The 65,787-nt window shown below is 45.7% G+C and overlaps 1 protein-coding gene across 1 annotated transcript; it reads right to left on the bottom strand.

Moving 5' to 3' along the window:
* Positions 1-33,675: 33,675 nt before the first annotated feature.
* LOC132320707 (sperm-associated antigen 4 protein-like) lies at positions 33,676-47,766 on the bottom strand. Its single transcript, XM_059833559.1, has 12 exons — positions 47,672-47,766; positions 45,303-45,480; positions 37,837-37,940; positions 37,565-37,635; positions 37,126-37,187; positions 36,888-36,928; positions 36,516-36,612; positions 36,242-36,311; positions 35,587-35,687; positions 34,842-35,009; positions 34,389-34,478; positions 33,676-33,831 (listed from the first exon to the last, which is right to left on the bottom strand). The coding sequence occupies exons 1-12, from the start codon at positions 47,764-47,766 to the stop codon at positions 33,676-33,678; spliced, it is 1,233 nt and encodes a 410-aa protein (XP_059689542.1).
* Between the last annotated feature and the right edge of the window lie 18,021 nt (positions 47,767-65,787).

Genomic DNA, 65,787 nt, shown 5'->3' with positions numbered 1-65,787 from the left:
GCCAGACCAGGAGGTTCTCCCGTGGCAAGGCCTGTCTCGCCACATTGCCTGCCAGGCAACCTCCATGCTCTGCCAGGCGGTGTAGGAGGCCCTCACCTCCAGGCAGAAGAGTTGGTTCTGTGTGTTGGTGGCTGTTGGAAAGCCACCAGTGGTTGCACTGGGGATAATCTCTGGTTAAATATATTAAGGGGAAATATTCTGCCCTGTACTCCTGGTGGGAAAATTTGGGGGTAGAGAGTACAGAAATGGCTTGTAGGATTTCCCACTGGGGTTTTATCCTGGTAAATTTAAAATACCAAAACTGTGAAGAATTTATTTTTCCATGCAACTCCTTGACAACGGTCTCATTCCCCCTCCCAACCCATAAGCATGATTAAGGCGTATATAATACTGGGACCCAATTCCCTGTGGGATTATGTTAAGGTTTTCAATATCAGCAAAACCTGCAATTGAAACCTTGCCACATTTCCTCTTCACGTGGATCTGGCTGTTCTGGGTGACAGCTTGGGCAAAGAGACAAATATGTACCTTGCTGAGACAGGGAAGAGCACTGAAATCCGCCTGGATGAGAAGCAAGAGCCAGCATCTATCCAAGTATTAAAACCTGGAGCCAGCTGCATAAATTTATATAAAGATTACTAAAAAAGTGGCCTTATTTTCAAATGTGTTGAGCAACTGCAGTAATTTGTCTGCATCTGTCGCCATCAGGAAAATTTAATTAAAAAAATAAAAGGAAGCCTACTTGTAGAAAGGAAGCTGATGAGTAAGTATCATATTAGTTTAATTATATCATAAAAGGTTCCAGACCACTTAAAAGGAAAGCTGGCATACTACCATGTTACAAAGCCACAGAAGAAGCAAAACAAAAATAACTAATGCAAAGAAACAGTAAGAAACACCACGGCTATGTCCAGACTTTGGTACCGAAATGTGGCAAAGTATGAGTGGCATTGAAGAGGTATAGGAAGAAAAAGGCACATAAGGTTTCAGGGTGGGCAGGATCAGGCTTACCCTATGCAAAAGAGCTCTGGCCTTGGTTGTCACTGCCACAGAGTGTAATTTTTTATTTTTTATTTCCTCCTGCATATACTGGGAATCTCAGGTGTTGCTTTCAGTAAGTAAAAGGTCTGATTTGTCTCAGGAGGTGGGGAGGTGGTGCCTCTCTGCACAGTAGCAACAAAATCAGTTGCAAGACAATTTCAGAGTTTAGGCCTTCCTTCCATTTTCTGTCTATGCACTTTCTCATGTATACCTTCCTAAAACTTACTCTGCTTTTCTTTTGAGCTGTTTTTGGTGAGCTGGAGGAAAGAACTGCAATACAAGGGTTCCTGAAAACTAGCTGAAATTAAGTTAGAGTTTACTTCTTCCTCCATGGAGTTTCCATGGTTTGTGTGTTTCTCTTAGTGCTTTAAGTATCCTTTCTTCACGTTAAGGATTTCATGGTACCTTTCTGGAAGAGCTAGAATTGTCTGCAGCACTCTTAGCACAAAAAAAATGCCCTCCTACTGGTATAAAGCAACGTGATGGTAGCTGATATATGTCTTCCTGGAGCTTGCAATATCTTAGAGGAGTTGTGCAACCTTAGAAAAAAACATAATACAATTATGCTATGTAACTTGTGAAGACTAGAGACATATCTTATTTCCACGTTCTGCAACAGTAGAACAATAGATACTGAATTATATTGAAGACCTCTACATACGACTTGTTTTCCTGTCAAAGCACAATGCTTCAGTTCTTTTCTGCTAGTGTGTTGTCCCTAATAATATTTAAGAAAAAAGGCATGCCAAAATTCTAGGCTTTTTTCTTAATAATCTGCCTTTCTTTTTTTCTCTTCATCAAATGTAATTCCATGGGCATGACCTTGAAAAAAGGAAGTTGATAACTTATGGCATCCATAGAAACTTAAAGAGGCATTTTAAAAAAAGACTTTGGCTAGTGAAGTAGAGATGTTTTAAACATCCTGATGTTTAAAAACCAAACGGTTTTTAATTTGATCTTCCTATTATAGAATGACAGACATCGGCTTTGATCCTGGATGTAGAGTCAAGCTGGCAGTTTCTGTATGGGGAGCTATAGAAGAAAAAACTGTAATAGAAGTGTCCCAATAAAGTGGAAAAGAATTAAAGGTACCCCAAGCCCATGCATGGATCACTCTTGAAATGTGGAAGTTCTTTTAAAAATGAACTCAGCTATAGAAAAAGACCAAAAGATTTAATACTTTGGGAGACTAGCTGCCTGTACAGCTACCAAGCACAGCTGCTGTTTGTGTTTAATTTTTTTTTTTAATATTAATGAAACATACAGAGGAATCAGTCTTGAAAATCTGAACATTTGCCTGCGAAAAAGTAACATGCATTTCCATGTATGATTTTTTTCTTGAAGGCTAAGCTAATCCAGGTTACTTTGTTGTAGACCTAGGATCATACATAGATAATGACTATATTGCCAAGTTATTACCACATAGTGATCTGATATGTATGTAGCCTTGTGTCTCAACATTCATTTCCAATCTGTAGAATTGTCTTAACAACATTTTAAGTGAATTACTTAGCAACATAGCAAGTAATTTCACAGGCTAGGAATATTCTCAACTTTTTGAGGCATTTGAGTGTTTCAGTGCTGGGAGAGGCAGAGAGGTCCTACAGGAACATATATAGCACAGCGTAGTAGTGCACAGTGTAGCAAGTGGAAGCTTGCGTCTTCATATTCCTTAAAATTATCTTCAGAGATTGTAGCTAAGAGAGGAAAAAACAATTAAGTTTTACTTATCTAGTCCTTCAACTTTTTCTGCCTAGGTCAGCCTATTGTTATAATTTGTATGAGTTTTGGTGACAGCTGATTCAATCCATAGAAAACTAATAAAATGCCTTTTCCTCATAATTTATGGTGACCATAGATAAGAAATTGCATCACAGGGAAATGCTGGAATTCTGGTTATTGCATTTTTTTAAACACTTTGATAAAACAACAGTATTTAGCAAAGATTTCAAAAAACAGGTGCTAATAATCTACCCAGAATGCAGGTAGAATAATTGAATTTGCTTTTTTTATTTGAGGCCAGTCCACCAGATGGGAAGGTTACAACTGTTTTTTAATACCATAAAGCCAGGGAGCACTTAGAAAATTTCAAAACACAGAGTAATCAATTCCAGTCTAATATATCTCATCTTAGTGTTAAAATAATCTGATAAAAAGGATAGTATTTCTAAGTACTGTGAACATTTCCAGTTGTCATCCTTTGGTACTGAACCGTGTTGCTGCACTGGCTTCTTTTATCATTAAGGTAACTGAAATTCTTTTGTGTTTGGAATACAGTAAGTTGAAGAGTAAAATCTTTATGGAGTTAAGCATGAGCCATCCAGCACAATGCTTTTGTCTCTGAATTAGGCTATTAGCAAAATCGCCGTGTTTTGGTTCAACTCTTCAGCTTTCTAGCTAAATACAAAGGCTGAAATTAGAGATGGAAATGAAAAGTGTGATTCTGGATGCAGTTCAGTGGAGACCCAAATGAGTCTCAAGAAAATGCACAAAGCTGTGTCTTATATGTGTAAGAATACTTTACTGGAACTAAGCACCCAAAATTGCAGGATTTTTCCTTATAGCCTGTAACCTGTGCTTCCTGACATCTGACCTCAAAGTTTAACTGCCATATACACTGTGTAATATAGCTGGATAAGCAAAAAAAAAAAAAAAAATTCTGGTGCTGAGCTGAGCTGTAAAATAAATAAATAAGACCTCTTTGACAGATACTCTGACTGTCCCCAGGGGCAGAACTGCTGGGATGCTGGTTTTTATTTTGGGGGAGGATATGGCAGTAATGTCTTTGCACATGGAGATCCTGTTTAATCCAATGTAGATTAGATTTAAGCTACCAGATCCCATATTGGTATATTTAACTAATCCAACCCACTCTTTTAATTTTAAAGGCATATCTATTTCTATTCCAGTAGCTCGTTCTGAATACACAGAGGGATCCTTGTTATCTGCTTATTTCCAGTAAGATTGCCAGTAGCTGCTTTATCACCTGTTTGCATAGGTTTTTCTACTATCTTACCAAAGACACTCTAAACCTTATCAAATTAGTCATTCTTCTCTGTATTTTCCGCAACTGAGTTTTCTTCTGAATTGTTGAGTTATTGGTCAAAATCCATTCCTTGCAGGTAAAATGGTCTGGATTTGGTCTAAAATCAACAAGGAGAGGAGGGGTTTCCTTTTTTTTTTTTTTTTTTTTAAATTAAATGAAATCCTGTGCCAGATCAGTGGGATTTTTAAACTTTGTTGAAGCCAATGGGATCACACCTGGGAGGAAGATGACAGCTGAAGATGGGATTTTTATTTGCTAGTTTATAGCCCTCTAATGCTGAATATCTTTTTTCTACCAAACCCCAGTTTTGTTCTATCTCAACAAACATTAGTGTTTTAGCAGCCATTTTTCACCATGAGACCAGAAGAACTCACCTGTGTCCAACTAACATAAAAAAGTAATGATACTAGAATTCCTTGATAATGGTGCACCTGTTCTACTTTTAAAACCTTGGAACTGCAACACTGTTCTAGATCACTTCTATTTTTTTTCTAAGTTGTGTTCCTGTTCCCACTAAGAATACTGTGAATATTGTCACAGATTTTGATGAAAGCTGGAAGAGAACATGCCCATTTGATAATTAAAGGAATTTGTTTCAGTGAGAAATGCTTTGAATGTTTTCTTTCTTATTTTAAGTAGTGTAAACATTTCATACAATGCTTGTACATTTGCCTGGCTGCAGACCTTTTATGTTGTAAGAAGGTAGGCAAGCAGAGTGTGAAGGTGGCATAAGAATGTGTTTCACATTTAAATGGTAGCTATGTATTATTTACAGAGGGTTGAAGGAAAGCCATGCTCTGAAAGTCATCAAGGGCAGATACATTTTACAAAGCCCAGCAGTTCTCATTTGCCTAGAGAGTGTGGTGACAGAGCTGTGATCATGAGCCATCAGCTGTGTAAATCCAGATGTATTTTGTGGTAATGGTTTTAAAAATGGTTCTTCCTTTTTCTTAGTTATTCAGCCAATTAGGTGTCCTTGAAAAGAGCTAGACTAACATGACTGCAAACAGTTTTCCTCTCTAGTTACACAAAATGTCAAGCATGAGTATGAACAACACATATTTCTCACAGCACCCTTTTTTAGCCTCATATGAGAAGGAGTTCTGGTAGTCATAATAAATGAATTAATTTTGCATGATCCTTAAAAATTTCTGAGTTTCTGCAAAGCATTTAAAAATGCCTGGCAGATGATATCAGCATGGCAGGGATGAGGGTTGTGTGTGAAGGGTCATCTCTTTGTGGGCAAACTTGTATTCAGTAACCGATTTTTACATGTTCATAGAAACTCATAAAGGTGCTGTCCTCAACTGATGAATAGGTCCAGATGTAAGTAAGATAGGATCAGCTGGAGAAGATAAATACATCTGCAGTCTGGAGTGGAGGCTGACCTTTTGATTTCTGCAGTAGCTTGCCACTTGCTGACTTAGAAATATACACTGCTTAAGGCAAGCAACTAACAGGAATTTGAACTGGACCTGATACACGTTTCCAAGATTTTTGGGCTGTGGATCGCGCATTATTGTTTGCAGATGTGAATTGCTATTGGGTGTTGCAAAAGAAAAAATGTATTTAATACTGCTTTTTGGCACACCAATACCTACAAGGCACCTCCACCTCAGAACAGGAGTTACTTCACAGTAGTGGTGGCATCTGACCTCCAGGACAATGTGAGAAGGCTGGATCCTCACTGTACTGGCAATCAGCTCTTATCATCTTAAAAACTGAGAGGTAAAAGTATGTTAAGCAAATACCATTTTCTTAGTAGAATAATAACTTGTTCCACAGATGGAGATGATGATATTGCCTTGCCATGCTGGAGTAACATTGTTTTATCTCCACAGTGTGCAAAGTGCATCTGTGTTAATATATGGTGACAGTGAACAAGGGGCAAAGTATAGGATAATATACTGCTGCTCCAGCAATTCTGCAGAATGACTCATTTTGTGATATATCATACATGTAGCTACTCTAGTACATATGTAATAATAAAATTATTGATTCTTGCAGACAGTTGCTCTTTACCACTCTTCACAAATGGCATAAATGGAATTCACCCACATGCCATTTGGACATTTATTTTAATGAAGACATAATGAAGCAGAACACTTTCTTGATACAAGATAATGGTAGCAAGTGACAAAATTATTTTAAAGCTCAAGCCTCTTGGTAACACAATGAAATGGACGAGTGGGCTAACGCTGATTTGGAGAACGTTGAGCAAGTTCAAGGAAATAGCTTAACTTACATACCCAAAGGTCTGAATGGTGAAGTGGAGAATGGCATTCAGAATTATTGGCTATGGAACTCTCAAAAATTAGTTACAGGCACATGATCTGACCTTTTGGCTTATTTGAACTTGAAAATTCTCAGTGCCCTTGACATCCTTTCTAGCCAGAGCTAAACAATCGTTGCATTGCCAATTCGTCACCAGGAGCTTTATCAAAAGACTCGGAGTATTAGCAGGCTGTGTCTAAGCCTCTGTTTTTTAGTTGCCTGAACACATTAGAATATTAACATCCAGTTGTAAACTTAGATTCCCAAGAGAAAGTTGAAAAATATAATGGTAATGCACTGTAAACGCTCTGAAGGCAAGCAGAACTCTCATAATTTTTTAAAATCTTGTGATGTTTAAGCCAGCCTCACCATTTCTAGGGAATGACTCATGATTTTTTAACACTTTTGGTTGGCAGTCGTGTTCTCTACACATCTGGGGAATTGTAGTTTTCTTGACAGTCTTACTTTGTAGACTGTAAAGCCTTTGCAATAGGGACATTGCTTCAGTCTGTATTTAAGTATTGCTTTTTCTGATAGAGTCCTGCTCCACAACTGGGTCTTGGGGCACTTTCAGAACCTAAATAATACTAATACTAATACTAATACTAATACTAATACTAATACTAATACTAATACTAGCAATCTCTAAATAATAGTCAGGCCATTTGCTGTGGCCTCTATGTCCCAAATACCTTACCTATTCAGTATTATCACCATAAGAAGTTGGAGGGGAGGATAGAAACCCTAATTCCTGAAATGATTTTGCTGATATTATTTGTGCTTGAAAGGGATGATAACATTATTTTCTGGCAGGCAGTTTGGGCTGCAGTATGGAGGAAAATATGCAACTGCATTGTTATTGGGACAGACAAGTACTGACTAATGGCAGAGGTCAGGAAATCAGAACATGGGGGTGGATTTGGAGAAAAAAATGGAGAGCAGCAGAAGAAAAATGCTAAATTCATCCAGGAGTACTGGGAATCTAGCTTGTACTAGCAAAATCACACTGCAATTCAATGCACATATTTACTTTTGTCATCTGGGAGAAAATGTACCTGTAATGGCCCAACTGCAACTGACAGAAAATTAGGAGATTTGGGAAAATTGTGTAATTAGGTTCCGAGAATTAAATTCTGCAGCATACTCAGTACTATGCTTGGTGCTGCGGTTACTATGGACCTTTGAAACTTAGGATAAGCATAGGTGGAGTATAAGATGTTGCATTGGAACTGTGCCATTGAGTCATACTTGTTTACATTTTTCAGAAAGACAGGGAAACAAAGTATGTCTAGAAGAATTAGTAAAACAGTGCAAAAGTTTAAAGTGTTACCTGGCAGTTAGGGTCACATAGGGATTAAAAAAAGCCTCCCTGCCTAATAGGGCTACATGAGTGGAAAACGAAGAGGATGTTTTTCTTGTCTTTTGTTACAGGGGCAAAAATATTGGGGGGATCTGAAGCAGATTTTTCCTTTGACATTTCCTCATTGAAATATTTTGTGACCCTATGTTATCTGATGACTGATATTCACAAGTATTACACTTTCACTCCATACCACAGCGCTCCAGGATATGACTGTGACTCTGGAAGTGGCGGGAATCACGCATGGCAGAAAGAAGGGAGGTGGACAAGAAGCAGCAGCAGATCAGCTTTTCTGTCTTAAGAAAAGACCTCTGCCCTCCTCTAAAGACTCCTGAAACATAAGAGGCATCCTTTCCATCCACCCTCCCATAACTGTGAAGGATTACTGATGGAAGATAAACCTGACCCTTAGAGCTTTCATTCTGTGTATGTTTTCTCCATGCTTTGAAACTTCTTCTGAGAAAGACAGAATTTCTGCAAGAGCTGGGGGATGAAAACCGGCAAAGGATGTATCGCCCCAGGAGGAACAGGGTGACCACCATGTGTTAGCATGTCTCCACAAACTTACATGAAGGGATGGCTGACAAATTACAGCCTTCCCTGAATTGCAATGAAATGAACACCAGCAGCTATAAGGAAATAGCTGATATTTGAAAATTTCCCATGGTTTGAAGGCCATATTATTTTGAGACTTGAAGTTTAGCCATTGGGCTTTGGTTCAGCCACGCTGCAAGTCATAGGCCAAATTTTCATGGTTGTCGGAAAGCCTTAAACAGCCAAGCATCTGTCTCAGTGCATTAGCTGCAGAAAAAGACTGCTAGGAGCAAGGAGGAGAAATGAATGCAGTGCAGTGCACAGGAGCCAGATGAATGCTTGGTCAATGTGGTAGGTAAATCTTACATACAGCTGTTAGTATAGAAGAGACTATACTTTAGTGCAAATTATGCAAGCAGTTTGTACAGTGGTATGGTCATTGTTTCAGTATATCATGTGAGGAATATTGTTGATAGTAGTTCAATGGACACATGGGACTTATTGTCATTCTTAGTGTCTTCTTTTCTACCTTGTAACTATTTCAGTCCTGTTTATACCTTCTAGTGCTTCAGTTCTTAGGCCTGTGAAATGAGGATGATGATGCTTGCATCTGACCAGAGGTCCATCTAACACTGGTAACGGAACAGTGCTGTACCGGAGGTAAGGATTTCTAGTGTATTAGTTATAGTAGCCAAAGGAGAAATCTTGAGGCTTTGCCTTAGGGCTTTAGTCTACCTGGTAATTAGCTTATAAGAAATCCTTTAGCTAGAGATCAGTAAACTACAAAGTAAGAAATAGAAGGAAAAACATAAGGAATTAAATTACATTTTTATTTTTTGAAGTGTTAAAATATGAGGTTTTTAACACCATGTTGTCATGGAAATGCTGCTGGGCTTGAAACAGCTGACTTTTCCAGCCATACAGAAACTTGTAGCCACCAGCAGCAAGTAGGACTTCAACCTGTGCTTTTAGCAAGCTTTATAATTAAGTTTATCCATGGCAGGTTAAGGATATTTTCACAGTTCTGACAGAAATGTCCTGTGAGAACAAACAAATCATTCTGAAAATAGCCTTTAGAGAGGCAAAACACTTCTGAGAAGTAGCAGTGGAAACTCTTTGTCATCCAACAGGATATAAAGTCCCTCCATGCATCAGGACTTAACTGCAGTACAGCAAATTTGCATGGTAAGGTTTTCAACTGACTGAAATACGAAAGTATTTTAGTAAGTGAGCAGCTTATTTTGTCTTGTGTGCGTGAAAGTGACCCCGCACTGCTGCTCAGTGTCAGTGCAGCTAGTTCAGAGGCCCGCAGATGGCAGCCCCTTCCCATGGCAGCAGCAGAAAGAAGCTCTTTGCAGATTGTCCTTTATGTGTATATGAATTAATTTATATATATGTATGTGTGTCTGCTGCAGTGAACATTGAACTGTTCCCCCCTTTTCCTGCCCCTGCCCAATTTGTGAGGAGACTTCTGTGCCAGCATGTCCCTCTACTTTTGTCCTCTTTCCACCTGCTAAAGAACAGAGGAGGACCTGGGACCAAGTGTGTAGCAGAATATTATCTTTCAAGATAATAGATTCAGTTGTAGGTTTGCTTCAGGATTTTCACAGAGGTGTCTCCAGCTCTCCAGGTTATCTGGATCTGGTGACCACATAAACATATGACCATGGTAATAGTCTTTCATATTCTCATAGAATCAACCAGGAGTAAAACATGTTCTTTGTCAAAGGAGGAGTCACATCACAGGTATCATGTTGTTGTATAGTCCTCACAAGGTCAGCTGATATTGAGGAACTCCTTTTCATCTAATGTGTCTATGGGGTATTCCAGTTGCATCAGTCTAAATGAAAACTTAATGTTAGGGATAGAGCCTGTTGTAGCACTGAATTGCCTAGTCTCAAATTATGTGAATGTGAAGGTCAACAGTAGGATCTTGAAATAGAGCTTATTTTCAGCTCTACTGTGACACCACCCCAAGGACAAGCCAATGAATCATGTGCATAAGCTTGTTTGGAAGAGGCTTTATGTTGAAAATAACCATCTAACAATTTCTTTGCGGTGAATGAATATGTGGATAATTTGGAGCTGATAATCTTTTCTACTGGCTTGTTATGTCACCTTTACAGGAAGGTAAGGAGGGAATTCTGGTACACACAGGGACAAGTTTGTTCAGTAAAATGACTTTCAATGGTGGGTTGGTCACCTAGTTTTCAGATCCAGTGGCACTACAAGTGATTACAAGTTGCAAGAAACAGCAAAGAATTCAACCTGGACAGAACAAGGCAGAAAATCTCAGAACATGGGATTTCTGAATGTATGTACTAAGAGGAAAATTGAATAAGCTGGACGAAAAGAATCAGTTAAGTTCTGAAGATCCCTATGCCAATATTACTAGTGAAATTATCCTAACCTGGCAATTTGCAAGAACTCTTCTCTTAAAGAGACATCTACTGAATGGAGTAAACAGTCATAATTTTCTTTTTTCTTTTTTTTTGATTGCCTAGGCTTTTCAGTTTGAAAAATAATTCATGAAATATCCAGTAGAGGCCATTTTTTGGCAAGGATGTTTGCAATTCATTGTTTAAAATGTTTTTCCAATTACTATTATATGTTGCTTTAGCTGTGAGTGTGATGCTGGAAGTTTGTTATTGCAGTTTTCTGAATTCTGGAAGAGAAGGGCCTGAACATAAAAGAGAGGGAGTTGAGGCAAGCCAGTGCATTCCTGCGACTCAAACAACCAGAAGGGCAGCCTGGACTTGGGAGTGCATGGTCTGCATGTATTGTCCAAGACTCAGGAAGAAAAGTCTATGGCAGCTTGATCAATTATATTGAATCCTTTTTTTCCCCCATCTCTGCTACAAGACAGACTATGTGTTTCCTTCAATACATGTAGAAAGTGAGATAAACATGGTGAGTGGGAGTAAGCCAACAAAGAAAGATAGGCAATGGGATCTTCTCTGGTGGGACATGATAAATGCTGTCTGGAGCCAGAGGAAAATTGCAAGTTCCTACAAATGCTTGCCATAACTTATGGCTGTAAATAGGTAAGATAATCTAGGGATGGTATCATTACAAGTGAAGTCAAGTTAGAATACATCGTCCTAATTTACTTGGGGAAATCACACCTGGATCATGGGGGGAATCATCATGGCATAGACTTAACAGTGTTAGAACACTTGCTGTGAAGAGATCTTTTCTAGACTTGCTCATTATAACCCTGCAGAAATTCCCCAATAAACTAATTAGAAAAACCAAAGCCGCCTTCAACTTTGCCAGGTCAACACTTACATATAAAAAGGCTTTGACAAATGACATGGCATTTACATGTAAAGCATGACTTTTCTCTTCTTTGAAGTTCAGTGTTTTCTGCTAGTGCAATGAGGAAATACTTTGGATGGCCCAGTGTAGTAAATTTGAAATCTAAAAATATGCCAGGGTAACTGTTTTTCTTGTGAAGCTGTTGTGTGTAATTAAATAAAAAAAAATGGTTTGAAGACGCGTTCTGGGTAATAGCAGTAGTGCTGGCATTATGAAAAGTCCTTAGCTGGGTTGCTGCATACTACCTTATCAGTAAATGTTTTATGTTTTATGAGTTTTGCAGGTCTGCTGCAGACTGACAAGTGAATTTCAGAGTTGTGGCTGTGTACAGCTATCAGTATGGTGCTTGTGAAGTTGGCAGCCCTTCTGTTTCTCTAGTCTGTGTGTTCAGCTGGCCTTCTACCATGGCGTATGTCAAGATTTCAATGCCTTTTTCACATTTGCCCCTTTCATGCATCCAAAAGGCTGCAGCAAAGCAATGTGGTCCCTAACGAGGTGGCAGTAAAAGCTGATAGGGAATTTGCCAAGCAAGAGAAACTAAAGAAATACAAAGCTTAAACAAGAAGATTAGGAGACAGAAAAATATTTTCCCTTGGCTTCCTCACTGCAGGTGTTACTGGTATTACTTTTTCCTTTGTTGTTTTTTGGTGAGAGGACAGACTCACTGAATATATGCACATGTAATAAAACCAATTACTTGGCATTGTTATAATTTATTATTACAACATGTATATTAATATCTATTAATATCTATTTTGTTCTATTTTATTTTGTCCGGTTTTATTTTCTTAGATTTTATTTGTGTGTGCTTAGGGACCAATCCTATTTATCTGATTTCCCATTTTATCATAGAACTAATCTCATTGTGGTCATTGGGATTACTGGAATTGTACTAAGGAAACTTCTATGTACCTATATTAGGACAATATATTTTTTTAAAGTTCAAATTTAAGCCTGCACAATGAAAGACTGTGATAACAACAAGAAAAGCTCTTAGTTGTTTTTTCCAGTGCTGGTTAATTTCTTACTATTTACATAGCATTGTTCTGTTTGTATAATTTATTTTGTTGAAATTGTAGTATAATAGACATAATCACAATCGTAATAATAACTAGTAAAATAATTCCAATGCTTTTATGCAAAAATAGGATTTGTGTTATCGTTTTTCTTAGGAGCTGTCATGTTAAAATAAGATGAATGCTTCCGATTGCATGTGTTACTACATATCATTTAATAGGTTCCTTATTGCTGAGTGGGACTCTAAAAATTCAGTTCCTTGGAGTTTTAAGTAGTTGGAAAATAGGGACCCAACTGGAAGTAGTTCAAAATTGCTTAGGTTTTGTGTTCTCAGCAGTAGATAGATTGGCTTGGTTTTTGTCATGCTATGCCTGCCTTTGACTTGCTCATCTTCAGCACTTTGAAACCTAGGCTTAAATATCTCCAACTGGATGCTCCACATCACTTCTTGCTTTGAAAATGCTAGTCTGATCATTGTGTCTCGACTGCTTCCTGAGTGCAGTAAGGATAATCTTTAATGCTGTATTTTTCCCATTTTATTCCACCATACATATCCATTGTGCTTTCATTTGTTGCTTTTATTTGCATGTGTGGCAGGTTTTCAGCTTGCTTTGCTTTGTGCACTTGGATCTTCAGGCTAAGCATGTCTCACTCTCTCTTCGTGCTCAGCGAAAGTGTCCTTGTACCATCAAGCACTTGTTTCACCTCGCTTCATTGCAAAAGAGCTTACACAAGCAATCACAATACTAATCCTGTTCTAAGAAATAATTGCAGAGGCGTTCTACTTAAAAAAAAATAAGAAAGAGATATTTTCTTCTGAATGTCTTTGAGACAAGGCAGTCCTACTATTAATTTTGCTATGGACGCTTTGAAGTCTCTCATTTCAGCAAGCTGGATTGTGCTAATACTATTACTATTACTATTATTCGGATCTCTTTATGTGCCTGATGGAGAGATTTATGTTTTGAAAGCCTAGAAAGCCTTCAGTGTCTACAGTGTAGAATTCTTTATTCAGGGAGACTCAAGAAGGATCTCTGCTGTTCCTCTGTATTATAAACCATGTTTAAATTTCTTTAAGGTGATATTGGGCAGCTTGCATTTGGCAAGGTAGGAATCTTACAGAGAAGCTGAATTACGTAAGAGTTTATTTTCACAGAATGATGCTTTCTTGCCTCTTTTTATTCATTTTTATCCACATTGTTTTGGAAAGAGGGAATCTGATTGTGAATTTTCTGTGGGTTCAGCTACAAACTACTTGAAAATGGCCTCTGGTTTTGGTAGAAGACCTATTATCCTCTGTACACGCTCTGACTTGAAAGAGGAGGACAAATGAGAGGAATACTGTTGTGACTAATGAGTCAGTCATGCTACTGTTGTCAGATATATGGAGTGTCAACCTTCTTACAGGACCTTGGCAATCAGGCTGGCATTAACTGCAAAGTCATTACTGTATCTGTAATCTGTACATATTTCAATTGTGCTCATTGCACAATGTTCTATATACCATCCATAAGAAACATATATCTGTAATTTCTGTATATGAGAATGTTGCCAGATTTCAGAAATACGTCTCTTTGCAGAAATACACAGTGCACAACTAAGAAAAAATTATGATCTTTTTGTCTTCCAGGTTTTCCTTCCTACATTCCTCCACACATTGAAAAAACATCAGTTTCAGTCCAAGTTGGTTATTTTCCAAGTAAATGCAAGTTATCCTATGCTGCCTTAAACTACATTTTTCCCCGAAGCTCTGTTCAGAGCGAGTGATCCTGAAGGTGTGCTCAGAGAGCATGATCCATGTGCTCAGAGTAAGGTGGAGGTTATGAGCAGGTAGGCAGTCATTGCTCTTCGAATTTCCATGGAATTCTAGGCTATTTCCCTGAAAAGAAGGGTGATTTTTTGTGTGTGTGCAAGCAGCATAAGTAAGCACAGCCTTGCGAAAGCAGTGAAAAGGATTTTTTTTATTTTTTGGTCAGCCTACTCACCAACTCCCTCTCGTGGCTTAGCCAAAACACTTCACATCTTTGTTGAGATCCAAGTAGACAAGAAAAAAGGTATTACAAGTTCCTGAGTACATTTTCTGTTATAAATAAACTTTGCAATATAAATATTTCGTTGCAAAAATATCAAAGACTTGCTATTTCTTGCTTAGAGAAGTCAACAGATGCTCTCAAAACAAGTGTGAAAGAGCTATAATGAAAGGCAGGTTATGATTAACAGCATTGTCTTTATTCAATGTGTATTCTGTTTTCTCTTGGGCATTGAATACAGAAACACATTGACAGATGTTAAAGCAACTGGACTATGTTATTTGGTAGAGATGGTGGGAAGGGAAAGAGAAGGGAGCAATCATTAAAGAAGTGTTTGACAGAGTTTTCCTCATGCTTTCTAATAATATAAATGAACCGTAATCTATGTCATTTTCTGACTACATCAAATGCTTGTTGTGGAGAAAGGAACTGGGTGCTTGACAATGATATTAGCAGTGGTCTAAATTACTTTGCTTATGCTGGAAACAAGTAATAATTATTCTTTTTTTACCCACCATCATAGCAAAGTGTAACTTCGTAAAGGAAAGAATGAGGGATTTTAAAATAAAGACACATGAAGGACACAGTAAATTGATTATTAATACCAAAACATATTGCTAGGCAAATGCAACAGAAGGCACCAAAACATAGAAACTCTCAATTAACTGCGAGTAAATTACAATGTAAACTTTTTGTGAATGCTGTGGTCTAGTAAGGAATTGACTTCACAGAGGTGTGTCCATTTTTGTGCTATAGAAAAAAAGGTGTAATTGTAGGCAGTGTTTAGCATGTAATTAGGATGCAGTCAGAAATCCATGAATCCAAATCCTTTTGTAGGACACCACTAAACAGCTGGTTATCATGGAGCGGATTCCTCACAAATAAGATGTAGTGCAACAAGCTTATCCAGGGATGGTTTCAGGCTCTGAATAGATAAGGCAAGGGAATGACAAATAATTGAAAACAATTGTGTTGCAAAACGTATGGATTTCAAGGGTGAACCTGGGATAAGGATCTGTTTTTATTGCTCTTGAAGTGTTTAAGTGGGCCAGTGAAGGAAGTGTGAGTTTGTGTGTATGTATGCTTACCACTAACAAGAAAAATAATAGTTTCTACAGATTCAATTACTACCATAGAGCAGTATATATATATATGTATCTTCAAATGTAGTAAATACTGTACTTCCAAAATCATCAATTATAGCTATGTAATCAAACCTGACAAGAGTTTTATTAGAGTTGCATAATTAGTCTTCAAAAGCTAGTAGCTTCCAGGATCAGTTTCACCATACTTTGCTTCTTTTCTTTTCTACATATATACTATTATGTAGTTTTTAATTACAATGCCACATGGTATTTTCTTACACAGGATCGAAGCATTGCTTTCACAGAAATCAACAGACCCAAAAAGGCACAGATAATAATAATGTGATGCTATCTCTGCACAGCATTTCCAGTCAAACATGCAGATCTGCATTACAAGCACTGGACTGCTCCAAACCAACCACCACCTTTTTCTTTTTCTGAATTTGCATTTATGATTCATAAAAAGCAAAAAAAGTATCATGGAAGCACTGGTAAGTGTTAAGAAAGGCTTTAATTTTATCAGCTGTATCTATTCCCTGTTGTTTTTGTTGGCCATCTCCTACCTCCTGTGAAAGAGAGCATTACCTGTCTGTCAGGGTGGAAGAGGAACCTGTTGAGACTGGCTGGAGTGGGGAAGGTTACTTTCCTTATTGGAGTACCAGTCTAATAGCTGTCCCTACAGTTTGGTTAGGCTTTTCAGCAGCAGATGTGAGAAGCTCTTGCCTCACCACTGCGTGCCATCAGGACTGGGAAACAGACTTATAGTTGTTTTGTGATCTGCCTTCTCTTCTGATGTCCTTGTACCCACAACATATTAAGTTTCTACCCAGTTTAAGGGGGACTTTGAAGTTCCTCATGGATGTGTTGCCCGCATTTTTTAACTTCAGCAAAGCAACATATTCTCTAGTTCTGTTCTTAGAAATAACAGAACACTTCTGACAAAATTCTGTCTTTAAAATCAAGAGAAATGATCAGTCCTTGACAGACAGGTGGTATATACAGTTTCAGCTTGGCTGATTAAATTTAAACAAAACTAGAAAAGCTGAAAGTCAGATCCTCAGAATGGGAAAAGGCTATTAACAAGTGTACCAGTCCCTAGCATATAGTTTTGGCCACTATTATTTCTCTTAATATCTTTACAGCATTTTAAAAATATATTTTACGGAACAAGTTTGTGGCAAGAATGAACTTGCTAGCTTAGCTGTAAAGTGCTTTAAGTGCAAGGAGTAGCAGGTGAGAGTTGTGCTGTTTAAAAGAGCTGATGATTTGACAGAAAATAATACTGGGCCAAAGCCGCTCAAAGAAAGATGGAGACAGATGTGTTGGACTTTACTAAGACATTTTCTGAAGGTTAGAGGATGCACATTTTTTTCCCTAGCACTGCAGTGGCCTCTGCTCAGTTCTCTACACCAATTACTCTTAATCTAGTAAGAAAACACTGTACCAGAGAGTGGTGTGCATGGCTGACTTTGGCTCAGGCTGACATGAATTAATCTTGCTTTTGCAACTATAGGGGCACGTATTTGAGGGAAACTTTTCTCATACAGACACCAATCAAAGTTCCATGAATGGGAAAGCAGGAGAAAAAGTCAGTACTTGGTAAACTTCAGTCTATTCGTTTCTAAGCCACAGGTAGGTGTGTAGTGTGGAAGCGAAAGAGAGTCTACAGCATCCTTTCTGCATCCTTCAGCTGCCTTTGTGTGGATCCCATAAGGTCAAGGCAGAACTGTGGTTTCTTTACTTGTAGGAGAATAGTAGATACTGTCTCAATGATGTGTGGCTGTTAGCTGCCATCTGTAATGGCTTGGAGTGGGTGGGCAGGCTTATTCTGCACTGGAACATTCAGAAGGAGGTATCACCTTGCAACATGCTGCTTCATCCAAAGGCTGTAATTTAATTTCTGTGATGAAGGAGGTATTAGTGCCCTAGCTGGATTTCCTGATCCCCTTAACCCAGCTGAATGATAACTTGTGGAGTGGGAAGGGTTTTCAATCTTTTATTTGTAAATATGATCACTTCAGGAAGATGTTGAAGAGGAAACAGCAGAAAGGGAAAATAACGCACAGCCAAGTCAGCTTACCTTTACTGTGGAAAAACAGACCTGGGTACTTATTTTTTGTCCGCCACCTCTTGCATTGCGTCTCGTGGCTTCTGTTACCAAATCAGCTGAATGAGGACTACTGAGTGAGGCTCTGCATTTTAAATGTGTCTTTGCTTCAGTAGAAAGAAAAAAGAAGCAGAGGGTAGAAGTGCTCAATTCAGCAGTGACAAATATATTCTCCTGCCTGTTGCTGGCTCAGGTGTTCTGAGAACAAATTGAATGAATAGACTGAGAGTCAGTATTTTCAGCATGGAAACCACAAGTCTTGGAAAGGAAGTTTTCCACTTATGGCTCCCCTCTTCCAAGCAAATATTTATCTGCATCTTTACTGCTTCTTTAATATATCAAGCAGAAAGTACTTTTAGCTGACTTGCCAGGGAAAACAATTCAGAAATCCTATGCAAATTCTTCTGATGTTTCCATTAAATGAAATTCCATCATGGTGAATATAAAACCAGCAAGAGCTCTTTAAAGTCTAATTGATTATTTTAAGGTGGTTGTCTATATGGGAAGAAACTATTTTGCAAATATTTAGCCCTTCATTTGAATGTAAATTATTTCAGAAGTTATAAATTCCAGATCAAAATAATGAAAAATTTTCTAGATAATAGTAAACTTACCCTTTGCCAATGCAGAAGAATGTGCAAAAGTGTTTGCCTAGTAAGTTTGAACTCCTGAGAGATGTATGCTCAGCAGCAGCAAATACATCCTGTGCTTAGATCATGTTGTAAACATGAGCATGGGCTTGTTTGCGGTGGGAGACTTAGACCTCTCCAATTGTATCCAGTTTGAGGGGAGAAAATCTTTGCTGTTAATATAGGTGACCCAATGATTCAGTGCTCAAGGTCTTTTAGTGCCGCTTGAATGTAGGGAAGAGGAAGCAAGGAAGAAAGGTGTTTATTTTCTACTTGTTCCAGGACCAGAGAATCACAGAATCACTACGCTTGGAAAAGACCTGTAAGATCATCAAGTCCAACCATCAACCAACACCACCATGCCCATTAAACCATCTCGCACAATGCCATGTCCACATGTTCCTTGAACACCTCCAGTGAGGGTGACTCCACCACCTCCCTGGGCAGCTTATTCCAGTGTCTCACCACTCTCTCAGTAAAGAAATTTTTCCTAATACCCAGCCTGAACCTCCCCTGGTGCAACTTGAGGCCATTTCCTCTTGTCCTGTCTCTAGTCACGTGGGAGAAGAGACCAACACCCACCTCTCTGCAACCCCCTTTCAGGTAATTCCACATTGCAGGCTGTTTGTTTTGAATGCATGAAAGATTGACGAAGTGTGCCATAACAAGCCTGTACATTTCTCCAAAGATATAAAGGTCCCAGATCCAAAATTTTTGGATCTGGAACAATATTGTCAATTATCTGGCAGTTAACAGACAAGCTAGAACTATGAATTATTCTTTTGACTGCAGGTGATTAAAGCATGTCATTGATTTTTACATCCAGATTTAGCTCTGTCCCATTGAAGTCTATTTTTGTTTCAGTTTGTGTTACTGATGTCACAAGATTTTTTTATAGGAATGTGTTGCTCATTCTTAACACAAACAGAAGTATCCCTGCTTCTAGCTCTGCTTTTCTGAACAGTATCATACAACTTAGAACCATTTAGCTTCAGCACACTCAGACATGCAAACAAAATACAATGGGAGGTGCTATTTTGATAGTTCAATTCCATCAAAACTAGCAGATTCTTGAAAACATGTTTAAATTTTCAGCTTTTTAAGCCATAGAATAACTTAAAACAGGCATGAAAACTTTCAAGTCCCTGTGTCTTTCCTTTAAAGAATGTTCTGTTGATTTTGTCTGAAGTCAATGTCTAACATGCCTCTGTAAGTGAAAAGACACTCAGGTCTGGAAATAGAGCTCTCAAGGTGTTTTCCTTCAGAATGCTTTTCAATGTAATGTCACTCCGAAATTAACCTGAAGGTCACTATCTTGATGCATTGTCTGAAGGGAATTAGATTTCAGAGACCTGACACCTCTCATCCCTTGTACATGCCAAGCTCTCTGGCTGGCCTCTGCCCCCTGCACCACGGCTTGGTCTGCTGCTTGCGCACACGCTGAAGCAATGCCTCCCTGGCTCAGGGGCTGCCACGTGCTGCAGGACAGAAGCAGGAGTTCAAGCAGACACCCCTGTCTATGGAGACGAGCTTAAGTACCAGAAGTACCTGGGACACAGGGCTCAAATATGTCTCTGTGCAGATCTGCAGTAAAACATAAATGACCTGTAGTTTCTGAATCACACTTGTAGTGTTTTGCAATGAAAGAACTAGCTACTTCAAATTTTAATTTTGATTCTTGACAGAAGCTAATTTTGATATTTTTAAAGAGGCAGAATTTTAACTTAATGCTCAGCTCTGTCTAGAACAAACATTTGTTTCATGGCATCATCCCTGTTACCACACACAGAAATACAATAAAAGTTCAAAGGTACATATTCCCCAGCAGTCACATTCTGCTTTTTTGCTATAATCCCAGTGTCCTGAGGGTTGCGAGCATACATCTGAAATGCACATCTCTGGCTCCTACTCACTGAATAATAGTAAATATTGAAGTAACAAATTGCATTGATCTAGTTGTTTATGTGGCACATTCCAAATTGCCTGCACACTCAAAGCCTAAAAGTGCATTAGAACAAATTGGCCTAATGAAATTAATATTAGAATGTATTTCTTATTGTCAGGGCACTAGAGCACGAAAAATAAAACTCCAGTGGGAACAGAGTTGAGTAGTTTCAAGAAGTTCACAGAATAAGATAAATTAGGGATAGAAGGGACCTTAAGAAATCTTTTAGTCCATTTCCCTTTTCTAGTTACGGCTGTCATCACTACTGGCATGTCTGTCTAAGCTGTTGGTGCAAAATCTCCAGTGATGCCAAGTGCACAGTCATATGCAAATATCATAAATATGATATTTAGCTATCAATTTACTTAATGAAAGCTATAACAGCATCAGAAGAGAAATCTGGTGTGGCCAGTTATCCTGCCTTCAAAGCACATTCTGACCTTGATCTTAGCCAAGAGAGGACCTCCTAATGGACAGGGATCATCTGTTGTGAGAGAAAGTTAGCAGATTGCATGCTAAACTCCATGCTGCTTTTTGGGGGGCATGGGAGGGACAGTTACTGCTTTCTGTTGACGTTTTGTGCTTGATTGCTTATGTCAAAGTTTGCATACACCTCTGGCTTCGTTCAGAGTGGTCTGCTATTAGCTGAACACAGAGATTACTTGTACTCTTAGGAGCTGTACTGTGTGTTTTTTTCCTATGTAGCTGAGAATCTGGGCTGCTGTACTTCTGATTTTTTTTTCATATGGAGAATAAGTAAATAAATGAACATTCTTCCTTCAGCCATTAAATGCAAGAAAATTAAAAATTTTCATCACACAGCAAAATTCCCATTGACGTCCCTGAAGCAAGAATGCACATGTAATGTGTATAACTAATGATTCCATGGTTAGGTTTTCCTGATGAACTTTTCAGGTAGTGGTTAGCTATGGCTGTGTCTCAAAAGGCACAAATTATTTATATCTCTTACCCTGCATAAAAACTTGATGCTTTCACATGTTGGTTTCTTCTTTACTCAGAAGCTGTCCTCTCATCAAGATTTTGCAAGGGATCTCGTATTTGGAAAAATAGATGTTCTGCTCCTAGGTAGTGTGGTAGCCCATCCATATTCATTATGGTTGATGTTGTTTTCCTTCTTATTCTTTTAAATTCACCATTATAGTGATCACCTCCCTGGTCTTGGTTTAGGTGTTAGTCTTGCTGTGTGTCCTTTCATTCCTCAGGTAGAAATAAATCCTCCCCTGTATCTCAGTGGTTGTATTAAGACACAGGAATTACCATTCTGGGTCAGAGCTGAGGTCCATTTAGGCTTCTATCTTTTCTCTAGTAATGGACAGTACTAGAAGTATCATGGAAATGAACAAGTGTTACTTGCCTCCCATTTCTGTGAATTCTCTCTTGCCTTGAAGCATGCAGTTTCTTTACCTTCCGGTCTCTTGTTTCTACTCTCTTATTTTTAACTTGTCACTATTTTTATTTTTAATCCTAATTTGGTTTTGGCCATTCTGACAATGGCCAAATACATTGTACAGTAATACATTCTGACAATGAGCTGGTTTCTCAGTAGAAAAATCTGAGAATAGGGGAGTTTTGCTATGATACAGGTTTGTCTTTGAAAATAAATACGGTAACTGCAGTTCTGCTAACATTGGTCTGCTGCTGCTATTAATGATGAGAAAGTGAGAAGAGAGATAGAAACAGAGCTGCTGAGGCAGTCTCATAATTTTCTGTCTAGCAGAGCTGTTTTTTTTAAAAGTGCAACTGAAAAAGCACAGATATGCAGTTTCTGTGGTCATAGGGACCTTCTAGAGGTACCAGAGCAGCACAAGGACAAGGCTTTATTCTGCCATACTACATATGGTGCTAATGCAAAGGGTGGAAGAGGGGAAAAGAATAGAAGTAGGAACATCTTTTCTTCCTTTGCTCCTCATATGTTGCTGTTCATTCTTTCTACCTACTGCTCAGCAGATGCCATTTAGATGGTTAGCTGTTCATTTTGCTCAACAAGAAATGCAAGCTTTTCTTTCTTTCTTCCATGTCAGTTCTCATGAAAGATAGCAGGCAGATGGTTTTGGAAGCTGAAGCTCTCTAGCTACAACAAAAAAGTCCAACACACACATCAACCAATGTAAGCAACCCTGTTCTGCCTGACATGTTGGGGCAAAGGGGAGATGAATTTTCATTGCATTAATTTTCTGTTGTCTATGCTGTAACTGTTAACAGGATACCTGTTGTGGCTTTTGAAGCTCAGCGCCCACCATTCAGTAGGAATGGGCTGGAGGCTACTAAACAGATATCAGATGACAACTGGACTAGTTTTTGACCAAAATCAGGGTAGAAGAGCTCATCTGTTCAATCTATTTAAAAGAGCTTCTGTGGAGCTTATCACCAGAACGATTTTTGTTCTTCTGTTTCCTAGAGGATGAGGCTTATCTGATCCTGCATTCTTGTCTGTGAGGGTGTTTTTGTGTGTCTGTATGTCTGTTTGTTTCTCTGTCTTCTTGGAATGGCTTTTGCACCTGGAAGATCCCAGCTGCATGCCAAGACAGTCTCACGATACAGAATTTCTGCAAAAGTTATGATGCTGTGTGTCTGTGTGAGACAGACATCATCAGAGCCCTGCTGAGGAAACAATGTAAGACACAGATCCGTAAGAAATGAAGCTTCATTAGTTACTCAGATATTGAACTTCTTGGTTTTGCGTATGTCAGTTGCATCCTCTTGTCTCCTTTGATTTACTCCATTAAGAGGAGTGGCATCACCGTAGTAGTTTACTTTCATTCTTGAAGAGAGTGAAGTTCTTCACCCTTGGAGAACTTTGTATAATCCCAGAGTGGGGTTCATTTTTTCCTCCAAGCACTGTCTCCAATATGGCAGTCTTGCCTTAAGCATTGTCCTTGTCTTCCACACTATTTGTTCAGACATTCAAATCCCTTTTTCAGTATAAACATGTAGAACCCTAACTTGTGGTAATTTATGCCTTTAAAAATCATTTCACTAAGTAAACAGAGTTCCTTGGGTAGCTTGCAAAAGTGTTGGTCTGAAGAGTTTTGCTTCATGCTATGTTGACTTTGCCCCACCTTGCAAAACATTTTGTTTCATACGTTTTGCTTTCATGTAAGGATCATTCATTATAATTCATATGTTATCATCATTTAAATAAGATTAAGTCATCAATATTTCTAAACTGTATTGCAGACATGGAAAAAATGCACTTGCAGTTAAAGTCACTTAGAAATCTTTCTTTCTAATAAGCTTATGGATAGGATTTTTCCTGTTGTGTGTATATGAGTGAGAATGTCAGTGCTTTTTTTAGAGTGTTGTCAATCAAATGTCATCACCCATATTTTAATTTTTTTTCCCCAAAAGTTGAGTCTACCCTCTGTGTTTGGAAGGACTGGCTGCTGCTCAGAGGGGATGCTACCGCCCATCACTGGCCCATACAGCTGCCACCGCTAAAAAAGAAAGATGACCACTACTTTCTACTAATGATAAAAGAGTAGTATGGCAAAACTGATGCCTGAATTTGTGCTTTGGAGCTAGGCTGCACCTTGGGAGTGAGTCTTCTGGTGGGGTTTGTATGAGTGCAGATCCTCATATGTATCATGCCCTCACTCATGGCTCAGAGCCACAACCAGCCTTTTTGGTTATTGTCCTTTTTGTCCAGGCAGCGCTGGCACACCAGGCTGGTTTGTGGCATTGACCCTCAAAGTCCCATTTCAGGAAGATGGCTGCACAACACCCTTCTGCAAAGGGGTGAAATGCGGGGCAGAGAGGCAGGAGACAGTATTATAAGTTTCGTGCAAGCTATTTAGGTGGGGGTTTTCCTAAGTACAGGCTCGATAAGTAGCCCCTTAATTATGTGGAGTATAACTCTTTGGATGCAACATCAGAATTGTGAATAGAAGGGAGGAAAACCTGTTTTATTCTTAATAGGAGAGATGATGACAGCATAACATCCCAATGCAATGACAACACAGGAATGGTTTGCTATTAAGTGATAGTTTGCACTGAGTATGTGCAAACTGGGTTGTATGGCTCTGGGTGATGAAGTTACAAGGCAAGATGATAAGACTGTATAAAGGAACAAAATATGAATAATGTGCCGTGAAGGATATGAATACTGTAAGTCAGAATATATCAGGAAAGAAAGTAACACCGGATAGTGGGAATCAAGTTGGCAGCCATTTTCTACATTTAGTATCCAGCAAGGTGAGTAAGCACTGGACTTCACATTTGTTGTCAGTAGTCTAAACGTTATTTTAATTCATTTATGTTTTTTCTAACATTGATTACATACCTGCTATGAATTAAAACCAGAGTATTAAGAACATGTAAACATTGGCTGTATATGATGAGCTTGTGTCTTTCTCATAATGGACAGTTTGTAATAGAGCAGTGTTAAGTTGTCTTTTTTAAAGTGGTGATTAGATTTTTACTGAATATTTCGTGTAGGAACTGAAAGCATTTTTCACTGATCAGAGCAATTATGCTGCTTAATAGGGGCCTGCTGCCACAGTGACTAGTATGCTCTGATATCACACCTGGTAGCTGGTCAACTAATCTGTACTCTCAGCCTCATATTCAAACAAACAGGCTCTTTTTGTATCAACTGATCTGCACTAGGGCTGGAGGATATTATGTGTGCCTTTAGGGAAGGAAGAATGCCCCCAACACACTGTCCTTTAACAAGACAGCATTTGCTTTCACAATACAGGGCTGGCAAAGATCTTTTCTGTAGTGGATTAATGTGTTCATCCCTTCTGCTTTACCAGGAAGTCCTGCATGCAGCTGACAGTCTTGCTGGGGAACTCCTCAAGGAAGAGGTGTTGAGAAACAGCCTGCATCACCCTCTCTGAGGTACCTGTTGGGGCAAAACCATTTTGAAGTTTCAGAAGTTAAGACTTCTCACTGTCCAGGAAGGCAAATTTACCACCTCAATTTATTAATATGGGACATATTCCCATATTAATCTTATTTGTGTATGTATGCCTGACCATCACATTCACAGTGACTGAATTACATGCCAGTGACAGAAATAAGTGCTCTCTGACCACAAACAAACCATCCATGCACAGTCATGTAAAATGTCTGCACTTGGATACATCAGAGGGTCCCAACACCACCCAAGTGTGCTCCAGTGCTGCATCAATCTAGCAAAAGCAAGTTTCTCCACCCCCTGAAATGTCCTGGTGTTGAAATAGCCTGGGAGCTCAGATGAGTATAGTGCAAGCACCTAGGGAGATGGTAAGTTTTTCTGATCTCTACTCTGTAGCTGTTTGACAGTGTCCCATTTTTTCCCCAGTGTAATCCTTCAGCTAGCTGTGCCAACAAACAGTTTAAGACTGTGTACACCAATTTTAAAAGGGCAGATTTTCTGGCTTTGGAAAACACAGCGAAAGAACACAGCTATTTTGTATGCCGGAAAAGGGTAAAATGATAAAGGGCAAAGCATTTCTCTTCCTGATAAAAAAAACCCAAACCAACCAAAAAATAAACCAAAAAACCCCAAACTGGCTGGATGGCCAGGCCCAAAGTGTTGTGGTGAATGGAGTTAAATCCAGCTGGTGGCTGGTCACAAGTGGTGTTCTCCAGGGCTCATTACTGGGGCCAGTTTTGTTTAATATCTTTATTAATGATCTGGACAAGGGGATCGAGTGCACCCTCAGTAAGTCTGCAGACGACACCAAGTTGAGCAGGTGTGTTGCTTGGCTTGAGGGTAGGAAGGTTCTACAGAGGGATCTGGACAGGCTGGATTGATGGGCTGAGGCCAATTGCATGACATTCAACAAAGCCAAGTGCCAAGTCCTGCAGTTGGGTCACAACAACCCCATGCAAGACTACAGGCTTGGGGATGAGTGGCTGGAAAGCTGCCTGGCGGAAAAGGATCTGGGTGTGTTGATTGACAGCCAGCTGAATATGAGCCAGCAGCGTGCCCAGGTGGCCAAGAAGGCCAATAGTATCCTGGCTTTTATCAGAAATAGTGTGGCCAGCAGGAGTAGGGAAGTGATTGTGCCCCTGTACTCGGCACTGGTGAGGCTGCACCTCAAATACAGTGTTCAGTTTTGGTGCCCTCACTACAAGAAAGACATGGAGGTGCTGGAGCGTGTCCAAAGAAGAGCAACGAAGCTGGTGAGGGGTCTGGAGCACAAGTCCTATGAGGAGTGACTGAGGGAACTGGGGTTGTTTAGTCTAGAGAAAAGGAGGCTGAGGGGACACCTTATCGCTCTCTACAACTACCTGAAAGGAGGTAGTAGCGGGGTGTGTGTCAGTCTCTTTTCCCAAGTAACAAGTGATAGGACATGAGGAAATGGCCTCCAGTTGTGCCAGGGGAGGTTTAGATTGGATATTAGGAAAAATTTCTTTACTGAAAGGGTTATCAAGCATTGGAACAGGCTGCCCAGGGAGGTGGTTGAGTCACCATCCCTGGAGGTATTTAAAAGAGGTATAGATGTGGTACTTAGGGACATTGTTAGTCGAGGACTTGGTGGGTTAGGTTAATGGTTGGACTTCATGATCTTAAAGGTCTTTTCCAACCGAAATGATTCTATGATTCTATGATTCTATAATTTTTGCAGTCTGTCTGCCTACCTCCTCCCTTTCCCCATCAGTGAAATTGTTCAAAAAGTTGCAGTGAATGCTCCTGCCCATTCCACCAATTCATTGTGCTCTGCTGGAGGTGAGAGGAAAATAGTATCAGCAAACTGAAATCACCCAAGGATCTCTTTTCACAAGAGATGCCGTGAGGAGGAATACAACCCAGTAGCAAGTTGACAGGGAAAATTGCTCTTAATACCTTTTGGTCAGATACTTTTTCATCAGTGTCTCACCAGTAATGTGGCAGCAGAGCTGTCCCATTACAATCTTTCCCAAGGCAGTGTGGAGGAGTGTGTGGGGTTTGAAAGGGGACTGCAGCCAGGGGGAAAAGGCTAGGTATTTTTGTGCTTTCAATCAGTGTAGATGTGGTGCTTTTTGTTAGTGTGGACACCCAAGTGAAGGGAATCAGGCCATACAGATAACTATAATCAGAGCACTTCCTGACTTCTGAGTGCTTGAGATTTACATCTCAAAACCCTTTTGATGTAGGGCTTTGTTTTGTTTTCTGTATTGTAACATTCTGTTCAGTGGCTGAACTGGTCCATAATGTCACATCGGTACTACAAAAAGACATGCTGGAACCATCTTTAGAAAGGAAAGAGAAAAGAATAACAACATACAGCACCGTGTCACTATTAAGACTGCTTTTAGATATTCATATTAATATCTTTGAAGTTCCATCTTTATCACTGATTGTAGTATAAAACTCTCTGGAACATGAGAGTTTACTCTAATTCTTTATCTTTGTGCTGATTAGCAAAAAAGCAGGGCAATAGCAAAGCCCTAAGTCATGCATTCTATACCCTAGAACTGTTTATCCATAATATTCATACTTCACGTTGCAACATACAACCTTCCAAGTTACAATCCTGCTGTATTTTCTCATGTATCATAAAAAAAATTCTGTAAGACTTAACTCTGCATGTGACCACTGTATGATAGGAAAGACAGAGTGGGTGAGAAGACTGTTCGGCTCAATGCAATGTTAACTTGTCATTGCATTCAAGCAGCCTGGCATCAGCTAAGCCCCTGGTCTCAAACTTTTCATCACTGTTTTCCAGAAATGGCTGCCAATGGTACCAGCCTGAATTTAGTTATTTCCTGGCTTTTGAAGGCTTGAGTCAATGTCCTAAGATACTCTTTTTTTTGTAGCTCTGTGTGTAATGTCACACCAGTAAAAACTATATGACTGGTCTTTATCATTATACGACTGGTCTTTATTTAAGTAGAAATTCATAAAAGCTTGATGCACATAAGAAAAACGTGCTTTCTTTCATGCTTTTGATAAAATCCTGTACTGTCACTTAACGGTGTACAACCTCAAAAAGCAGTACGCTATCTCCATTTCATTTCCTCAGGGAACCCCTGTATTAGAGAGTTTTCACCCAACCTGAAATAAGTGGGGTGTAATTTCTGAAATTAAAGGATTGGAGTGAAAGATCAGAGATGACGTAGGAACTCACTTGTGGACTGTAAGGTGTATTTGAAATGCCTGTTTCTGGTGGGTCTGCCTGCATTGTGGAGCTTAATGTCTCCCAGCAGCATGCTCCTGCCTTTCCTGCCCAGCTGATGGAATGCAGAAGGAAAAGCTTTGGTATAAGACATTGAGACGTACTGCTACCACTTGGGACCCTCAAAGTCTGGGGAGATTATTTGCGCCTTGCCTAGGGCTCACTCCTATCATTTTATCCTTTAAGTGTGACTGCAAAGCCACTTGCCTAGTCCCAGAGTTTGTGACAAAGCTGCAACTCAACCTGCACCAAACTTGTGTTGTGATGCCTCTGAAGGCAATGAAGCCCTTCTTACTCACTGCAATGAAGTTTAGGGTGACCTATATGAACATGAACACCTTCCATGGTGCACACAATAAGTAGAAGGGTAAAAAGAAGTGAATAGTGATCTTCATAAAGAAACAAACATTTCAATCTCTCTCAACAGACAGCAGATTTTGAAACCAGTATTACTACATGCATAGTAAATCGCAGTGACTGACTGACTGGGTGTTGCCCAGATGGTAGTGCTCTTCCCTGCCTCAATACACAGCTAAAGCTGGAATGTGAAAACAGCTTCATTAGGAAAAAATGGTCAGTGACTAAATGTTTGCTGCAGGGATAACTGAAGTATTTTCCAAGCACTTGCTTGCACAGTTAACCCAAAATAATAGCATGAAAAGATTGATCCAGTCTTGGTACTGGATCACCAGGCCAGTCGTCTCAGGTCATGGCCCTAGAAGGGACAACCATGCAGTCCAGCCTACGTTTCTGTTCGGAGAGATGTACACAGTACTGCATTGCTGAATATGGAAGGTGACAATGTTATTCAATTTTTTTGTTTCTTCATTTTCCTTTCATCTGCTTTTGAAAATATGGGTCTCCCTTCCTGTTTCTCCTGTACTGAATAACCATACTCTGAAAGTGGATCACAACAGGAGCACCTGAAACAAACAATGTTTGTAACATAAATGTATAAAAGGAACTTTTGGCCTTTTCGTATCATGTTGCTTCAAACACTTTATTGCTCAGAAATCTAGTATTACATTTGGGAAGACAGGACATATTTCAGACTGAACCATCTCAGTTTGCTGCAAATCTCTGAGTGTGGTAGGACCTGGTTTAGCCATTTTAGGCAGGGACTCACCTCTGCAAATGACTAGTTTTAAAATGCTGTTGCCACAGACATCCACAGGCAGTATGGTTTGATGAGTGTCTTAATTCCTTTTCTTAGCATGCAACTGATGAAGGAACAGTGTGGGTTTTTCCAAGGATTATGGATAGAGGCAGCTTTGGAAGACAGTGGGCTATCCAATCAGTTAGAGAATATGTCCTCTCTGTCACAAGTATTTACCATAAGCAAAGATTTGAAGCAGAATTAGATATTGATGTCAGGTAGGGGGGATGGCTGCAGGTGATGTTTACCTGCTCGTATAAGGACATGTGCATTATCAATTAAAATAGCCCTATGCAGAAGTCACCCAGACTCAAACCCCCTGATTCCACCCAGCTTGGGCAATTGACTGGTAGAGGGGGAGAGGAAGGGGCCTTTGTACTTAATGCTGCCATGGCGTCACAACAGGAGTTGAAAGAAGAATGTATTTTGCACTCACAAAGTACTTTTCACTCACTGCATTTGTGATTCATGGTAGCCCTGGTGTCATGACTACCCCCATTTCATTTCTGAAGCCTCCAGCAAGCAGTCAGGGCAATGTCCAAGACTACTTCCTGCAGCCAGCCACTGGCCCCGGTTTTATGGGTACTGCAAGTTGGGGGAGAGCTCTGGACACCTCGTCTCTCCTGCTCTCACACATCTTTCCTCCAAAAAGCAAAGGAAGTAGCCACAGAAACAGGGGTGTCATGGCTTTTGGATGTCCTTTGGCACGGCTGCAAAGAGCAGTTTGGCACGACTAGCCTGCCTCCCTAGTTATGCTTCTTTCACATACTGAAACACAGGAGGTTCCCTCTGAACATGAGGAAACACTTCGTTACTGTGAGGATGACTCAACCCTCAGTCACTCTATGATTCTAAGCTTACAGCCATCCTCTTGCAGATAGTTGAGCAGACCCTTTTCTTCCAAGCATTTCTGACAGAGACTTCCATGGGAAATGATGCTTGCACCAATGCCATCCACTTCCCTGCCAACAGAGGACACTGGAAGTGTGGGGCAGCAGCATATTTAACCTACACCTCCCTGACCTCTGAATTAGCTTGACAACAACGTAATTGTGCACCTGAACTTGTTTATTCCCACATTACATTGAAGGGCAAAAGAGTAAGCAAAGTGGAAGGAGAGCACAGGTGCTAAAGATTTCTCCATCAACCTGTACCCACAGTGCCAGTTCTGGGGCCAGATGGGGTCTGTCTATAGCAAGCATGTCGGGAGGTCCCTGAGCTCTGGAAGTGGGACGTTGGAACGGACTCACAGGCGCTCCAGCACCTCTCCCTCATGCTGAAGCTTACACCTTGTGCCCCTGGGACTCCAATGACAGCAGGCAGATAACCCCTGAGAGCAGCTAGGCTCATCCAGGAAAGGATCATGAAGAGCCTCTCCTTTTTCAGGGTGATGACCTCTTCCCTAACACCAGCACTAAGTCCTGGTGTTAGCAGCGCCCAAGGGCAAAGCCCTGCACAGGGGGATTTTCTCTTACAGTTGAGGAGCAGCAATTTCTAGGGGAGCCAGGGGGTCTCCTGGTGGGGAGCACCTCCAGCCTCCCCTACTTGCCCTGACCCACCGGCACCCCCAGTCTCCAGGTCCACACTAGACACGTGTTGGAGTCACAGGGTAGAAATGCCTGTGCTGGAGGGAGAGCACGGCCATTGCCAGGCTGCCAGCATTGCTGAAGACCAACCGTGGGCAAAGAAACTGGAGAAAAGCCTGAGGAGCCTTCTTTAGGATGCCCGTCAGGGCGTGTGCCAGACTCCTGCGGGGAGGTAGGCGCTGGTCCTCCTGTGCACTCCCTCCCCATGGGGCAGGGCCAGGGCCAGGGTTATGCCCCTCTGGAGAAGGGGGGGTGCTGGTTGCACCCTGGGAGCAGGGGGCGAAGGGCCAGGCAGGATCCCCTCACAGGCAGGGCAATGACAGCGTGTCTCGGGGAGGAGGGTGGCACAGGTCCTGAGGTACCCCATAGTTACTACAGTATCCCACAAAGACATGGACATGGTAGCCAGCTCCACACGGCTATGTAGGCAAGGTGGCCCCAGGCTTCTGCAGGACCATTTGGCCTGGCCTAGCCAAGCAGGCTTGGTTCAAAATGGGGTGAAAGGCAATGCTGAACTTAGGCTCATTTTCTCAAGCAGGGCTTACGCAGAGCTGAGCCTCTTCTGCACTCATGCTGGGTTTCCCAAGCCTCGTGGCTGCTGCTTTGCCCAGCTTCCCCGAAGTGTCCTCCCAGCCCGGCACTAGGCTTTGTGTGCCCTACACGCTCTACGCACCAGCTCCTGTTCCCAGGAGAAATAAACCCCCATAGCTGTTCTCTAGGAGCTGTGCGGGCCTCACTGCACATCTGGCCGGGATGCTGCCGGCTCCTCTCCTTCAGAGGGCTGTCGATGCCCCTTGTGCTCTTGGAGGAGCCTTTCTCCTCCTCATCTTGGGGAGAAACAAAGCTCTCCTGCAGGCTTATGTCCCCTCCTCCTGCTGCAGGAGTGTTGCCTGCTCAGGGGAGGCCAGTCAGGGAAGAGCTCCAGAAGTATTACGGGGAGGTGGGGGCACCTGCCACCAGCACACAGCCACCAGGACACTGCGAGCTCCTTCCAGCCGGGAGGTGGTGGCTCACACTGCCGTGGGGCTGGGCAGGGCCGCCACTCTCATTTTCTCCAGCACTGCAGCGTGACAGCTCTTGCTGGCTCTGCCGGAGGCTGCTGAGACACACCTGCGTGGTTGTTGTGGAGAGCCCTCCAAGAAGGCTTGTGCAGGAGAGCAGCAGGGATTTCCCAAGCCCCCTGTCCGGGGCCGCAATCAGCAGAACGCCAGGGTTTGGAGCAGGGGGAAGAGAGGGGCTTTCAGCTGAGCCTCTTCCCCACTCACGGCAGGTTTCTCAAGCTCCGGGGCTGTTGCTCTGCCCACAGCCCTTGCTGGCTTCCCTGTACCGTCTCCGCAGCCCTCCATTAGGCTCTGTGTGTCCCACCTGCCAGCTGATGCCGCGAGGAGGAACGAGCCCTCGCAGCCGTTCTCCAGGAGCTGTGTGGGCCCAGTTATTCCTGGGAGGAGCGTGCCTGCCATGGCCACACAGCCACCAGGACCCGGCGAGCTTCCTCCAGCCGGGAGGTGGTGGCTCACAGTGCCCTGGGGCGCTGGAGGCCGCGCTGTGCAGGAAGAAGTCTGGGACTGCCCTGAGCCGGTCACAGCTTGCTCCAGTCAGCTGGAGAAGGGCCAGAACCGACCCCACCCACCATGTGAAGAATAGAACCAATCAGAGAAGGGTGTTGTGGCTCTGACCCAATCAGAGGTGTTTCCTAAAGGGTGGGGAGGGCTGAGAGAGAGGAGCAGACATGTCAGGGTGGGAGGAGAGAGGGGAAGGAAATGGCTGCCCTGGAGCAGGCTGCGGGGAGAGGTGTCCAAAGGGAGCAGGGCTGCCTCTCCTAAGTGATTTCTTTGCCTTTCTTTTCCTTTGACACGAGGAGCGGTACTTAATAGGTTGCTCACAGGCAAGTGTATTACATGGGGAGAAGGTCCCCGAATGAGTGAGTTGGTGTGGGTTTGTGACAGCTGCCGGTGGACGATATGGCCAAAGCCTAGACCCGACGTGGCCTGGGACTGGAGTAACTGCAGGGCCTGTGAAACTCTGGCAGGAGCCTTGGTGCTGGAGTTTCAGACCCCTCAAGGGTCCCAGCCATGGCCACAAGTCAGTCCCCAGAGCCAAGGTGCCCCCTGAATGGAATGGGCCCGTGCTTTGTGGATCAGGACCCCCAAACGCTGCCAGGCTCCGATGACTCCTTCCCGGGCCAAGATGGGGGGGCGGCCCTCGTGCCAAAGGATTTCCTCAAGGACCTTAGGCAAGGAAAGGCTACGGGAGTGTGGCCTCCTTTCGCTCCGTTAGGACGCATCCCCTTGGCGGAGAGAAAGCGGAAAGCCTGAGGAAGGCCTCAGCCTGCGAAAGGCACAAGTTGGCTGCTTTGAGAGGGCCTCTGAAACACCATGCTCTGCACCAGACTAACAGCCACATCCCTCTGGTCTGTTTCTCCATTTTCCTCTTTAATTCTTAGTGAGGGAGGGTCTCCACACGTGTCTGGCTGATGGCACTCGATCCCACGATCTTCCCATGCACCTGCACGCGATAAATGCAGGTGTATCCTGGTTTTCCCCAGTTGCTCTGTATGCCAAGTTTCAAAAACCGAAAGGCTCTGGGGTTCCCATTCTGCAAAGAAACCACGACAAAAAGCAGCGTCACTGCTGGGGTGTAACGAGTGAGAGCAGGTTCTGTGCGTCTTCCTCTGCCAGCCCGGCCCCTGCTCCGGGACCAGGTCCCGCCCTGGCCGTAAAGGCAGCTTCTCCCTCCTTCCCTTCTCCCACCCAGGCAGCAATGGACCCCTGTGCCCCTGCAGAGAAAACGCCTGGCCTTAGAGAGCGTGGCGGGCAGCTGTGGAAACCTGAGGCTCGCTGGTGCCGAGGAATCGGGCCCTGGGGAAATTCCTGCTGCTGGGGCAAGGTGCTGGGCATCCTCCCTGCCACCCCCTGCCCGGTGGGTGCAGCCAGGCAGCTCCAGGGACCCAGTCGGCTGTGGGGCCAACGCGGCCTTTGTTCTGCTTTTGCTGCCCTGCCAGATGCCACTGTCCCTCTCGATCCCGCCAATGTTTCTCTCAGCCAGGGTTGGGCCCCTGCCCCAGCAGCGGACGTCCGCGCTCCTTCTGCAAGTGACTTGCTGGCAAAGCGGTGTTTCTGCCCTGGCCTCTTGCCGGCATGCACTCTCTGTACCTGCAGAGGGAAGGTCTGGGTGGGCTCTTTGTGCACGGCGTAGGTGAATGTCCCCAGCAGAGTTTCATCCTCGCCTTCCTCATCCAGTCCCTTGGAGATAAAGCACAGGGAAGCAGGTCAGGCTCAACCCGACCACGAGGAAACACTCATGCCAGATCCTGCCCCTGATCTGCACCCCACTCCTGCGGCTCCAACGTGGTCCAGCACAGGATGAGTTTGGGCTGAGTCTCCTCCTTGTGTGCTGCTCAGGGGCCCGGAGGTGCTGGGCCAAAATGCACTGAGCAAGTCTTAGGAGGGCTGACAACACCCCGCATGTCCCTTGAAACGTCCCCTCCGGGAACGGCTGTGCTTGGGAGCACACGAGTCTTGGCAGATGCGCAGAGAGCAGCAAGTCCCCGTTACAGCTTTTCCCCGTGGCCAGGTCCCAACCCCCAGTGCCCGGCAGAGACTTACAGAGACCGTGAAATCTCGGGGGGCGCTACTGACAGTCCCCAGCGGAGAGGCTATCTTGGAGGTGTGCTGTATGGTGACGGCCGTTGGTCGTACTTGTGCAGGCAACCGGATTAGCACCTCACTCCGAGACCCTTGGAAAGGCCAGCAATATCCCGGGGAAGCATCCGGCTGAAAGCAGAGGGCAAGAGCAATGAATGCGAGGGCATGATGGGGCCCACTGTGCTCCCATGCAGGCAGAAGCACAGGCGGCACTGTGCCTGTGGGCTGTGCTTGTGTTCAAAATGAATGGTGTGTTGGGAAGCAGAGAGAAGTACCCCACCGTCTTGCCGTCCCGGGAAAGAGGGAAACAGCCAGCCGGTGGGAAACATCTGATACCCTGCACCCGAGTCAGGGCTTTCAAGAAAGCTCTGTTTCTGGCCAGCAGCTCTGCAGCCTCCCCCCACCCTCCATCACCCCCTGGGGAAAGGGACAATCAGAGGTGTGGCAGGGAAATGGGGTCGCCAAGGAGAAGCTCCTTCACCCAGCAGTGACCGGGGATGGTGGGCAGGAAGCTCAGCTCAGCTCAGCCCCCTTCTGAGGGCAACTGCTCTTTTCTAGGGAGCCAAGCCCTGTGTGCGACCTCAGGTGTCAGTGAGCAGTGCCATGGCCTTGAGCAACACCTCTGGCCTGAGGGGAGAAGCCCCAGGGCTTGCCCCAACCTTGTAAGAGGCAAGAGAAGCAGCACTGACGGCTTCTGCTGCTGTACCTGCACAAAGGTATCCAGAACGTGTGGAGCACACAGGAACCAAAACACCCTGCAGAGCCATGCAGAGCTGCTGGATGATCTGTGCAGGTCGATGGCAGCCCCTGCAGGGAGAAGAGAGCAGCTGACTGCAAGAGGCCCCAGTCTAAGTGGACCTTGTGGCTGCAGGTGACTTGTAAGGCTGCCTGCCAGCCCTGCACACTGCACTGCACGCTCAGAGGTGCCCCAGGAAGAGGAGGGGATCCCCATGACTCTTGATGGCATTTCTCTCTGAGCTGCACAAGGAGAAGGTCTGTGGGTGCTGGGAGACAGCAAGCCCCCCCAGGAAGGGCAGCAGACCCAAGAAAGGCCCCACTGTGTGGACAGCAGAGGATGACCCAGCCATACGCTTTCATTCCCCAGGAAAGCTCCACGGAGTGGGAGAGGGCAAAAATGCTGCCAGGGGCATACGAGGGGCACCAGCCAGGATCCCGAAGGCAGGACTGGCGTGAGCCCTAGGGAGCTGCTCTGCCAGAGTTATGCTCTTGGGCCCCGTGATTTGGTCCCAGCTGCCTCTGCCTCGGAGAGCAGAGTCTGCAGCACAGCCTGCTTTCGGGAACGCCAAGCACGAGCCCAGCACGACAAGAGCTGACTGCCTGGGTCCGAGGTCTGTCCGTACCTGCACTTTTCAGAGCCCAATCAGACATCTGTGTGGTTGCAGACACTGCCTCTCTCATTTGCTGAACTTCCTGGGAAAGGCACAAAGGAACAACGGAAATGACCACATCAGACCTGGCCAGGAGAAGGGGCTTTACAGCGGAGAAGCTCAACCAGCAGCCCCTGGCAAGGGACGAGTGTGATGGCCGAGCAGGAAAAGCCCACCAACTGGCCCAGGAAGCGCCTTGTGCTGGGCCCTGCTCGTCCCAGCCCCCTTTCCCAAAGTGCAGGATCACCTTCTTCATAGTGCCGATCTCTGCAGCCAGGCGTGCCACCTCATCCCTCAGCTGTTGCATCTGTTGCGATTGTTCCCCCCACAGAGCGAGCGTGTTCCTGCAGACACCGGGAAAGCAGATCTTGTCAGAGAGCTGCCCAGCCCCTCCCGGAGCCTCCAAGCTCGGGAGGAGCAGAGACAGAGGTGCTCGAGCCCCCTTTTCTTTCCCCAGTTTGTGAGTACTTCCCTTCCCCTCCAGGTTTCCCAAAAGGCCCAGGAAGGAGCGAAAGGCACGAGCCCTTTGTGCTGTGCCAGTGAGTGCAAATAGCACGGTCTCATCTACTGCTACCCCACCAAATGTGCTGCACGTCAGGAGAAAGGAGAGGGCTCTTACCGCAGGGACCTCAGGTCGGCTGCAGGCTGCCCCAGCAGCACCTGAAAGAGAAAGGCTCTCCGTTTGAGTCCCAGAGCTGCCGGGGCTTTCCCGAGCCGGTGGCTCTAGGAAAGGAAGGCAGAAGTTGCTGCTGATTTCCTGGGTCATTGCCTGGAACTGGTGACAGGGTGACTTACCCACCCACCGCCAACACTGCTCCTCTGCGGGACTTGCCTGTCCCACAACTGCAGTCACTCACCTGTGGTACATCCTTTGTCCACAGCGTCCACATCAGCATCAAGGTCCCGCAGCAGGCACCAGCTGTAAGTCACATCACCGAGAGGGAGTTATTTTACTAGGGTTTCTAACGATTCCTGTAGTCACACCGTCTCCTCCCACACCATGGTGGCAAGAGGCTGGCTGAGGACTTGGGGAAAGGGTGCAGAGAGAGTTTGTGGCTCCGAGCAGGGACCCTCTCCCTGGGCCTCGGGGCTCTGCACAGCCCTGGTTTCCGGGCACGCTTGGCGCCCCACAGCTACGCCCCATTTCCCCTCCCCTCTCTGCGCGTAGTGAGCATTTTGATAGCTCCCTGAGTTGCAGACGTGGGAGGTTGGAAGGGCCCGACCAGCTCCACTCCCTCACACTGAAGCTCGCACTCCGTGCCTCTGTGCCTCCGCTGGTAGGAGGCGAATACTGACCAAGAGCCCCTAGGGTCATCAAGATCAGGATCGTGAAGAGCCTCTTCTTTTTCAAGGTGATGACTTCTTTCCTGAAAAAGAGGGAGTCCTGGGCTTAGCAGCACTCAAGGGCAGAGCCCTGCATAGGGGGATTGTCTCTCCCAAGCTGAGGAGCAGCAATTTTGGAGGAGCCAGGGTCTCCTGCTGGGGAGCACCACCAGCCTCCCCGTGCTCACCCTGACCCACTGGCACCTCTTGTTGCCATGTCCACACTGTACCAGTGTTGTACTCACAGGGTGGAGATGCCTGTGCTGAGGAGTCTCTGGAGGGAGCCCACAACTACCGCCAGACTGAAGACCAACCCTGGGCAAAGAAACCGGAGAAAAGCCTGAGGAGGCTTCGTGAGGACACCGGTGTCGTGGTTTAGTCCCAGCCGGCAACTAAACACCACACAGCCGCTCGCTCACTCCCCTTCCTCAGCTGGACAGGAGAGAGAAAATATGACGAAAGGCTCGTAGGTTGAGACAAGGACATAGGGAGATCACTCACCAATTACCATCGTGGGCAAAACAGACTTGACTTGGGGAAATTAGTTTAATTTTTCACCAATCAAAATCAGAGTAGGATAATGAGAAATAAAACCAAATCTTAAAAACACCTTCCCCCCACCCCTGCCTTCTTCCTGGGCTTAACTTCACTCCTGATTTTCTCTACCTCTTCCCCCCGAGCAGCGCAGGGGGACGGGGAATAGGGGTTGCGGTCAGTTCATCACACGTTGTTCCTGCTGCTCCTTCCTCCTCACACTCTTCCCCTGCTCCAGCATGGGGTCCCTCCCACGGGAGAGAGTTCTCCATGAACTTCTCCAATGTGGGTCCTTCCCATGGGCTACAGTTCTTCACAAACTGCTCCAGCATGGGTCCCTTCCATGGGGTGCAGTCCTTCAGGAACAGACTGCTCCAGCGTGGGTCCCCCGCGGGGTCACAAGTCCTGCCAGCAAACCTGCTCCAGCGTGGGCTCCTCTCTCCATGGGTCCACAGGTCCTGCCAGGAACCTGCTCCAGCATGGGCTTCCAGCCCCCCACCCGCTACCAAACCGTTGCCACGCAAACCCAATACAACCGGTCCGGTGCATGTCAGCTCCCTGCAGGGAGGTAGGGGCTGCTCCTCCCTCCCTGGGGCAGCGGCAGGGGCAGGGCGGTGGTTATGCCCTGTAGAGGGGGGCAGCTGGGCGCACCCTGGGAGCGGGGGGTGGAGGGCTGGGCAGGATCCCCTCGCAGGCAGGGCACCGACAGCATGTCTGGGGGAGGAGGGTGGCACGAGTCCTGGGGTACCCCGCAGTTACTACAGTATGCCACAAAGACATGGACACGGTCGCCAGCTCCACATGGCTACGTAGGCGAGGTGGCCCCAGGCCTCCCTCGGGGCAGGATGATGGTGGTTCTGTACGGCCGTGGGTCCCAGCCGAGCCAGGCAGGCTTGGTGCAAACATGGTGTGAAAGGCAGCACTGAACTTACGCTCATTTTCTGCAGCACTGCGGCGTGCAGGCCCTTGCCGTCTGTCGCCCTGGGCCCTCTGAGATCTTGCTGGGCTGCTGCCAGCTCCTTTCCTTGGAAGGGCAGCCCCTCGTGCTCTTGAAGGAGTCCTTCTCCTCCTCATGCTGGTGAGAAATTATCCTCTCCTCCTTCAGCCACAGGAGTGTTGCCTGTCCGGGCAGATCTCCTGGAGCTAGCCGGGAGAAGAACACCTGCCACAGGCACACAGCCACCAGCACACTGCGAGCTCCTTCCAGGCTCACACCTTATGGCCCACAGTGCCCGACCTCACAGAGACCTGGCCTGCACGGTGTGAGGTCATGGCTGTGACATCACAGACACAGCTAGAGGGGAGTGGGGGGGTGGAGAGAGACCCCGCTGCCCACTTGGCGCGGTGCTTTGCGTTTGTGACTAGACAGTGTTGAAAACACACCAGCGTTCTAGCTGGCGCTGAACAGTGCTTGCAGAGCACCGAGGCTTCCTCTGTTTCTCTCTGTGGGCAAGGAGGGGGCGCTGGCTCTGGGTGACATGGGCTGGGGCTGCATGGGGCTTTGGTTCACTCGGCCCCTCTGGCTCCGCATCGTCAAGGGGATTTTCAGCCACCAAAGTGGCCCCACCACGTGCCAAGGGGCTGCTGCGTGCCTCCATCCTCAACAAGACGCACGAGCACCCAGGACACGGCAATGGCTCCTTCTGGGGCGAGCCAGCTTGCAGGGCCTTGCCGGGTCGTGATGAGAGTGAGCACCTGTAAGAGGATAAAGACGGATCACTGCACTGTCTCCATACCATGCGAGCAAAGAGAGGGGGGAGCCGCCAATGCAGAGGCCCTGACCAGGAGACAGGCCTTGGAAAGCCTCTCGGCAGATGTCCCTGCCACGGCTCCTCCACCGGCCACAGTCCCTCCACCTAGTCTGCTGCCTGTCATTGCCCAGGCACCTGTGCCGCTCCAGACACCCTGGCCCAGTGCATTGGTGTATTGGGTGTCTGTGTCCAGGTGTTGGCAGCGGGGGGACTGCCGAGGGAGCCTCTGTGAGGAGAGGCCGTGGCTGCCCGGTGCCAGACATGGCCGGTCCCAACCATACCCAACAGTGTGAGGCCTTGGCCTCTGAGCCTCCACCATGTTTGGGTAGCCCCTGGTTAATGCAGAGCATCGAGTCTTTGTTTCTCTCTGTGTGTCCCCGAGTGAATAGGCAAGGGGTTGGAAGGGAATACATGCAGGACAGACAACCCAAATCGACCAAAGGCCTATTCCATGCCGTATAACATCATGCTCTGCAGTAAAGCCTGGGCCTTTGGTCTTTCTAAAGTAGCCATGACTCCATACCAAGGGGCTGCTGTGCACCTGCATCCTTAGCGAGACACACGAGCACCCAAGACATATATATACACATACATAGAAATGTATGTATATAATGGAGTGTACAAAATAGTATAAGTATATATTTTATTTATGCTTACAGACACTATTTTGTATATATACACCTCTATACATGTATGGGGTTTTTTCATGTAAATATAAAGCACAGTAATAAAATGGATAAAACATTCTTTAATAATAGTGAATGAAATGATTAAGTAAAGTTCAAATGTGAATGGAAAGTAATTAAAGAAAAGTAGAAGACAGATTCAGGCCTCTGAACATTACCAGGCATCATAACGAGCCTTACATGTCTGGGGTTGGGGGACATCAAGAGAGCAGAGGGCCACGAATAGGTGGAGGGACACAAACATGCTAGAACACACCTGAGGACTACAGACCCCTTCCAGGAGGCCACCAAGGGGCCTCTGGTGCAATCCCATGACATGCAAAGTGAGCTGAATGAAGAGGCCCCCACCTCTGGGCCTGTCCCGACAGGCTGATCATGAAGAGTTACTGCAGCAGACTTGGGTCTTTGTATGGTTCTGCAAGATGCAATGCTTTCTGCAATAATGGAAAAACAGAATAAAATGCCAACCTTAGAAGAACACGCACATGGCAACAATAAGGAAAAGCAATAGGACTGTAGCATGCAGCGATCCCATAAGAAATGAGACAGCCACTGAGCTCTGACTAGTCCACAGGACTGCCAAAAACCCTCTTCCTAGTGAAGACCCAGTCTGTGACAGTGATCGCAGTGTAGGTGGATTTGCCATCCCTGCATCCACTTCAGCCCAGTCCCCAGTGAACTCAATTCCAAATAGGAACTCCAGGCTCAGGACAGGAAAGATTAGCCTCCAGCCCTTGTGCAAGGCGCAGATGACCCCATGCTGGAGACATGGCATAAGGGCATATGGGATGAAAGTTTTAAAAACTCAAAAATCCTCCATAGCCAAGAGCCCTGGTCCCTGGCTCTTGGCTCATGCAAGGCTTTGCCCCATATCTTTCTACGAAATCAGGCATCTGTATTACCTCTTCTTGCCAGTCACGTACTGCAGGACCTTCAGTTAGATATGAAGATTGCTGGTACTGTGGGCTCCCAGCTTTTTTCAGATACGAAATTTGCACTTCCTGCTTCAGTGAAGCTTCTCTGGCTTTTGGCCTTTTGGTTCATGTAGCTCTAAAATTAGGACAAATACCTCAAGTCATAACCATTACATTTGAGGACCAACATAGCCATACGATGACAATTGTCTGTAACTCAGCATGTCACTCATTTGAGGGGGGCAGGGACATCCCCTCTTGGTGGCAGAAATGTGTATGGCTGAACCTCCGTTTCAGCTGCAATGTTCAAGTGCCTTTCAAGAACAGTCTTAATGGAAACTCAACTTTTGAGTAGCTGGATTTCACAGTCCTCTGCCATTTTGCTTCTTCCTTTGGGAAGATCAGAGATATCACTGCAGAACCTGCTCTTTCAACAAATAATGGCTGGGGGCTTTCTTTCAATCAAAGCTGATAAGAAATGGCACAGTATCTGCAAGTCCTTCTTTCTTTTGAGGTTTGTTGTACAGTGTGTGGATGGGATTTTCTTTGTCTTTTTTCACAAGTGTATGTTCAAGTTGCATCCAGTTGTTCAATTTCTTGGTACCTTGGCCTCATATTTCAGTTATTTCCTTCCACTGTTCTTTCCCCTGTGCTCTGTCTCACTGCAGATGATAATGCATTAACATTTTACTTTCTGAGGTCAGCTAGGATAGGAGAAAGACTGGGCACAGAATGAGACTGATGTCCCTCCTTTCTGGTGAGTATATGCTATTGAGAAGATGTTTACCTTATCAAATCTCCATTTGGCAGCTCCACCATGTGAATAGCAATGTTGGAACAAGTCTCTGAATTCTTACATTTAGCTTCATCCTAAACAAGCAACACAGAATTTTGAATATTGCTATTCAATACATTAGTATATCCTGTTGACAGAATAAATTCAGAAACCAGTGTAACGCAAATAAAAAGGGAAAGACCTCTCTTGTGTTAATACTATACATTTACTTAACAGTTTTTTCTGCAGAAAAGGGAGAATATTTCTGCCTATGTGTATTCATCCGAGCAGCACGCAGTTTGTTTTAAGAAGATGAGTTTGTAAAAAGGTAAGAAAAAAAGACATAGAGAGACATTGGTGACTGCTCACGCTAATGCCAAGAATTGCTTTAGATAACAGATTGTGGAGATTGGATCTGAGAGCTTTGCAAGTTTTGCATTCTTCCCTGTGTCTGCCACTGATGTCGGCAAAAGCTCTCTTTACACTGTCGCTTTACATTCTCCAAAATGCGTTTATTACTGCTTCGTCATGAAACTGGCAGCACTGGTGAGAGGCTTGTTCTCTGTGGTATCAAATGTACAACAAGAAGATGAAGTAGATGGAAAAGTGAGGCTAAGACAGTCTGACTACAATAGAACACATACTGCTCCATTGTACGTCCACTTTACACTACCCAGGTATTTTGTCATTACTGCCTAGTTAGGCAGTGCCGAGCTGAACAATTACGCTTAGAAGTTACAGGTGGGCTTTCATGTTGCTCATACTTTCACTCCACTATTCATCCAAATGCAATTAGTTCCAGTACTTCCAATATTCATGGTATATTATGGCATTCTGTGACAACTGCAGTCAGTAAAACTGATGTCTGAATAGCTCCTTAGTAGATGACAAGGGAGGAAACAGATCTTATATATGTCCAGGTTGCCTAAGTATTCCCTGGCCTGATCCTCTTACACCAAGGGTACATCTTCCTTGGTCCACATTTTTCCCCTGGCCTCTGGGATTCCTGAAGGTTGGTCTTGCTAGTAAAGACTGAGGCAAAGAAGGCATTCAGGACCTCAGCCTTTTCCATGTCCTATGTAACCAGGTCCCCTATCTCATTCAGCACTGAGCCCATGTTTTTCCTAGTCTTCCTTTTGTCACCTATATACTTACAGAAGCCCTTGTGTTCTCTTTCATATGACCAGACAAATTCAATTCCATTGAGTTTTAGCTTTCCTAACTTCATCCCTGCAGGCTCCCAGAACATCTCTATATTCCTCCCAAGTTACCTGTCCTTGCTTCCACCCTCTGCATGCTTCCTTTCTGTGCTTGAGTTTGGTCAGGAGCTCCTTGTTCACCCATGACGGCCTCCTGGTATTTTTGCCTGACTTCCTGTTCATTGGGATGGATGACTCTTGAGCTTGGAGGAGGTGGTACTCAAATATTAACCAGCTTTCTTGGACACCTCCTCCCTCCAGGACCTTATCCCACGGGACTCTTCCAAGAAAATCTTTGAAGAGGCCAAAGTCTGCTCTCCTGAAGTCCAGGGTTGTGAGGTTGCTTTTTACCCTCCTCCCTCCCCTCAGGATCCTGAACTCCACCACCTCATGGTCACTGCAGCCAAAGCTGCCTTTGATCTTCACATTCCCAACAAGATGTTGGTGGGTAAGAGGTTCAGCAGAGCACCTCTCCTTGTTGGTTTCTCTGTCACTTGGAGGAGGAAGTTATTGTCAAGGCACTCCAGCAACCTCCAGGATTGCTTATGTACTGCTGTGTTGTCCCTCCAGCAGATATCGGGCTGGTGGAAGTCACCCGTGAGGACCAGGGCCTGCAAATGTGAGGCTGCTCCCATCTGTCTGTAGAAGGCCTCATCCACTTACTCTTCCTAGTCACCTAGTGCTGTATAGCTGACACCCACTATAGTATCACCTTTACCTTTACTCTCTTTAATCCTTACCCATAAGCTCTCAGTTGGCTCCTCATCTATCCCCAGGCAGAGCTCCATGCACGCCAGCTGCTCTCTCACATAAAAGGCAACACCCCCTCATCATCTTTGCTTCCCATCCTTCCTAAAGAGCCTATATCCCTTCGTTGCAACACTCCAGTCATGGGAGGGAACTATCCCACCATGTCCCTGTGATCCCAGGAAGATTATAGCCCTGCAACTGCCCACAAATCTCTAACTCATTGTGTTTGTTTCCCACACTGCACGCATTAGTACGCACTTTAAAGAGGCACCCCAGTACATTCACGTCCTAGACAGGGTTTTGGGCATTTCTCCGTAATTGTGCCTTGTAGGCACTTCCTTGCTTATATGCAAATCCTGGAAGTGACCCCACTTAAGCTCCATTTTGTTGATTTTAAAGCCTTCCTTATGAGGTCAGCCACCTTATTGGCAAAAATAGCTTTGCCCTGCTTACTGATCTATCTCAAGCAGAGACTGGTCTGCAAACAGGGTCCCATGCTCATAGAACACCAAACCCTGTCACCAACACCAGTTCCGCAGCCAACTATTGACATGTACCATTACTGCCTTCTTCCTCACATCTTTTCCTTTCACCAGCATGACTGAGAACACCGTCTGCGCCCCCAGGCCCTTGACTACCGCCCCCAAAGCTCTGCAGTCACTTTTGATACTGTCAAAGTTTCCCCTAGCAGTATCATTTGTGCCCCCATGGAAGATCAGCGGGGGGTGGTAGTCAGAGAGTCAGACAAGCTTCAGCTGTCCCTACACAATATCCTGGATCCAGGCCCCCGGCAGGCAGCAAACCTCTCTAGTTGATAGGTCAGGTCAACAGATGGGTGCCTCTGTCCCCTGTAGCAAGGGGTCACCCATTACAGTTCACCACTGTTTCTTCCTGGTAGTATTGCATGGTTTAGGGTCAGGTGGACCAGATCCTTTGCTTGAAGGCACATGAGGCTCCTCTTCAACTTTGAGGGCGGTGAACCTATTTTGTAGTTGTTTGTTTGTAGCTGTAAGGGTACAAACTTAGGTGAGGTAGGAGCCTTCCTCTTCGTGCCAGAAGTCGCCAGCTTCCATCCTTTCCATTCTCCAGAGGCTGCACTTACCTTCATATTAGGGGTGGACACTGCCAGCTTCTCTGGGGGTGGTGGCTCTTCAAGCTGTTGAGTCTCAGAGAAGATCCCGTCTATCTCCCTTTCCTCTTCCCTGATGCTGCACAGCCTGCTCACTTCCTCCTGTAACTCCTCCTCTTGGCAGCACAGATCCCCCAAGGCAGCATACCTCCTGCAGGAAGAGAACCATCTCACCTGGGGTCAGAGAGAGACCGCAGGCACTCCCTGCAGCCTTGGAGGGCTGCACCCACCATCCAGAGCTCTAACCTAGCAGTGACAACTACTCCAACACCTGGTGGGAAAGTACTCTGTGGCATGTCAGTATCATGTCTGAGGCTGTTCCAGGGGTACGAATTCAACTGAGGACCCCTTCTTTACAAACTGCTGTAACTGTTGGCTGTACTCTGGGACCTGTGGTCTAGGCCTGCCTCTTACAGGGGCCTCTCCTGAGCACCAGCTAAAAGGGTGCTTAGCCCTGCCTAATTAACAGGTCGTCGCAGCAAAGGCTGCAGGCACGCTGAGTCAAGAGCAGCTGATCATGCTCATTAGAAGCTGCTAGAGCTTCCTTGGGAGCACACGCTTGTGACCCTGTGGCTCCCTTTACCTCCTCCTTGCCTGACAGCAGGTCTCCAAAGCTGCAGAGCTGAAGCTCTGCAGAGACGTAACACTGAGAACAATAAATAGTATATGTTACCCCGCATACAGATTTAAGCGTTTCTCTGACACTGACTGCTTACACCAGTAGATACCACACCAATGTCTCATTCTGTGCCATTCAAAAGGGAAGAAATGCCAGTAACTCAATCACCTGCTCCACATAAGAAGGATTTTTGGATTTACCTCAGGATGTTTCCAGTGCCAGAGCAGCTGAAAACTAGCAGATTCATTTCCAAACCTGTTTAGTCAGTGAGGCCTGCTAACAAGTTTACAGCTGCAAAAGCAATTGCTGCAGTGGTGAGCCACTCTTTGCCCCTCTGAAGAGGCAGGGAAAACTGCCTAGTAGGCAACTGAACAAAGCCAGGTACTAGGCATTTCCTTTTGGACTAAGCAAGAGAGCTAGGAGTCAGGAATACCTGGGTTCCTGTTACTTTTTACATAACTAAAGGATTGTCTCTGAGAGCTTTAGTGAGAAATCTCTAGGTAAATGGCAGATTCTGGTGTCCTCTTGTGTTACTCTCCTCCTCCTTTAGACTTAAAAGGAAACTCTTACCTCCCTCCCCAAATGATCAACACTTGATTTATATCAAGTTTTGTCTTCCTTTCTTTGTTCCTTTTTTCTTTTTTTTCTTTCTTTTTTTTTTTTAAATCTATGAAGGGAACAGGGGAACAGCAGCTAATTAAAATGAAACAACAGAATTTTGACGGAAGCACACTGAATGTCAGGGTAGCTGCTGCAGTACAAATGTGTCTTGAGGCCGGACATCTGCCCCATCCTCTACCCAACGCACTGTTTGTTTCACGTGCCAGAAATGTCTTTCCCATCTCAGATACCTCAAACTTCTACCACTGCATGTTATCACTATTCTTCCATGCAGGGATCCTCATTCATGCCACATCTAAGATGTAACTCATTTTCTGTGTAAACAAAATTTAACATCATCTCTAACCTGTTCACAGAAAACAGCCTAGCCTTAAAGCCATTAAGTCAGTGCAGAGCTTCCATATAAAATTAAAAAACCCAAAGCCTAAAACAAGTCATAGAAACTTTTTATATTAAATGTTTGACAAGTTACAAAGATTTTTATACAGATCTGCTGTGAAAATAAGCATTAGGTGTGATATTGTCTCTGGGAACAATGATGCTCAAGGAAAATTATCAGCATTTAGGGAAGGCTTTACTGCTGCCTTACAGGTCGCTTGAAGCAGCAGCAGAACACCTTCTGTGAAAACAGTGTTTTGAAAGATCTACAGGTACCCCATATAAAAAAGATCAGGGCATGGCTAGACAGCAGACCTCAGATACTTGTCCAGGTAGGGCTTCTGGTCTTCTCCAGGGTTGTAGGCAACCACTGAGAAGGGAGGATGTGAACCAAATGTGAAAAATATCTGCAGGATCAGCTGAGTGGTTATTCCGCAGTGGGAACTTTCAATAAGGCATTGCCCAGTCTCAGATACCATGGTCAACATAAGCTGTTTGTGAAGCACTCCTACTTTCAGGCTATTTGAATGTCAAAGGAAGAAAAACTAGAGACTTAATGTTTTTGTGTACCAGCTGTGGTAGCATAATATATCAGTGGATCTGGTGAGCCTTTTCCCCACTCACGGCAGGTTGCTCAAGCTCCGGGGCTGTTGCTCTGCCCACAGCCCTTGCTGGCTTCCCTGTACCGTCTCCGCAGCCCTCCATTAGGCTCTGTGTGTCCCACCTGCCAGGTGATGCCGCGAGGAGGAACGAGCCCTCGCAGCCGTTCTCCAGGAGCTGTGTGGGCCCAGTTATTCCTGGGAGGAGCGTGCCTGCCATGGCCACACAGCCACCAGGACCCGGCGAGCTTCCTCCAGCCGGGAGGTGGTGGCTCACAGTGCCCTGGGGCGCTGGAGGCCGCGCTGTGCAGGAAGAAGTCTGGGACTGCCCTGAGCCGGTCACAGCTTGCTCCAGTCAGCTGGAGAAGGGCCAGAACCGACCCCACCCACCATGTGAAGAATAGAACCAATCAGAGAAGGGTGTTGTGGCTCTGACCCAATCAGAGGTGTTTCCTAAAGGGTGGGGAGGGCTGAGAGAGAGGAGCAGACATGTCAGGGTGGGAGGAGAGAGGGGAAGGAAATGGCTGCCCTGGAGCAGGCTGCGGGGAGAGGTGTCCAAAGGGAGCAGGGCTGCCTCTCCTAAGTGATTTCTTTGCCTTTCTTTTCCTTTGACACGAGGAGCGGTACTTAATAGGTTGCTCACAGGCAAGTGTATTACATGGGGAGAAGGTCCCCGAATGAGTGAGTTGGTGTGGGTTTGTGACAGCTGCCGGTGGACGATATGGCCAAAGCCTAGACCCGACGTGGCCTGGGACTGGAGTAACTGCAGGGCCTGTGAAACTCTGGCAGGAGCCTTGGTGCTGGAGTTTCAGACCCCTCAAGGGTCCCAGCCATGGCCACAAGTCAGTCCCCAGAGCCAAGGTGCCCCCTGAATGGAATGGGCCCGTGCTTTGTGGATCAGGACCCCCAAACGCTGCCAGGCTCCGATGACTCCTTCCCGGGCCAAGATGGGGGGGCGGCCCTCGTGCCAAAGGATTTCGTCGAGGACCTTAGGCAAGGAAAGGCTACGGGAGTGTCGCCTCCTTTCGCTCCGTTAGGACGCATCCCCTTGGCGGAGAGAAAGCGGAAAGCCTGAGGAAGGCCTCAGCCTGCGAAAGGCACAAGTTGGCTGCTTTGAGAGGGCCTCTGAAACACCATGCTCTGCACCAGACTAACAGCCACATCCCTCTGGTCTGTTTCTCCATTTTCCTCTTTAATTCTTAGTGAGGGAGGGTCTCCACACGTGTCTGGCCGATGGCACTCGATCCCACGATCTTCCCATGCACCTGCACGCGATAAATGCAGGTGTATCCTGGTTTTCCCCAGTTGCTCTGTATGCCAAGTTTCAAAAACCGAAAGGCTCTGGGGTTCCCATTCTGCAAAGAAACCACGACAAAAAGCAGCGTCACTGCTGGGGTGTAACGAGTGAGAGCAGGTTCCGTGCGTCTTCCTCTGCCAGCCCGGCCCCTGCTCCGGGACCAGGTCCCGCCCCGGCCGTAGAGGCAGCTTCTCCCTCCTTCCCTTCTCCCACCCAGGCAGCAATGGACCCCTGTGCCCCTGCAGAGAAAACGCCTGGCCTTAGAGAGCGTGGCGGGCAGCTGTGGAAACCTGAGGCTCGCTGGTGCCGAGGATTCAGGCCCTGGGGAAATTCCTGCTGCTGGGGCAAGGTGCTGGGCATCCTCCCTGCCACCGCCTGCCCGGCGGGTGCAGCCAGGCAGCTCCAGGGACCCAGTCAGCTGTGGGGGCCAACGCGGGCTTTGTTCTGCTTTTGCCGCCCTGCCGGATGCCACTGTCCCTCCCGATCCCACCTGGCTGTTTTTCTCAGCCAGGGTGGGGACCCTGCCCCTGCAGGGACCATGCACACTCCTTCTGCAAGTGACTTGCTGGCCAAGCGGTGTTTCTGCCCTGGCCTCTTGCCCGCACGCACTTGCTGTACCTGCAGAGGGAAGGTCTGGGTGGGCTCTTTGTGCACGGCGTAGGTGAATGTCCCCAGCAGAGTTTCATCCTCGCCTTCCTCATCCAGTCCCTTGGAGATAAAGCACAGGGAAGCAGGTCAGGCTCAACCCGACCACGAGGAAACACTCATGCCAGATCCTGCCCCTGATCTGCACCCCACTCCTGCGGGTCCAATATGGTCCGGCACAGGATGAGTTTGGGCTGAGTCTCCTCCTTGTGTGCTGCTCAGGGGCCCGGAGGTGCTGGGCCAAAATGCACTGAGCAAGTCTAAGGAGGGCTGACAACACCCCGTGTGTCCCTTGAAATTCCACCTCAGGGAACGGCTGTGCTTGGGAGCACACCAATCTCTGCAGATGCGCAGAGAGCAGCAAGTCCCCGTTACAGCTTTTCCCCGTGGCCAGGTCCCAGCCCCCAGTGCCCGGCAGAGACTTACTGAGACCGTGAAATCTCGGGGGGCGCTACTGACAGTCCCCAGCGGAGAGGCTATCTTGGAGGTGTGCTGTATGGTGACGGCCGTTGGTCGTACTTGTGCAGGCAACCGGATTAGCACCTCACTCCGAGACCCTTGGAAAGGCCAGCAATATCCCGGGGAAGCATCCGGCTGAAAGCAGAGGGCAAGAGCAATGAATGCGAGGGCATGATGGGGCCCGCTGCGCTTCCATGCAGCCAGAAGCACAGGCGGCACTGTGCCTGTGGGCTGTGCTTGTGTTCAAAATGAATGGCGTGTTGGGAAGCAGAGAGAAGTACCCCACCGTCTTCCCGTCCCGGGAAAGAGGGAAACAGCCAGCCGGTGGGAAACATCTGATACCCTGCACCCGAGTCAGGGCTTTCAAGAAAGCTCTGTTTCTGGCCAGCAGCTCTGCAGCCTCCCCCCACCCTCCACCACCCCCTGGGGAAAGGGACAATCAGAGGTGTGGCAGGGAAATGGGGTCGCCAAGGAGAAGCTCCTTCACCCAGCAGTGACCGGGGATGGTGGGCAAGAAGCTCAGCTCAGCTCAGCCCCCTTCTGAGGGCAACTGCTCTTTTCTAGGGAGTCAAGCCCTGTGTGCGACCTCAGGTGTCAGGCACTGGACCAGTGCCGTGGCCTTGAGCAACACCTCTGGCCTGAGGGGAGAAGCCCCAGGGCTTGCCCCAACCTTGTAAGAGGCAAGAGAAGCAGCACTGACGGCTTCTGCTGCTGTACCTGCACAAAGGTATCCAGAACGTGTGGAGCACACAGGAACCAAAACACCCTGCAGAGCCATGCAGAGCTGCTGGATGATCTGTGCAGGTCGATGGCAGCCCCTGCAGGGAGAAGAGAGCAGCTGACTGCAAGAGGCCCCAGTCTAAGTGGACCTTGTGGCTGCAGGTGACTTGTAAGGCTGCCTGCCAGCCCTGCACACTGCACTGCATGCTGAGAGGTGCCCCAGGAAAAGGAGGGGATCCCGTGCCCAGTAAGAGTGTCGTCTCTCTCCCAGCCGCACCAAGAGAAGGTCTGTGGATACTGGGAGACAGCAAGGCCCCACGGGAAGGGCAGCAGACCAAAGCAAAGGCCCCACTGTGTGGACAGCAGAGGATGACCCAGCCATACGCTTTCATTCCCCAGGAAAGCTCCACGGTGTGGGAGAGGGCAAAAATGCTGCCAGGGGCATGCGAGGGGCACCAGCCAAGATCCCGAAGGCAGGACTGGCGTGAGCCCAAGGGAGCTGCTCTGCCAGAGTCATGCTCTTGGGCCCCGTGATTTGGTCCCAGCTGCCTCTGCCTCGGAGAGCAGAGCCTGCAGCACAGCCTGCTTTCGGGAACACCAAGCACGAGCCCAGCACGACAAGAGCTGACTGCCTGGGTCCGAGGTCTGTCCGTACCTGCACTTTTCAGAGCCCAATCAGACATCTGTGTGGTTGCAGACACTGCCTCTCTCATTTGCTGAACTTCCTGGGAAAGGCACAAAGGAACAACGGAAATGACCACATCAGACCTGGCCAGGAGAAGGGGCTTTACAGCGGAGAAGCTCAACCAGCAGCCCCTGGCAAGGGATGGGTGTGATGGCCGAGCAGGAAAAGCCCACCAACTGGCCCAGGAAGCGCCTTGTGCTGGGCCCTGCTCGTCCCAGCCCCCTTTCCCAAAGTGCAGGATCACCTTCTTCATAGTGCCGATCTCTGCAGCCAGGCGTGCCACCTCATCCCTCAGCTGTTGCGTCTGTTGCGATTGTTCCCCCCACAGAGCGAGCGTGTTCCTGCAGACACCGGGAAAGCAGATCTTGTCAGAGAGCTGCCCAGCCCCTCCCGGAGCCTCCAAGCCTGGGAGGAGCAGAGACAGAGGGGCTCGAGCCCCCTTTTCTTTCCCCAGTTTGTGAGTACTTCCCTTCCCCTCCAGGTTTCCCAAAAGGCCCAGGCAGGACCGAAAGGCATGACCCTTGGTGCTGTGCCAGTGAGTGCAAATAGCACGGGCTCATCTACCGCTACCCCACCAAATGTGCTGCAGGTCGGGAGAAAGGAGAGGGCTCTTACCGCAGGGACCTCAGGTTGGCTGCAGGCTGCCCCAGCAGCACCTGAAAGAGAAAGGCTCTCCGTTTGAGTCCCAGAGCTGCCGGGGCTTTCCCGAGCCGGTGGCTCTAGGAAAGGAAGGCAGAAGTTGCTGCTGATTTCCTGGGTCATTGCCTGGAACTGGTGACAGGGTGACTTACCCACCCACTGCCAACACTGCTCCTCTGCGGGACTTGCCTGTCCCACAACTGCAGTCACTCACCTGTGGTACATCCTTTGTCCACAGCGTCCACATCAGCATCAAGGTCCCGCAGCAGGCGTGAGCTGTAAGTCACATCACCGAGAGGGAGTTATTTTACTAGGGTTTCTAACGATTCCTGTAGTCACACCGTCTCCTCCCACACCATGGTGGCAAGAGGCTGGCTGAGGACTTGGGGAAAGGGTGCAGAGAGAGTTTGTGGCTCCAAGCAGGGACCCTCTCCCTGGGCCTCGGGGCTCTGCACAGCCCTGGTTTCCGGGCACGCTGGGTGCCCCACAGCTATGCCCCATTTCCCCTCCCCTCTCTGCGCGTAGTGAGCATTTTGATAGCTCCCTGAGTTGCAGACGTGGGAGGTTGGAAGGGCCCGACCAGCTCCACTCCCTCACACTGAAGCTCGCACTCCGTGCCTCTGTGCCTCCGCTGGTAGGAGGCGAATACTGACCAAGAGCCCCTAGGGTCATCAAGATCAGGATCGTGAAGAGCCTCTTCTTTTTCAAGGTGATGACTTCTTTCCTGAAAAAGAGGGAGTCCTGGGCTTAGCAGCACTCAAGGGCAGAGCCCTGCATAGGGGGATTGTCTCTCCCAAGCTGAGGAGCAGCAATTTTGGAGGAGCCAGGGTCTCCTGCTGGGGAGCACCACCAGCCTCCCCGTGCTCACCCTGACCCACTGGCACCTCTTGTTGCCGTGTCCACACTGTACCAGTGTTGTACTCACAGGGTGGAGATGCCTGTGCTGAGGCGTCTCTGGAGGGAGCCCACAACTACCGCCAGACTGAAGACCAACCCTGGGCAAAGAAACCGGAGAAAAGCCTGAGGAGGCTTCGTGAGGACACCGGTGTCGTGGTTTAGTCCCAGCCGGCAACTAAACACCACACAGCCGCTCGCTCACTCCCCTTCCTCAGCTGGACAGGAGAGAGAAAATATGACGAAAGGCTCGTAGTTCGAGACAAGGATAGAGGGAGATCACTCACCAATTACCATTGTGGGCAAAACAGACTTGACTTGGGGAAATTAGTTTAATTTTTCACCAATCAAAATCAGAGTAGGATAATGAGAAATAAAACCAAATCTTAAAAACACCTTCCCCCCACCCCTGCCTTCTTCCTGGGCTCAACTTCACTCCTGATTTTCCCTACCTCTTCCCCCCGAGCAGCGCAGGTGGACAGGGAATGGGGGTTGCTGTCAGTTCATCACATGTTGAGGGGAGTGGGGGGGTGGAGAGAGACCCCGCTGCCCACTTGGCGCGGTGCTTTGCGTTTGTGACTAGACAGTGTTGAAAACACACCAGCGTTCTAGCCGGTGCTGAACAGTGCTTGCAGAGCACCGAGGCTTCCTCTGTTTCTCTCTGTGGGCAAGGAGGGGGCGCTGGCTCTGGGTGACAGGGGCTGGGGCTGCATGGGGCTTTGGCCCACTCGGCCCCTCTGGCTCCGCATCGTCAAGGGGATTTTCAGCCACCAAAGTGGCCCCACCACGTGCCAAGGGGCTGCTGCGTGCCTCCATCCTCAACAAGACGCACGAGCACCCAGGACACGGCAATGGCTCCTTCTGGGGCGAGCCAGCTTGCAGGGCCTTGCCGGGTCGTGATGAGAGTGAGCACCTGTAAGAGGATAAAGACGGATCCCTGCACTGTCTCCATACCATGCGAGCAAAGAGAGGGGGGAGCCGCCAATGCAGAGGCCCTGACCAGGAGACAGGCCTTGGAAAGCCTCTCGGCAGATGTCCCTGCCACGGCTCCTCCACCGGCCACAGTCCCTCCACCTAGTCTGCTGCCTGTCATTGCCCAGGCACCTGTGCCGCTCCAGACACCCTGGCCCAGTGCATTGGTGTATTGGGTGTCTGTGTCCAGGTGTTGGCAGCGGGGGGACTGCCGAGGGAGCCTCTGTGAGGAGAGGCCGTGGCTGCCCGGTGCCAGACATGGCCGGTCCCAACCATACCCAACAGTGTGAGGCCTTGGCCTCTGAGCCTCCACCATGTTTGGGTAGCCCCTGGTTAATGCAGAGCATCGAGTCTTTGTTTCTCTCTGTGTGTCCCCGAGTGAATAGGCAAGGGGTTGGAAGGGAATACATGCAGGACAGACAACCCAAATCGACCAAAGGCCTATTCCATGCCGTATAACATCATGCTCTGCAGTAAAGCCTGGGCCTTTGGTCTTTCTAAAGTAGCCATGACTCCATACCAAGGGGCTGCTGTGCACCTGCATCCTTAGCGAGACACACGAGCACCCAAGACATATATATACACATACATAGAAATGTATGTATATAATGGAGTGTACAAAATAGTATAAGTATATATTTTATTTATGCTTACAGACACTATTTTGTATATATACACCTCTATACATGTATGGGGTTTTTTCATGTAAATATAAAGCACAGTAATAAAATGGATAAAACATTCTTTAATAATAGTGAATGAAATGATTAAGTAAAGTTCAAATGTGAATGGAAAGTAATTAAAGAAAAGTAGAAGACAGATTCAGGCCTCTGAACATTACCAGGCATCATAACGAGCCTTACATGTCTGGGGTGGGGGGACATCAAGAGAGCAGAGGGCCACGAATAGGTGGAGGGACACAAACATGCTAGAACACACCTGAGGACTACAGACCCCTTCCAGGAGGCCACCAAGGGGCCTCTGGTGCAATCCCATGACATGCAAAGTGAGCTGAATGAAGAGGCCCCCACCTCTGGGCCTGTCCCGACAGGCTGATCATGAAGAGTGACTGCAGCAGACTTGGGTCTTTGTATGGTTCTGCAAGATGCAATGCTTTCTGCAATAATGGAAAAACAGAATAAAATGCCAACCTTAGAAGAACACGCACATGGCAACAATAAGGAAAAGCAATAGGACTGTAGCATGCAGCGATCCCATAAGAAATGAGACAGCCACTGAGCTCTGACTAGTCCACAGGACTGCCAAAAACCCTCTTCCTAGTGAAGACCCAGTCTGTGACAGTGATCGCAGTGTAGGTGGATTTGCCATCCCTGCATCCACTTCAGCCCAGTCCCCAGTGAACTCAATTCCAAATAGGAACTCCAGGCTCAGGACAGGAAAGATTAGCCTCCAGCCCTTGTGCAAGGCGCAGATGACCCCATGCTGGAGACATGGCATAAGGGCATATGGGATGAAAGTTTTAAAAACTCAAAAATCCTCCATAGCCAAGAGCCCTGGTCCCTGGCTCTTGGCTCATGCAAGGCTTTGCCCCATATCTTTCTACGAAATCAGGCATCTGTATTACCTCTTCTTGCCAGTCACGTACTGCAGGACCTTCAGTTAGATATGAAGATTGCTGGTACTGTGGGCTCCCAGCTTTTTTCAGATACGAAATTTGCACTTCCTGCTTCAGTGAAGCTTCTCTGGCTTTTGGCCTTTTGGTTCATGTAGCTCTAAAATTAGGACAAATACCTCAAGTCATAACCATTACATTTGAGGACCAACATAGCCATACGATGACAATTGTCTGTAACTCAGCATGTCACTCATTTGAGGGGGGCAGGGACATCCCCTCTTGGTGGCAGAAATGTGTATGGCTGAACCTCCGTTTCAGCTGCAATGTTCAAGTGCCTTTCAAGAACAGTCTTAATGGAAACTCAACTTTTGAGTAGCTGGATTTCACAGTCCTCTGCCATTTTGCTTCTTCCTTTGGGAAGATCAGAGATATCACTGCAGAACCTGCTCTTTCAACAAATAATGGCTGGGGGCTTTCTTTCAATCAAAGCTGATAAGAAATGGCACAGTATCTGCAAGTCCTTCTTTCTTTTGAGGTTTGTTGTACAGTGTGTGGATGGGATTTTCTTTGTCTTTTTTCACAAGTGTATGTTCAAGTTCAGTTTCTTGGTACCTTGGCCTCATATTTCAGTTATTTCCTTCCACTGTTCTTTCCCCTGTGCTCTGTCTCACTGCAGATGATAATGCATTAACATTTTACTTTCTGAGGTCAGCTAGGATAGGAGAAAGACTGGGCACAGAATGAGACTGATGTCCCTCCTTTCTGGTGAGTATATGCTATTGAGAAGATGTTTACCTTATCAAATCTCCATTTGGCAGCTCCACCATGTGAATAGCAATGTTGGAACAAGTCTCTGAATTCTTACATTTAGCTTCATCCTAAACAAGCAACACAGAATTTTGAATATTGCTATTCAATACATTAGTATATCCTGTTGACAGAATAAATTCAGAAACCAGTGTAACGCAAATAAAAAGGGAAAGACCTCTCTTGTGTTAATACTATACATTTACTTAACAGTTTTTTCTGCAGAAAAGGGAGAATATTTCTGCCTATGTGTATTCATCCGAGCAGCACGCAGTTTGTTTTAAGAAGATGAGTTTGTAAAAAGGTAAGAAAAAAAGACATAGAGAGACACTGGTGACTGCTCACGCTAATGCCAAGAATTGCTTTAGATAATAGATTGTGGAGATTGGATCTGAGAGCTTTGCAAGTTTTGCATTCTTCCCTGTGTCTGCCACTGATGTTGGCAAAAGCTCTCTTTACACTGTCGCTTTACATTCTCCAAAATGCGTTTATTACTGCTTCGTCATGAAACTGGCAGCACTGGTGAGAGGCTTGTTCTCTGTGGTATCAAATGTACAACAAGAAGATGAAGTAGATGGAAAAGTGAGGCTAAGACAGTCTGACTACAATAGAACACATACTGCTCCATTGTACGTCCACTTTACACTACCCAGGTATTTTGTCATTACTGCCTAGTTAGGCAGTGCCGAGCTGAACACTTACGCTTAGAAGTTACAGGTGGGCTTTCATGTTGCTCAGACTTTCACTCCACTATTCATCCAAATGCAATTAGTTCCAGTACTGCCAATATTCATGGTATATTATGGCCCTCTGTGACAACTGCAGTCAGTAAAACTGATGTCTGAATAGCTCCTTAGTAGATGACAAGGGAGGAAACAGATCTAATGCCAGATCCTATGGAAAGAACGATACTGCAGTAATTAGGACATAAGGAAAGGGCAAGAGAACTAGACTTTCATTGAGCTGCCACAGGGAAGCAGCAAACAGCCTGACTGCACTCTGTGCGATTTAACAGTAACTGGGGCATCTGGAAAAGATATTTTAAAGAAGACTCAAATCAGGTCATGGGACAGACAAATGTCAAAGAAAAGAGGCACCTCTGCAGCTCTCCCTGTTCATGATACCTGTATGCCTTGCCTTGCTGGTTTGCAAAAAGACTGAGACTGCCAATTTGAGAGGTCGTATTTGGTTGCTGATGCCTCCCTATAAAGATGCGGGACTTGAGACATAGTGACCGTGCTGAGCACCTCAGAGCTACGACAAATTTTCCACTGCCTTACAACACTGTGTTTTCCAAATAAATTCGAGTGATACTGCATACAGTATTTACCAGCAAACACCTCAGGAGGATGGCATTTAGTTTGTTTTGGATGAGTACTGTGAATAGTCAACGGTTACCTTAATGGGATGTGCCAAAACACACCACTGAAAAATGTTTCACACCTCATCCCTAAAAATTGTTCTAGGAATATGCTTTGCCCTTTCAAAATTAATTCTAGAAAAAAAAAAAAAAATCTTGTTTCACTTCACAGCATTGTCAAGGTAAATTTTCAGACACAACATGCAGTTAAGAGAATGTTTCTACTTAAAGTTGGAGGCAGATGGGAATCTCTTTCCCCTCTTAGCTTCAAAGACCTCTCATGTGCCTGAAGCTCTTGAACTTCCATTTCTAGTGTTTTTCTAGTCATTCTAGTGTTATTCACAGCAACAGTATCATTGACACAATGTGCACATACACAGCAGGAGGCACAAATAACAAACACCACATTTATAATAATTTTGGCCTAGTAAAGAGGGAACAGTGGTAGATGAGATTTTAGAAAAACTATACATTGGGGTACCACCAGTCACTTGTATGTATTACAAAAAATTTTGCTTTAACAGGCCCAATTTTTACAACAGTGATGATTTTGACAGGATGTGTATTTTGCAAATCAGCTTTGCAAATATAGTTCCTGAATAATTAGCCTGTGAAGTTTTTTTGTACTTTCTTATGTTTGACACTGGTGACATCTTGTGGTAAGTGAACTCACGGTAAATAGCACCTGTTGCTTTTGCTGTCATTGCTCTGCAGGGACATGCTTACTGCTGTGTGATGGAGTTCTGCAACTGATAAAAGTATAGTGTGTAACTTCCCAGTGGTGAGATAGTACATATTTTAACTACATACTTAACTCTAAAATCAGAGGACAATACAACAGAAACAGTATGATAAGCGCGTACCTCACCCTACTCTGGGAAGAGCAGAAGGATTAAGATACACATTTGCACAAAAGGTTTTGCATGATCGCAAGGAAAAAAAAAGTTAGAAAAGTCAGGGATTCCACCTCTTAGAGTTTGTGCACAGGATACTGTGACGGAGAGAAAGACTTCACTGTCAGGTTCAAATTAACAATTTATTTGAACTTCCCTCACAGGTCCAATACGCCACTGTTGCAGGTTCTTTTATGGGTACAATGGAGGAATGCACTATTGCAATTAAATACACAATTCACAAGCGCGCTAGATATTAATACCTTACAAAAAAGAGTGCACTAATCACGATCTTAAAGCATGCCAAATACCATACGTATGTTTCTTAATCACTTACCCTCTCTCTCAGGTAAGGCCTCTCAATCCCTGGGAAGTTACCTTGTACAGCGTCCTGGACAAGGGGGAAAGAATCTCCTACAGGCCAGCTGTATCTTTGGAAAAGTGACTCTCCCCATTTTTCTGTCCAAACCTTAAGGTTTTTATTCCCTGATTTGATGGGTGGGGGCAGGCTTATACAGGAATGTTTATCTCTGGTGCCTTGATGGCTCGGCTCCTTAGTCTATATGGTAATTTAGTGATGTCTAGCACACAAAGCTACTGAATAGTGGTGGAATGGTACTCAGGGCATTTTGTTTGTTAAGGGATCATTCAGGCTCCATTCAGGTTTCGGCAGAGTTCAGACAACCCCGGGCTGAGCCATTTCCGCAGCTCCCCCCAGGTCGTCTCTGCACAGATAAGGATTTGTCAAGGTGAGACAAAGCTGAGTCGAATCACAACTCCCTGCATCTCGCCTTTGTGCTCCGAAACAGGTTTAGCCAGGTGATCCCATACATTCCACCCCGTGACCTGAGTCACAATTCCACCACCGATATGTTATCATCGGCCAATGTATCTGTATAATTTTCATCTGAGTCTTTAAGTAGAGCCAGGTATTCCCCAGTTTCTAGGTGAACCTTTACCTGAGAGATAGATTTTACAATAATTCTTTTAACACAACTAACAGTAATGCATACTACAATAATACAAACTATGATAACAATCAATGTTTGCAACAAGTTAGTAATCCATCCTGTAAATACCCATCCTATTTTACCAAAGATATTTCCCAACCAAGTGTACTTTATTTGGTCCTGCAGCTCATGTGTGACTTCCGCTATTTTCTTCATCTTCTGGAGGTTTTCCCACAGAGGTAGTGATACATTAGGAATTGTAACACAGCATTCTTCTTGTTCATGGTTCGCCTTCAAGTGTCCACACACCCCTTGTTCTTTGAGTAATATCAGATCCAGCACAAGTCGATTTTGAAGTGCGACTCTCGAGACTGCTTGCACTTGGGTATTGAGCAATTCAAAATTGTCCTTAGTAAGGCCTGCTAATGTTTCCACCTGTGCAGTTAAATTGGACAACATAATTCTAGTTCTAAGGTTACCTATTCCTAACCCAAAGAATCCTTCAGCCCATACTGCCAATTTCTGGGATACAGTCCAATCAGTAACATCTGTACTTCGTTTGGAATGCCACAGTCCTTGAGAAATAAATTTTTCAGAGTAGTAAGAAGGACATAATGATGGTACTCCTAAAGTACATTGCAGACCGGGATGAATAGGGTTTAACATATCTGTAATAGTCCCATCTGAGCATATCCAAGTTAATTGATGTGGAGCATATATAGGTGAGTCATCGCAATTGCCCATGGCTTGAGGGATCTGACAGGAGGATTTCTTATGGTATTTTAAATCTTTATAGTTTATACTGGTGTTACACCCCATTACTGGAGGATATGGCTTTGTGTAATTTTGACACAAGCAGGCAACACTAATCAAATGCCGTAAGGAAGGGATTAACCACAACCAACTGTTTTCCAGATCCCTTCCGGTGGTACAATTTATAATATTTTTGCAATTCCACAGAGGACTTTTTACACTGGGTTGTGTCGAGGCCGTTTGTCGAGACCGCCAGGGATAGCAATCCTTCTTGTCATCTCTCCTCTCCTCATGGACATGAGACCATAAACAATCAGCAGGTGGTCCCTGCATTACACTGAACCACGTACATGAATTACTGGGTGTTGACAGAAACTCAAAGCACCACTGGGTGTTTACCGGTTCCACATATCTGAGAACTAAACGTTCTCCCCAGTATGGCTTATCCCCATACCGTGTATCTGCCCAAGGGTGTTTGGAACACGGCTGTTGGAAAAATTGTGGTTGTTTGCCTCTACAGCCCACAGTCTTATTGTCCCGACAAAGGGGAGCATAGGAACAATTTAGACTCCAAACAGAAGTTCGATTTAATGTATTGTTAAATGGCCACTTCCATTCAAATTCACCCCAAATAATAGACTTATTTTGATTCCAGAGCCAATCTAAATTCTTACCTATATCCACAGGGAGAGCTGTTATGGGGATCCCCTGAGTGGGGGTATGTGGTAGAGGTAAACAGGTTGTCACATGAGAAAAATTAAGCATACGAGCAAAACCTTGTATCATCTTATAGATCACATTGTTTGGTTCAGTGTGATTTATAATTGGGGAACCATCAACATGTTGTTTAAAAGCCCGAGGCTGTCTGTTCCATATCCTCGATTGTCTACTTATACCTATGGTTATTAAAGAGCTAATGACTATTATCACAAAAGGCCTTACAATCATAGCCATGACATAGCACCTACTATTTAAAACTTAGGTTAACAAACAATTATCCTTATCAAATCAACATGCAAAAATCAGAAAACAAACAAACAAATAAAAACTTCTGGTCCACATTCAAGTTCTGCACAGCTTGTCCATTCCAGTTAGGTAGAGTTCATACTTTGGGTCGATGCTTCTTAGGTCCCCACCCCGTCGTACTCCTCGTCCCTCCTTTTGTTGGGATGCACCTGCAAATAAATGAAAAAGTGCTGCTCGACCGTATATATGATCGACAACGAGTCAGTTAGAAATCTGGTATGATCCATCTACTACTTATTCGATGTATGTGGTCAGAGTTATCTTTTGCTTCCCATGCATATGATCCCCTTGGCTTAGTCAGTATCAGGGGTACAACCCCAATTTGAGGTAATTTGACCATTACTGGTTGACCAGAATGCAATTGTATGGGGAATTTGCCAATTTTGTGTGGTTCCTTGGAGATTAAATTTCCAGTAGGACAAAACGCTTTTATCTTTGCATTTCCATTTTCACCCCATCTATTATTAACAGTATGAACTGCTTCAGATAGTCTCAGGTTCCAGTTGGATACATGGACCTTTGCGAATCTTTTAATTAATCCATTGATCCGTTCTACTATTCCATTTGCCTGAGGGTAGTAAGGGGTATGGAAGACCCAGTCAATACCTTCTCCCCTTGCCCATTCCTGGACAATAGCTGCTGTGAAGTGTGAACCATTATCACTCTGTATGACAGAAGGCATTGGTAAAATACTGAACCATTCCTTTAACACTCGAACAGTCCATTCTCCAGATGCTGTCACGGTTGCGGTTGCTTGGGTCAATCCGGACACCACCTCTACACCTACTAGGATATATCTATAATGATTAGAAGTTTTAAGTGGCCCAATGTAATCAATTTGCCAAGTTTGCCAGAGTGTTTTCCCTGCCCTAATATGTAAAGGTGGGGCTTGATTCGGATGATTCATTTTTAATCGCAGGCGACACTGTGGACAGTGTGTTATTGTCTGATCACAGTCAGCGAGTGTAGCAGGCCACCCTCTGGCTTGGCATTCCTTATACAGATCAGCTTTCCCAGTGTGGCCCCGCCTTTCATGTAGCCATTCCCTTAATCTTACCCACTCCTGTGCATCCGTACTCTCGTCAGCGTCTAATGTATGTATGCGGGTGAGATAGTCAACTTTATTGTTCCATTGAGCAACTTCGGTTATGGCTTTATCATGGGCTTTTACCCATCCTATTTGTAGTGTCTTTTCCTTTCCCATTTCCAGTAGCTGCTTCCAGTCCTCTGTTCTCCACACTGGGACCCGATTGACTTGCCAATCATTATTTTCCCAATGCCCTATCCATTCTGTTGCCCCTTTGAACACTGCATATGAGTCAGTATATACAGTTTGAGCTCCATGTTTCACAGCTAATAACACAGCCCTTAGCTCCCCGATTTGGGCACTACCTTCTCCTTTCTCAATCTCAGTTCTTCCTGTTTTTATCTCTAAAGCCACCGCTGTATATTGCCACATTTGGGTCTTCCGAACTGCAGAAGCATCTGTAAACCATACTCCTGACTGATCTGACTCAGCTGTAAAAGGGGGTGCTTCTAAAATAGGTGATGGCTTGTTAGGTTTGACTAACATAGAAAGGTCAGCGTTAACGTCCTTTTGTAATTTAGATATTTTTACTGGCCCTTCAGTAATAGTAACTAACTGACCAATACCTTCCAAATAGGAGTACCATTTCTGGACAGTGGGTTTTTGGGCAATTCCCTCAGGGGGAGGAGTCCCTTTCCTGACTGATTCCAGGAGAAGGAAAGGACCCTGGACAACCATATCTTGGCTTGTGCGAATCCGCTCAGCCTTTTTTACTGCTCGCACTAGTGATAACATACCTTTTTCCCAATCAGTATATCTCTGCTCAGTATCATTGAATGAATGAGAAGAGAATTCCAAGGGTCTGTCAGGGCCTTCTGGTCCCCGTTGGTATAAATTACAATGGGAACCATGTTCACTGAACCCCCACTCAATCTGTATAGGGTCTGTCTGGTGTATAGGGCCTAAAGTCTGATATATGCGAAGCTCATGAATCAGCAAATTCAAGGCTTCCTCATGCTGAAGGGTCCACTGCCACCGGGCATTTTTCTTAATCAAATTATACAGGGGCCTAGCAATTATAGAAAATCCAGGGACATGTTTCCGCCAATAACCTAAAGTCCCAAGTATCTGTTGTAGCTCCCTTTTGTTTTCTGGAGTTTTACCAGCTTCTATTTTTTCCAGGATATCGGCTGGTATAGCCACGGCTCCTCCTGACCACCAAACTCCTAAAAATTTAACCTCTTGACTTGGTCCCTGACATTTAGTGGGAGGGATTTCTAATTCCAATGAAGTCAGTGTGTCCCAAACCTTACTAGACACTTCTCTGACTGCTTCTTCATTATCTCCACCTATTAAAATGTCATCAATGTATTGGTACATGCTTACCCCATCTGGTACCTTTATTTCCTTCAATATTTTTGCTAGTGCATTATGGGCAATAGTGGGAGAATGCCTGTATCCTTGTGGGAGCCGATTAAAAGTATATTGCACTCCCTCCCATGTGAATGCAAATTGGGGTTTATCTTCCTCCTGAAGAGGAATCATAAAAAACATATCCTTAACGTCTAAGGTGGACATCCATGTATGATGTTTAGCTTGAATCTGGGTGACGAGATCAGCAAGGTTAGGGACAGCGGCCGTGAGTGGCATGGCATTGTTATTGAGCCTCCTGTAGTCAACTGTGAGTCACCATCTACCGTCCGGTTTACGTACTGGCCATACTGGAGAATTATAGGGTGAGTGTGTCCTGATTATAATACCACGGGCTTCCAGGTCTTTAATTACTTCCCTGATCCCCGATTTGGCTGCAGCTGGTAGAGGATACTGATGAACGTTCGTTACCTGGGAAGGAGGCAGTCTAACAGCTGTCTCCAGTAACCGGACCTCACATGGTGGAGCTCCAGAGCTCCACACCGTCCCGTCTGGCAGTTTCCAGACTTTGTTTGCTAATACATCAAATCCCAAAATGTTATTACGGTAAGGACCGATGACTGCTTTTATTTTAGTCATGCGGTTTTCTCCTGGAAGCCAAACACAGACTGTACTAATTGGTCTGATTTCAGGGACTCCAGTCACACCTATTACATTTATTTTCTTCCGGGTGGGGACTAATCCTAACCTTTTTGCTGTTTTTTCTGTGATAACACTTATTTGAGCTCCAGTGTCGATTAAAAAATTTACAGGAATTCGTCTGGGGCCTGTAGCTAAAATAATATGTCGGTCACTGATGTGGTTAGGCCATTCTAAGTTAGATATTACGCGGGTGGGTCGGCCTGAAATACCCCCCGCGCTTTCTAGTTTTTTAGATTTATCAAATCCTTCCTCAAATCTAAAAAAGGATTCGCGGGAGCAGAAGGGTTTTGTGTTTTAACAACATCAGTACGCTCTGTAGCTTTGCTAGTAGGCTGCTCCACCAGGTTTACCATTATACGAATATTCTCTGTGGACTGCCCATGTAACATTGATCGGGGTATTCCTAATGCCAACGCCTTCCTCCACAATTCGTTACGCTCAGTGTCGAAACGAGAATTGGTTTGTCGAGGGGGGCGGGGATTATTCTGCCCGACAAACCGTGCCTGCCGGACCCGGCGCTGTAAGCTTGAACCTTCCTCTAACCAGCCCATCTCTCTACCGTAAATCACTATTTCTTGTAATAGTTCCCCCCATGTTAAAATGGGCTGCGGTCGCTGATGAGGATTGCGAGTGTTATGATCAATCGCCTGTGCAATCTTTTCCTTTAGGTTTTGCACATACATTTTCAGAGATTCAGGGAGACCTCTAATCAGCGGTTTAAGGTGGACCGGATCCACTGGAGTGGCAAGGGGAATGCCCTGCTCACCGCGCTCATACATGGCTTGTATACAGGCGGCCTTTTGCACCGATTCAGCCAGCCCGGATAACCCAGCAGTTTTAATAGCCAGCGGTTCGCCTCGCTCTCTAGAATCCATCCCGCCTGCCCAGTGGGCGACTCTAAGCGTTAAGGGTTGGTTGCCCACGGGACCCCTATCAAGGAATACACCAGGACCCCAATATCCCCTAGCTTCCTCCTCACTCAGCAAGATTCGATCTCCTCCTTTTAGTGAAACATTCCATAAATATTCAGTTGCACTTTCCCCTGGCTTGCGTGAAAATTTTTCTTGCATTTGCGCAAGCTCGGGTCCGGACCACGGAGTGATACGTGTTGTAGTATATGTTCGATTATTTCTATCATTTGACTGCACCTCCGTTTTAATGACGGGTCGAATTTCAATATTACCTGCCTGCTTGGGCTCGTCATCTGGGTCACCCCAGATGTCCCCGTCCCAAGTATCAGGATCGGCACACAACTAAATTCCTGACTTGGGAGGGAGAGGGAGTCGGAGCATTTGACAATAACAGATCTAATTTTTCCTGTAACCTCCGATTCCTTTCTCTCTCAGCAATTAATTCATCTTTCAAAAACATGTTCTCAACTTCCAATTGACCTTCATGAGCCCTTAAGGCCTCTTTTTCCCTTCGTTCTGCCTCTAAAGCAGCTTTGGTAGCCTCTGCTTCAGTT

Source organism: Gavia stellata, chromosome Z, assembly GCF_030936135.1.
Source record: "Gavia stellata isolate bGavSte3 chromosome Z, bGavSte3.hap2, whole genome shotgun sequence".
NCBI lineage: Eukaryota > Metazoa > Chordata > Aves > Gaviiformes > Gaviidae > Gavia > Gavia stellata.
The sequence above is the reverse complement of the archived record's forward strand: the minus strand, read 5'-3'. Positions and strand labels throughout refer to the sequence as shown.

Bases quoted from the DNA above. Each gene is read 5' to 3' on its own strand.
- LOC132320707 (XM_059833559.1), bottom strand. From the start codon at position 47,766: ATGGCAGGCACGCTCCTCCCAGGAATAACTGGGCCCACACAGCTCCTG. The intron at 45,481-47,671 runs GTGGGACACACA...CTCTTCCTGCAG, and splicing joins CTCGCGGCATCACCTGGCAG to GAGGTATGCTGCCTTGGGGG. The intron at 36,613-36,887 runs GTAAGAGCCCTC...CGGTGTCTGCAG, and splicing joins GCCGACCTGAGGTCCCTGCG to GAACACGCTCGCTCTGTGGG.